Genomic DNA, 72089 nt, shown 5'->3' with positions numbered 1-72089 from the left:
CCATTTGACCTAGTTCTACCCTCTGAGGCAGCAGAGGACAAGCCTGCACCCCCATCTCTGAGACAGCCCTTGAAATATTTGAAGAGTGTGTCATGTCAGTGCATGGCAGGGGGTTGGACTGGATGGCCCGTGCGGTCTCTTCCAACTCTATGATTCTATGTCACCCCTCAGTCTTCTTTTCACCAAGCTGAACATGCCCAGCTTCCTCAACCTTCACTGTTTTGCTCTCCATACCTCGTATCATTGTTGTTGCTCTTCTCTGAATCTACTCCAGGTTTTCTATATCTCTCTTAAAATGAGGTATCCAGAACTGAATACAGTATTCCAGATGAGGCCTGACCAGCACATAACACAGTGGGACTATTACTATCCTTGACTTGGAAACTATGTTGTTGTTGTTGCTGCTGCTGTGGCTGCTTTCATTTCTGACTTATGGCAGCCCTGAGGCAAACTTGTCAGGGGGTTTTCCTGATAGAATTTGTCCAGAGGGGGTTTACCTTTGCCTTCCTCTGAGGCTGAGTATGACTTGCCCAAGGTAACCCAGTGAGTTTCCATGGCTGAGTTGGGATTTGAACCCTGATCTCCAATGTCCTAGTTCAAACACTCAAACCACAGGACCACACTGGCTCTCACTATGCTTCTATTAATACAAGTTCAGGTAACATCTGCCTTCTTGCAAAGCATAAGCTTTTGCTGGGTGTACTTTATCAGATGCATGGAATGGAGAGCCTGTGTGCATACACCTGTCAACTTATGGTAACCTCATAAATTTCATAGGGTTTTCTTAGGCCAGTTCCTTCCTCTGAAATATAGCCCACAGCAACTGGTATTCATTGATGGTCTCCCATCCAAGTACTGATCCTGTTTAGCTTCCAAAACCAGACATGATCTTGTGCCTTTGGGGCATTTAGGTCTATATGCAGACATTTATACAAATGAATGGGTAGTGTGTATGTGTGAATAGTAACAGAAATGTATATCACATATGTTACCTGGTGAGAGTGCCCTTAAAGCCATTCTCAATCTGCACTCCCAAACTCAGCTATTCTGCCACCACAACCATGGCAACTGCCCCTTTAACTGGCTGACTTCAGCAGCATCTGTTGCTCTATGCGTATGTCTTAATCAGCTTATGGCTGGGATGAAATGTGCAAGGATTTGTGTGTTTGTGCATGTGCTGGTGGGGGAAAGGGATTCCAAGAGAACAGGCATCTAAAAGTGATGTCAGGGAAAGCAAAGAGGCAGAATGGGCAATCCCCCAAGGAAGGAGGGAAGAATGTAAAGATAGTTATTTTATTGTTTTGCTTTATTTTGAGTTCTTTGGGGAAATATTTCTGGCACTCTCTGTCACATTACCATCAGAACCATATGCATTAATACAATTGCACACATAAGAGTTGTACAGAAAAATCCAGAGATGGGAAGAGATCAGCTTGGCCTGTGGCCTACCTGGGCTATCTGTTCCAAAGAACAGCGGGAACATTGGCATTGGTATATTTCAAAAAGCAGTTCCATTTGAAGCAAAGCAAAGCAAAGATTATGGAAGGTCAGCATATGAGACAGAATGGTAGCCATCACCAGAGGCAATGAATTGGGATACACAGAATGAGAATGAAGGGGAAGCTGGCTTCTACTGTTCACATCACTCCCAGTCAACAAAGGTCATGCTTGGGGGTGCTGGGCAGGGTGGGATGGGATCTGTATTACACCACATCCTGAGGGTGCCAAGTTGAGAAAGGCTGGACAAATAGGTCCTGAAAGAAGACTTTATGATGAAGACACTCCATCAAGCGGGGGGGGAGGGGAGGAGGAGCCTTCCACTGTAGGCTGAATGCTTTCGGACTCCCATCAACCCTCACCAATGACTTTTCCAGCACTCAGACCACTATACTACACTGAGTAGGAGTGATGGGGGTTGCAGTCCTACAACATCTGCACATTCCCAATCCTGCTGTACATAGTCACTTGCTAGTCCAGTTTTTCAGTTCATATGATTGATAAGAGCACAAATTCAGGATATTGGCACGAAAAATACCATTGGCAGATCTGGGGGAAATTACAGCTCCCAGAATGCTCACAGCCAGTATGACAAGCTTGAGTTCTAGGGACTGTAGTGCAGACAATAACTTTTCAAATCCCTGACCATGGACTAATAACCTAAGAGCAGCAGTAGAAGCAGCAGCTAATACAAGCTTGGGTAAGGGTACATGGTGGTGCTAGTGGGGTGATGGAGGGGTGATGGAGGCTGAGGCTCATGTTGCTGATGCTGCTTTTTCTCCAAAACTGGGACTCAACACAGCTTATAAAAAAAGAAAAAGAATACAGTTAAAACATACAGAAGGTCAACATTAAAATGGAAGTAAACTATCAATAACACTGAAAGTATTTAAAAACTGCATTACCCTCTGAAAAGCACTTTCTTTAAAAACATTCCATTCTCAGAAAGTTTCAGGCTTTTGCCAGCTGGCAGAAGCAGGGGCTCATTCTTCCTCCTAAAATCCAGGTGGATCATTAGCGGGGTGCAGGGGGTCTGGATAGCACCAGGTGACATTCTAAGTGGCATGGAGTGATACCACTGCTCTCCAAACATCTGCCCTTGGGCAGAAACAGGCTGTGGTGTTTGCATGTGTCCCTTTAAAATGCTAAAGAGATGGTGTGAGTGGGTCAAGGCTTAGTGGGTAGAGAAAAGAGTGGACCCTGGTTTTTAACAATTTAAAATTTAATTCAAAAATCAACATTTTAATTTTAAAAAATTAAATATTCGTTTAAAATTTTCTTTACAACATCCCATCTTACCAAATTTTCACTTCAACCACGTTAAACTATGTACATGTAAATATACTTAGGTTGTCTGTATGATATTGTAATTTAAAGGTATAAATCTAATTTTACCAGTTGTTTTATGTCATAACTATTACCATTACATTCAGGGATATACAGGAATTACAATTTGTGAGTAACATTGGTATAAAAAATTATTACAGTTTCTGTATAGTGTGGTATAGAAGAAAGTCAATTGGGGGGGGGGGGATGACACCATGAGTTACTGCACTGGGAGACGCCAACCCTAGTGACATCACTGCCAGAATCTAGGGGCAGGTACTGAGAAGGCCCTTTTAGTAGCATAGAAGCAACATTTCCTGCCTATCACTGACACTGGATAGTGCCTTAGCTGCCCCTTTCTGACAGTACAACTCTCCTCTAAATAGGAGGCAGCTCAGAAATGTTCTGGTTTATTGATCTCTACAGGGAGCTCCCTTTCTGAGTTTCCAGCATGGAAACTTAGCAAGCTGTCTGAATGTGAAGGAGGTATTGGTGCATACATATGCATGTGAACAGGCATGGCTGCATTATATTCTTTGACCTTGCCCATTGGTTGTCTGTTTACTCTATCTACTATGACACACACACACATTTGCTAAGTAATGCAAAATTCACAGGAATGAGGCAGTTTTGAGACACCTCACAGAAGCTTATGGAAAACACTATGGGAGGCTTTAGTGACCTTAAGGAGGAGCTTGGTGACAGATATCTTCTCTAGATTTCCCAGTGCCCCAGATCTTATTTATTAGTTATATATATGACCTCCTTTTCTTCCAATGAGTTCAAGGTAATATATTTGGCTTTCCCACTCCTACTGTATCCCCACAACACCCTTTATTCCTGCAACAAACTGAGAGAGTGATTGACCCAAGGTCACCTTTCATGGCTCAGTGGAGATTATAGCCTGTATCTCCCAAATCCCAATCCAGTACTTCAACTGCACTGACTCTTCTGTGTTTTAAGGGCTTTTTGCTTACAGCCCCCAGGTTCCACAATTTCATGGAAAATAGAAGACCCAGATGTCTTCAATCATTCACAGCCAGGTGGGAAGCATCCATGGGTAGGGTGGGAAATGCTACCTCAGATATTTTCTCCTCTTCTCTGGAAGCAAGTGAATGCGCAGCAAGAGACTTTACTAAATGCAGTGGGGGAATCATGTATATATACTTTATGTATTCTAAAGCAGCTTCCTCTGTGGCCATGCAGGCTGGAGATTATGGGATCTGTAGTCTGACATCTCAGACGGGGAATGGGGTTGGGAAAGGCTGTTCTACAGCCCTTGGGGAAGGGGCATCTATGGATGTCAGATGCTGTGAAAGCCCTATATCAACACAACAGCAAGAGCTGCAGTGAATTGCTTCTCTATGTAGCCAGGGAGCTGCAGCCTTAGAGCATATTTCATATTAGGGTTCAAAGTGATGCACTGTAGATACCTCACCAGCTATGACTGAATGGTCCATTATCCTCAGCTGACAGTTGACAGGAGGCATCAATCCTGAAACCACCAAATGGCTTTGGCCCCATTACTCCAATTGCACGCTGTCAAGGCCTAATTGGAAAGAAATGCAGAGGTATCTCTTGCCCCCAGACAGAGCAAGCAATTTGGGCATAGTAGATGCATATCATAGCCTTTAGAGGGGAATCTCGGGCAAGCAAGCCACCCCTGGCATGAAGCACAGAAGCAGGTGGCAAAGGAAGGAATTGCAAACCCACAAACCCAGCCTTTTGGGAGATTCTGGGTAGCTCCCCAGATGTAATTTTTCTAAGTGCTGGCCATGAGACTGCCAGAATCAAAGAGAAGATGAACTCCTCTATGGAGAGTTTGTCTCATTGCTAAAAGAGAGCACTGGCAAACCGGAGGAAGTCAGGCATGCTTGAGTGGTGGTTCATATGTTACATATTCTCCCTGCAACATTTAATATTTCATGGAAGTCATTTATGCTTGCTAGCAAGTGTAACGGATAAGGATAGAAGGACAGACTTCACATGTCTAGCAGATCAGAAAGGACATGAGACATCCGTGCACTTCATGTGGAAAACCCAAATGGTGCCCTCCAAAATACATGCACGCACGCAGAGAGAGAGAGAGAGAGAGAGAGAGAGGCATGGAAAATGTAATAATAAATCAATGTAATAATTTATTAGTCCATCTGTTTCCAGTGTTCTTCAGGTAATGTGAATACTGTTGTTTCTGTAGCCAAAACAACCACACCCAACCACAAGCAGGAAAGATCAGCAGGCTAGGGGAATTCTCAGGTTGACAGAAATGCAAACAAATATTTAAAGGAAATCCTCAAAGAGCAGGAGGAAGTAAAATATTTTTTTATTATTGCAATTTAAAGCACTGCAATTTTAAGCAAACCTAATGTGCACTGCCCAGACTAATAAAATATGCCATTGGTATCCTCTGGGGTTTGATTCCAGGAGCCCCCATGGATACTAAATTCCATGGATACTCAAGTCCTATTATATATAATGGCATAGTAAAATAGTATATATAAAATATCAACACAAAGGTTTGTTTTTTAGATTATACATGTGTGAGAGAGTGTATTCAGTGAAAGCCAGCATGGCGTAGTGGTTTGAGTGTTGGACTATGATTCTGGAGACCAGGGTTCGATCCTTGGCCCTTCTATGAAACTCACTGGGTAATCTTGGACCAGTCACATTTTCTCTGTCTGATATAACTCACAGGGTTGTTGTGAGGGTAAAATGGTGAAGAAGGCTATATATGTTCCCTTGAGCTCATTGGCAAATAGATGGGGTATAAATGTAGCTAATAATCTACTACTACTAGTAGTAGTACAATATACCACAAGGGGAGAAAGGTGAACATCATAGGAGACAGTTCCAGAAAAAAGGAGGTGTAAAATTTCATAAATAATTTGAGATTTAGCTAACAAAAACTACTGATGGAAGAAAATCAGATAGATAAGAGGAATTCTTAGAATGACAAGTGAATCAAAATCCAGTTTTTAAAAAAGGGATCCAGGAGAGCAGTGACAGATGAGGATGGGAGTCGAAGAAAGAAGACACAATACACAGAATAGATAAAATCAGAAGCAGAATAAAGAAAGAAAGATTGTAAACATGAGAAATAAGTGACTAGAAAGAAGACAATTACAGATCTCAGTAAGGAATGAACAATATGCCAAATATAGCAAGCCAGTGCTTTCAGTGTGAGGGGGACAAAGGACTTCAAATGATATTTAAAAGCTGGAAAAAGAAACAAGAAGAGGAGGAGGAATTATTGTTGTCATAGAATCATAGAGTTGGAAGAGACCACAAGGGTCATCCAGTCCAACCCCCTACCATGCAGGAAATCTCAATCAAAGCATCCCTGACAGATGGCCATCTAGCCTCTGTTTAAAGACCTCCAAGGAGGGAGACTCCACTACACTCTGAAGGAGTGTGTTCCACTGTCTAACAACCCTTATTGTCAGGAGGTTCCTCCTAATGTTAAGGTGGAATCTCTTTTTGCTGTAGCTTGCATCCATTGCTCTGGGTCCTGTTCTCTGGAGCAGCAGAAAACAAGCTTTCTCCCTCTTCAATATGACATCCCTTCAAATATTTAAACAGGGCTATCATATCACCTCTTAACCTTCTCTTCTCCAGGCTAAACATCCCCAGCTCCCAAAGTTGTTATTCATAGGGCATCGTTTCCAGACCCTTCACCATTTTAGTCGCTCTCCTTTGGACACGCTTCAGTTTCTCAACATCTTTTTTGAATTGTGGTCATCATCATCATCATCATAATCATCACCACCACAACCAGCACCATTTTGAAATGAAATAAAGGAAGGAGCAGAGTTAAGTGAAACCAAAGCCTCCATAATTGGTGGAGAGGGATGCATACATTGTTTAATGACTATTCCCTTGTAGTTGGCTGGGGGAACTGTCCTCTCCAGATCCTGATGGTGATTTTCAGACACTATTCTTCCTCCTGAACTTCAGCCTCTGTGTGTGTGTGTGTGTGTGTGCGCGCACATGCGCACATGCTTTCAAGTCACCTATTGATTTACACCATGCTTTTCATATACATTATATAGTCAAGAAATACTCAAAAGGTTTTTTTCAGCCATGAACTGTGAGTTTTTATTCAGCTTGGGCAACTTAACCTTCAACCCTCATGGGGGACTTCATCAAAAGCTCGCCTTGCATTTTGGGGGGACCTTCAAAACTAACAAGTTTTATTTCATATAAATTCCCATGGAATATGTTTATGTTTGCACCAAATACCTGTTAGTCTGAAAAGTTCCACAAACATCCTTGTCATGTTTTCTGTAATGTATTAACATGGCTTCCTCTTCTCCAGTTTTTGCATATTTGGGGGATTTTTCTCCACTGCCATACAGCTTACTGTTGATGAGTGCCCCCGGTATTCAGTACACCACAGAGAACTTGAGAACCTCAGAAATGCCTTTACTGGAAGCGATGGGCAGTTTTTTTGGTCTGTGACTATTGAAATAGTAGGGTAGCCCCTAAAAAGGGATGAAGGCTACTTTGCCACACATGTGGACAACATGGAGTGCTTGTTGGGCAACTAGGAACCTGGTTGTCAAGCAGCAGATAGCACATATCTCTCTGAAGATGCCATCCACAGATGCTGGTGAAATGTCAGGAATTAACTCTTCCCGAGCATGGCCACATAGCCCAAAACCCCCACAAAAATCTGCATATGTGGTTCTTTGAAGTGGCTATTATGCCAACAGTAGCCTCTCCCCACTGGTCTCCCTAACCAATTGTAGAAGACAAACCCCCAAAAGCTAAGGCAATGGGGGCTGCTCCTGGGTTGTAGCTGGGGGAGGGGGGGCAAAATGAGGACATTGTCTCCCCAAATGAAAATTCTACCCCTTCAATGAAATTTTCTTTTAGTCTCCAGATTTCTAGCACTGCTGAAAGTGAGACCCTGAAAATTGTTCACTCCTAGAACTCTGATACTTGCTGAGTGTGCATTCCCTTGGTAAATTGGCCTGTTCCTTTCCTGTGGATGCTAAACTGTATTTCTAAATGCTAGACTGACATTTTTATGTGCTACAGTGCTAGGAATTTGGGTACTTGAGGAAAATTTTATAGAGGAGGCAGAATTCTTATTTGGTGGGCCAATGTCATCCCCTCTCTCCTGTAGCTACATCCCTGCACTGTCAGCTAGCTGTCCATTTCTGAGGTGGGGGACAACTACTACTAACAAACTTCAATTAAAACACACATTAATTTAAAAGGACAAATAAAATGGAGACATACTAAAACAATCCACATCTAAAATTCAACATTTAAAATTCACAATTTAAAAACCATCAGGCTAAGCCTGCTGGAAGAGACTGGTCTTTAAAGCTGTTTTATATTCAGTCAGTCAGTCAGTCAACCTTTATTAGGCATACAATATTCAGACAGTGTATTCAGCTGTAAAATCTCTCTTGACAAGTCATTCCACAATCTAGGGGTGGCTGAAGAAAAAGTCTTCTGGTTGACAGTTGCCAGCCTAGTCCTGGCTGACTGGAATAAATGTTCACCTGAGGACCTGAGCATATAGCACAGATTATATGGGAGGAAGCAATCCTGTAGGTAATTTTGACCCAAACAATGTAGATCTTTAAAGGTAATAACCAACACTTGGTACCTTGCCTAGAAACTGACTGGCAGCCCATGGAGTGATTTTAATATGGGTGTAATGTGATCACTCCTGGATGTCCTAGTAATCAATCTGGTTGCCATGTTTTGAACTAATTGGAGTTTCCGAACTTGGCACAGAGGTAGCCCAATGTAAAGCATACTGCAGAAGTGCAATCTTGAGGTTACCAGTGTGTGTACTACCATCTTTAGGCATTCCAGCTCTAGGGAGGGACACAGCTGGCATCTCAGCCAAAGTTAATAGTAAGCACTCCTGGCCATCACATCTATTTGAGCTGTCATTTGGAGTGATGGATCCAGATGAAAAGCTCCCATTGGCCAGATGTGACCTGCAAGTCATAACTGGCCTATTAGCTGCTCTAGTCCAGTATTCAGTGTCCACCAGTAGTCAGTCAGACACTGACTGCTCACAAGAAGGAAATAAGCACAAAATGCATGTGAAAGGGATCTAGGCATTTTAGTAGACCATAAGCTACATATTAGTCCACAGTGTGATAGGGCAGCTAAAACAGCCAATCCAATTCTAGGTTGCATCAATAGGAATATAGAGTTTAGATCAAGGGGAGCAATAGCACCACTCTATTCTACTTTGGTCAGGCTTTACCTGGAATACTATGTCCAGTTCTGGTCAAGAGGAGGCTGACCAGAATGGTGAAAGGCCAGGAAATCATGCCCTATGACAGTGATGGCAAACCTATTGCACACGCGCCAGAGGTGGCACTCAGAGCCCTCTCTGTGGGCACACATGCTGTCACCCTAGCATAGAGTTTACCAGAGTTTCTTACTAGAAAACTAGAGGGACGTGGCATTTTGCAATAAATAAGTGGGGTATGGGTTGCAGTTTGGGCACTCAGTCTGTAAAAGGTTCACCATCACTGCCCTATGAGGAGCGCCTTAGGGATCTGGGTATTTTTAACCTAGAGAAGAGAAGATTAACAGGTGATTTGATAGCCATGTTTAAATATCTGAAGAGATATCATATTGATGGTGGAGCAAACTTGTTTTCTGCCATTCCAGAAACCAGGACAGAGCAATGGATTCAAACTACAGGAAATGAAATTCTACCTAAACACATTAGGAAGAACTTCCTGATAAGAGCTATTGGACACTGGAATACACTGTCTTGGAGTGTGGTGGAGTTTCCTACTTTGGAGGTTTTTAAGCAGATGGCTCTCTGCCGGGGTGCTTTGATTGTCTATTCCTGCACAACAGGGGGTTAGACTGGATGATTCTTGTGGTTTCTTCCAACTCTATGATTCTAAATGATTAAGCAGTAAGAATTACTAAGATGGCTGTTGTTGTTGAGCTCTCCCAGGAATAATAAGGCTGTATACACATACTTGGGCATAAGCTACACTAAACACATGGAGGGGACTTCTAAATATGGACTGCTTGTAATGAACGTCATATTTAAAGACGTTTCAGTGATAATGGATGGGGAAGTGAATTTGGCTTCCCTTTGAAAATATCTTCAGGTAAGCAAAATTAATAACAACCTGCCTACCAGTGTTGCGCTCCCCCCTTCACAGACACACTCCTTAAAAATTGTTAAAGAGGCCCTGGACAAAGTGACCAAGTGTGTACCTGACCAAAAAAAAATGCCCTGGTAAAGGATCAAGGTCCTGACAGGTTGCTTCCTTCCTGTAACAGTGGGACCAATCTCATTATTAAGCATTTGGGATGGGGTGAAATGAGGTGCCTTGCTTTTTATGCACATGGTGTCTTACTGATAACCAGTTGCTAAGCAACAAGCTCACCTCTTACTTGCTAGACATGTAATCAGAGAAAACTGAGTGAACATGCTGTTCTGCTTTGGCTGGGAGTTCCTGAGTGCACTTTGTTGAGGGACTTCTTTGGGCATTGGTACAGAGAAAGGCTGTCTCCATACCCCAAAGCTGACACCCACAGCATCCAGCAGAAAATCAAGGGTTGCTTCTCCTTCTGCAGTTCCTCTTCCCATGAAATAAAAATATAGACAACAGCAAAGAAGCAGAAGAAGAGAGCAGGCTTTATTTGAATATGACACTATTTATTGTTCAATACATCATCAACCTCCTTTGTGCTTTGTTCTTTACTGGGGTTCCACTTATGCAATAGCTTCCTGCAAATGATCAAGAATATCTCCGGACGTTACCAGTTCTGCAGTAAATGAGGAATTCAAGGATAATTTTGGGGGGAAAGGAGAAAGGAATTATGGATTTAGAAAGTTCTGGACTTTCATAATAGTATTGCTAGCTCCACCCTTCTCCCCTCTCTCTGTCTCTAATTTGAACTGTGGTCTTCTGGAGTTCTAATCCAACACTCAGATCATTATACCACAGTGCCTCTCACATAACAACAAATTGCAAACTTCATCTTTCTTACCTGTTTAACCCCCATGTCTGTTTACACATAGCAATAGCAAGTTGATTTCTATAGCACTTATCAGTGAACTAGCACTCCCTAAGTGGTTTACAATGTGTAAGCCAAATAACCCCAACAAGCTGGGTATTCATTTTACCGACCCATGAAAGGATGGAAGGCTGACTGGACCTTGAAGCCCACCTCTAGGATTGAATTTACAGCATTGTGGCTGCAGTACCAGCATTTAACCACTGCGCCACCAGGGCTCCAGGTGTGCCACTTAAATGAACCTCCTTGGTTGTGCTACTTTGTGGTCTGAAGTGACAGATGACCCTTGCAAACTAAAATTCCAGATCCAGGAAGAATTTAAAGAATTATTTCTTAGATTATACTCCATAGGCAGGTTTACTCTTTTATATTTATTGTTTTTATGTACAGCACTGTGCAAATCTACAGCGCTAAATAAATAAATAATATAAAAACTCAATTATCATCCCTCCTGCACAGACCATCACTGATGATCTCAGATGAAAGTTGTGTGTAGCTTCACTGGCTATAAATGGGACTGGGTTAGTCAGGTTTGGTAAGTCATGACCTACAAGCAAGGCTCTGTTGTTCTAGAGCAGACCTCTAACTTGCCAAACTCAGTTATTCTCCATATTCTGGTTTGTGAGTACAAACTCCATTGAGATCAGCCTAAGACATTTTAAGGCAAACAACAAGATCCAACACCCTTCCCCCACCCATCCTCCAATCAACAGGTAGATGCAGACTAGAATGACCGCTTTAAGTTACTCCAACAACAGAAACTGGATAAAGCCCTTTATGAACAACATGGGCAGCAGGCCAATTTGGGGAGTACAAGACAGGCTGTGTGCCATACAAAGTCTTACTCTCAGAGAGTGCAAAGGCCAAGGGCCTCAGGCAGAATGGGCAGGAAGGGTTTCCACTGTCTCCTGGAATTTGCTACCTGAGCAATATTAGGGCTGGTCCTGCTTCCCAAAAGAACAAAATCAAGGTGGAGTTGTTGTCAAGAACCAATCAGGAACAAAACAAAACAGAAAAACCCCGGAAAGCAAGTGTTCACAGAGGAAGCTGACAGAGTCCCACATGCTAGATGATGGTCAAAAACTTTTATTTCTTAAAAAGCCCAAAGCATTTCAGCCTTATCACCAATTGGCCTTCTTTAAGAGTAATTAGAAATAAGGCCTTCCTCCTCATACTCAAAGTCCATGTCTATAGAGAGTGCAGACTGCAACTTCAGAAATTTCTAAGAATTGCCCCTTAAGAAGTCCAATTGGTGATAAAAATGAAAACACTTGAGGGGGTTTTTTTTTTAAAAGAAATATAGGTTTTTGACCATCATATAGCATGTGGGACTGTCTCCTTTAATTCTTCCACACAAGAACCAATAAGGTCATAATCCTGTGTTTAGTGGCTCACAAGGTGCACAAGCATGGTCGTAAGGACAGGGGACCATCCTTGATGACTACAACTAGAACCACATGCCTGGTCCTGTTCAACAAGCCTGCTGCAACCTTCCTTGGGTCTGAGAAACAATCCAGGGCCACTTCTCAAAGACAACAGCCATCAGCTTATCCTGAGCACAGAGCCTGCCAGGGCAGATAAAACCCATATTGATTCTGGAGAGACAGGAGGAAAGGCTTGAACACCAGGCTAGCAACAGGGCACACCTGTCCCCAGGTAATCACTAGCAAGACTCACTGGCATGGCTGTAAACTGACAACAGTTGCTGTGCTGGTGGATTCAGAGCCCCAGGAGATGTTGCTTAGATGAAGCCTGGCAATATTAACTCCTAGAATCCTGGGCAATGGCCATGCTGGCTGGTGTATGCTGGGATTTGTAGTCCAAAAAGTAACATTGTCATGATCTGAGGTGTGATTGAACATTCTGGAATGTGAGTTTGTTGTAGTAAAACATAAAGGCAAAAAGTGGCACCGCTTTCCTCCTCCCCTGCAGCAAATAATCCCTAGCTCCCAGGGCTTCTTGGCTCCAGGCCACACAGAGCCAGAGCATCTGGCAAGAGCCAATTACCCATGGTACACAAGGGGAATTGACGTCAGTACTGGGATATCCAGGGAGGAGCTCTTCCAAGCCAGGTCCCAGGCAAGGAAGCAGGAGAAGGAAACAGTGACAGCTGCTAAGGGCAGAGCTAAGAAGAGCACAACATTTAAAAGGCCAAGCCAGCAGTGCAAGTCTGTTAAGACGCCACTTTCCATTTATATTCCTATCAAGTAAAGCACATTTGGAGATCCATCTTCTCAGAGCAGGTATGGCTTTATCACATAAAGTAATCTATGCCTGAAATTATTTGAAGTGGGAACAACAGGAAGTATTGTGTTGCCCTTAAAATGAATGCCTTTTCCTGTGGCATAGCCTTCTGCGGAGCATAAACCTCACTCCTGTGATCCACAACAACTTAAAATGTCTTCATTTTCCTACACTTGGAGAATGGCTGCTGAAACTAGAACATGATGGAAACGGACAAATGTATACACTGTCTGAAAAATAAATCCTTAAATAAAGCAGAGGAAGAATGGATTCCAATTAGAAACTACTGGAAAATGTGATGGCCAAATTTGCAAAACCTCAACTGAAACAAACAAACAAACAAACAAAACCCAACAACAAGTAATTACAAAAAGGGAACTAGAAGAATACAATAACAAGAGGAAGAAGACACATTAATGATAGAAAATAACAATAGTTTAGGTTCCTTTTCTACCATATTTGAATTTATATAATGTAAAAATATAAAGAAAAAGAAAAAAGAAAATAATAATAGTTATAATAGGAACAAGAAACGGAGATGAAATAAATTATCTAGAAATTCAAGTTGGCAAGATGAGAAGTAACAAATAGATTCAACATACAAGATGGAAATAGATATAAGATAATTCACTAAGGAAATGCAACAATTGGTTAAATATTTTCCATATTGAACAATATAGTTATGCAATGAAAATAATGTTGTGTATGTATTTTTAATTGTAAATATGTGTTGCTGAATAATTTTTTTTAAAAAGTCTTCATTTTTGAGGTGCCACAAGTCACAAACTAACACAACCACCACAACAGAAATTATTCTAAACTAGCCCTTTTCTGTTACTGTGTCACACACCTCTCAATACACACACATACTAAAATATGCATGTTGACTTGACACCCAATGCACTGGTTCTATTTTGGCCAATTAAAGTGTTTCATTCAGTCACAAAGTCTTCCTCTACAGCAACAAGAACAGTAACAATGGATCTTGCATCCTCTCTATGAAGGGAAAGACCCCAGGTTAAATTAGGGTAGCTGGATACTTGGTACCACTCAGGTGCTTCCTATGGCTACAGAAGACTGCTAACAGAAAAGGAGAAGGTGCAGCCCGAAGTATTCACTGGAGCTGTTTAAGCAGAAGCTGGAGAGCCCTTGGCCATGTGGACCCTTACACATTTCACAGTTATAGCACTGTGATTTCACATTAACTGCCGTGGAACATCCCATGGAATCCTGGGATCTGTAGAGGTAGGTGCTTTACAGAGCACCCAAAAAAGGCACTCTGCCAGCGCCCATGCTTGCTGTGTGAGGGAGCTGCAGTGGAAAAACCGCACAGCTCCCCCACACAGCAAAAAGAACCCGCAAAAAGCGGATTCTTCTTGCGGCATAGTTGTGATGCTGCAAGACACCAATGGCGCACTTGCAGCGTCACAACCGTGCCGCGATGTGCGGACGCTAAGCGTCTGTCACATCAAAATGGCGGCGCCCATGTGTATAGGGCGCCACCATTTTGACGTCCCCAGTACGTACTAGGGGTGAGGCCTGATTGGACGCTGCGTCCTCGGCCAACCCCTAGTACATACTGGGGGCGGAGCAAAGGCCCATCTGTAATGGGCCGTAGTTTGAGACAAAAGAGCTCTTTTGACTGGAAATTCTAAAGACCTCTCCCAAACTGCAAATCCCTAGGATGTTGTCATGGTAGTTAGAGTGGGATTGCACTAACTGTGTAATGAAAAAGAGGCTGTAGTCCCAAAAGGTAACTTTTGCCCAGGTGGAGCAGTGGTTAAATGTTGGTACTGCAGCCACAAGGATGTGAGTTTGATCCCAGGGCTCAAGGTTAACTCAGTCTTCCATCCTTTTGTAGGTCAGTAAAATGAGTACCCAGCTTGTTGGGGGCAACTGGCTTACAAATTTTAAACTGCCTAGAGAGTGCTGAGTTCACTATTAAGAGGTACAGAAGTGTAAATGTTATTGCTATCGCTGATAACTTTCCCAAACTCTGGCTCCATCCTGCATTCAGCAAAGGGATGAATTAGATTGGTCATGCTGGCTAGCAGATTCTGAGAGCTATAGTCTGAAAAAGTAACATTCCCAATTTCTAGTTGGTTCCTGCACTGAGTGAGAAAGTGAGCTAGCTCATCCTCAAGGTTCCTTCCAGTTCCAGTTATTTGTAACACAGAGGTGGAACTAAGGAACAAGATTCTGGGAGAATTTGAAAAATAATGTGAATGCTTCTCCCATTCTCCAGCCATACTAAGATCTGTCAGAATAGTGTCTTTTAGCAAGGGATAGGAGAGATGGAGAAACCCTTTAGGCATGAGGAAGAAAAAGGAAATGATGCTGAAGGGAGGATACCCTAGTATTTAAGACCACTATTTTAACTTTGTGGCAGCCTACAGGTGAGTAATGTAACTGAGCACACAAATTTCATTTTGTTTTGTTTTTTAAACCCTGGCAGCAACAAATCCCTCTCTGAACCTCAGAGGCTGGGTCAGTGGGTCACCTTGTGGCAGAATCCTATATTACATCCTGCTCAAGAAGAAAGGAGATTTGATATTTTTAACTAGGTATTTTGTCTCTTCTGATGCGGAAACAAGTTGTTACATCCCTGTTTAAATTAAATGAAACATCCTTCCTGCAATATTTCAGCACAGCAGAAAAAAATTGAGGTACATCTCAAGGTACTCAACTGATGAATAATGTATTGATTAAAAAGCCTATGCATCTTGATCTGTATATGCTACCAAAGGCCTTCGCCAGGATTAATATAAAATCATATGAGAGATAACACACACATTCATTATAAAATAATTCATAATTTTACAGTGCACAAAATCGTTATTACAGTTATACACTGCCTATGTCCTGTATGTACCAATTTGAAATTTAGCTTCTGAAATTTCTGGAGCTGAAATTCCAAATGAAATTAAATGTGTTGTCTTTTTAATGCTTTTATATAGCCCCTGAAGAAGGCCTTTGAGAGCATATACTGCAGGGGGAAACAGACCAGCCCAATAGAGTGGCGTCCCAGTTTCCCTTTCAGCGCTGGATTGGGGCAACAGTAACTGCATGCTGCAGCCCCGATCCAGTAATTTGCCACTCTAAAAAAACCTGGCAAAATGCCACTCCTTTTAGAGCAGCAAAAAGCTGCCCTTGCCACTATGGTTGCAGCTTTTCACCGATTCTTTGACGCAGCCCATATAAACGCTGCACCAAAGAAATGGTGTGATGCCGCCCACCATGCAGTTATGTATTTGTATTCTGGCGGAATCTTTCCTTAAGATGCATGTAAACATTTTTCTACATCACTTTTCTTTTCAGAATGAAAATGAACCTGTGTATAAGCATACACATTATTTTGTAAGTAAACTTTCTATTACATTACTCTCAATTAAGACTCTGTCTTGATTCCTTATTGGGGAGACATGTTAGTTTGGCAGAACAAAAAAGGGTGGACTAGTTTTCCTGCTCTCACATATATTCTGCTGAAGTTACTCTGCTGATGAGATTAAACCAATCTCTTCTATTTTGGGCTTTTCACAAAACCCAGAAATCCTAACATTTATACCCTACTTTACAACTTGAAAGGCTTCCATACTGGATTAAAGATTGACATGACAGACTTTGCCATCAGGCTTACAATGTAAAAAAGTACAGCAAAAGGGGAAGAAAGATGGAGAGGAAAAATGAAAGAAATAACTTAAGCACAAGTTCTTATTGATCATATGCTGATCAGATATAATGGAACTATAATGCGATACTGTGGCCAGATATTGCTATGTCTTCTTATGATTACCATCTAGAATTGACACTTGAGAGTCAGTGTGGTGTAGTGATTTGAGCACAGAACTATGACTCTGGAGATTGGGTTTGATTCTCCACTGGTCCATGGAAATCCACTGGGGGATCTTGAGCAAGTCACACACTCTCAGCGCCAGAAAATCCAATCATCTTAGGGTCACTAAAAGTTAGAAACAACTTGAAGGCACACAACAACAACAACAACAACAACAACAACAACAACAACAACAGAATGCTCAACCAGAGTCAACAACTGTTTATCTGTCAAAGAGGTAGAAATCATATGGCCCTCTAGATATGTTTGGACAGAAGTCTCAACAGCCTTACTCCAGCACAGTCAGTGGCAAGGAAGGCTGGCAGTCACAGTCCAAGAACATTGGAGGACCACATAATTTAAACCCTGCTCTGTTAGCTGAGTTGACTTGCTGGCCCTGCTCCCTGTTTCTTCCTTTTCTGGTGGCAGGAGCAAAGCTGTAATTTGTCTTTAAAACAGGTTGGGTGGCTAGGCATGCATGCACCTGGTCTACAAGATGTTAAATGCTCTTGGAAGCCTCCCAGAAGTCTGAATCTACAAGGTCATTCACAAGGTGCACATGGATCCCACCATGCATTTTTTTCCACAAGCCAGTATTTCTGTGGCACAGAAATGGTGGCACACACAACCACTGATGGGGGTGGGTGGGCGATGTGGCCCACCCAACCATAGAAGTGGCCCATCCAGGCTCTAGGGTTTCCAGATTTGCTAAAACAACCTCTAAGTTCATCTGGAGACTTTTGTCAACTCATATGACCAATAATTCTTTCACAAGGATTGTACTCTGAGTAATGGGGGTTTACAGAAATTGTCCAAATTCCACCTGCCTCTTGTATCTACAGCCAGGCAGAAAAATATGGCACAGCACCACAGAAAGAATGAGCCCCTTCACAGAACTTCCCACTCTGCATGCTAATTCTTCACATACATACACTCTTTTGCTCTGCTTCTTTGCTCACGTTGTTCTTCTCTTTCATTTCCTCACCCCTCACCCCCCTTTTAAAAACAAAACAAAAACAAACTTCTTCTTTCGACCAGTAATATTAATGATTTGAGCTGTGGAAAGAGAAGGTATGTGGAAGAGAGCAAGAAGAAAACACTAAGATGTCTGTTTGCAGATGTGATAGAGAACCAGCATGGTATAGTGCTTTGAATGTTGAACTGTGTATCTGGAGACCAGGGTTTGATTCCAGTCTTAGCCATGAAAACCACTGGTTGACCTTGGGCAAGTCAAACTATCTCAAGGTCAAGGAAAGGCAATCATTATCATTTATTTCTGGTCATAGGCCAAAATAGGAGAAGGCAATGGCAAATCTCCTTTAAACAATTTTCGCCAAGCAAACCCCATGACAGAGTCATCTTATGAATGCCCAAGTTGGAAATGACTTGAAGGCACACAACACAGAGAGACACAGCTGGTCATGAAGGGGGAGGCATTGTCCTCCCAAATAAGAATCCCCTCCATGAAATTTTCATTCTCTCCCTAAATGCCTATTATTGCAGCAGATGAGAGACTGACAATTACTCAGATGTAGACCTTTGACAATTTCTGTGTCTGCAAGCTCTTGATCATTTTGCCTGTCAATTTTCTTCAGATCCCTAAACTGAATTTCTGAATGCTTGAGTGAAGTTTTCAGTGACTACAATGCTAGAAATTTGGGGACTGAAGGAAAATTTTATGAGGGAGGGTAAAATTCTTAGTGGGGAGGATAATGCTTTCATTTTGCTCCCCTTGTAGCTACACCCTTTGGCTTAGTTTATCTCTGCTTCGTCTCCTGCCTTCTCTGCCTACATCTTCTCCTCTCTAGCTCTGGCTCTCCTCTGCAGATGCCTGACAAACAACCAATCAGTTTGCAAGTCTTCTCCCTCCCTCCCATTTTAGCTGTGCCTAGTGGGAATTGGAGTCCTGTGATACCCGGAGAGCTGTCATCCCCATTCCTGTCCTCATGTGACCCTTGGTATTTGCAAGGCAGGATGCGTTCTGCTTCTCCTTCCGTTAAGAAACCAAAACCTTAAAAATCTTTAAATGTTTTTCTCCACTATATATCACCTCTGGCCTCGGCCCTGGTTGATTGGGAAGGGATACATGAATGCTTTTAATCCATCAACCACTCAATCAATCAATGTATTTACTATAATCAAGAAGAATTTTCCTCTGTAGCATCTGTATTATCACATTTGTATTCAGTGTATCAGGGAGCTCACTGCAATGTCCATATAGCTTTCCACTATTTGATTTTCACACAAAAACTGTCTGAGCTAGGTTAGGCTGAGGAACCATGACTAGCCTTAAGGTCCTTAGTGGACATCTTGGCTGTCCACTTACGACCTATGTCTGTCCAAATCTAACACTGTATCCAGCATTCATCAGGCTAAACATGCTGTTAGTCTTAAGGTTTTGTTTGATTCCTTCGGCTCATTGCACTTGGAAGTAAGGATTCATCCCCACTTCTTAAAGGGATCCAGACAACTAGAACCAGACATCAAAGCAGGTTTGACTCAAGGAAATCTCTCAAACCCCCCCCTTTTTTTTTTTTTTAGTGTTTGGATCTGTCTGTATGCACTGCTACATGGTGAACAGGTCAAAGGCAGCATCTCTTCACAATGTACACAGTGAAATTATGAAGCTCATTGCCACAAGATGTAGTTATGGTCATCTTGGGTAGCTTTAAAAGGGGAATTAAACCCCTCTAGAGGGGGATAATCCTAGCCAAGGCTGCTAGTCCTCACAATGGCTGCAGATTGCTTCCAACAATAGATGCAGTATATCTCTGGACACCAAGCACTAAAGAAGGGATCATGTCCTCCTTCCCCTTTTTGCCATTGACAATTGCAGTGGCAGCTGATGGTTAGCATGTCAGCGGAGAGGGTAGTGAATCTGCTCTGGCTTTTAGTTTGAACATTAGGAAAACTACGCAAGTTTCTGAATCTACTTTGGCAGTCAGGTTCACCATCCCACTGAAAAGCTCCAGCGTAAAACCCAAAGTGGGTTCAACTGACAAGAAAACCACAAGCCACCACTTTATGACCAGTTGGCACTTTGAGAAGAGAAAGTCCCTTTTCCTCCCCTTTACCCCACCCCTCCAGACATGAGTAAGGTGAGCAGGTTCACAGGAGGAGGAGAAAGATGGTGTTTGCCATCCTTGGTGCCTCAGGCATTGGGGATAATCACAGCAGTGCTGCTCATCACAGTGCTAGGAAAGGGGAGAGAGTCTTGATGGTAGCAATGATGAATCCCTGAACTAGGATGCCACCTGCAGGTATGAGTCCCAAGGAACTTTATTCAAATCAGAAAAACATTGTGTGTAGATACCTTGATCCTTCTGAGAAAGAAAAGAGTTGCAGCAAGTCAATATCTTTATTGGATCACCTTAAATGACACAAAACAGGAGGGTTAGAACATTTTTAAAGAGGGGTGAAAGCCAGCTCTTAAGCAAAACAGTGGGCAGGGAAGGGAGAGGAAAAGGACTGTCAAGTCCCAAACCAGGTAACTCTTCTGTACCCTTTTAACAGGTACAAAAGGAAGTGTATAATTCTCAGAAAGTCTATTTCCTAGTTTCTCCTCCTTTTATTTACAGGAAATCTTTCTAAGGAGTGCATAAGAAGAGCCCTGCTGTCTCAGATGAAAGGCGTCTCTAGCCCAGCATTCTGTTACCACAGTGGTCAGCTAGATGCCTCCGGGAAGCCCACCAGAAGGTCAGGAAGGCAAGCACACCTTCCTGATAATGTTCCTCAGCAAATGCTAATCAGTGCCATCCTGCTTCTGGTACTGGAGGTGGTACCAACATATCACAGATTTTTTCTCCATGAATTTTTCCAATTTCCTCTTAAAGCAATTCAAGTTGATAGACATGACTAGATCCCAAGGATGTATATTCCTTAATTTATGACACTGCTGACTTGAAAATCATGTCCATCATGATTAGATGCTGTCACATGACATGGGCTAATTAAAGGTATGGAGTGGACAGTTCACTACAGAAGATCTTTGTCCCCCATTTAGATGTGTTTTTCTATTTGTTTTGCTTTTCCAGCACCTCACATTCATTCACTCTAACTGAATCTTTAATATTGGGTTCATTTCTCTTCTTCAGAGTTAGTGTGATGTTGATCCATTTGTCTCTTGCATCACAGGTCCTTTGGATTTTTACTTCACAATAACACCGCCATGTGTTTATCAGGTCTCAAATAATCCAGTTTGTGATCCGAATCGATGGTTTGATTCAATAGTGGAGTGTTGTTCATACTACATTTGCATTGATCGAATTTTCCTTTTACAAATTAACCCACTTCTCCTTCACATTTACCAATGAATCTATTTAAAATGGACCCTCTTCCATGGCTTCTTTTTTCCCCCGTCAATCATGGCAATTGCATCAATGTTTCTGGCCCCATTTGGTGACATGCTTAGTTGCATCCAAAAATGCCAGCTGGAAAATTTAAAGGGTGTTTAAAAGGGCAGGCAAATGCAAAATACCACAAGATGAGGAAAAGCTCCCCAAAAGTTCCAGAAGTTACAAAAAATAATGGAGGAGTGGCTGTAAAGAGGGGGAGCAGAGTGGTAATGGAGCCTGCAGCAGTGTGGGCAGCCCAAAAATGGTGCTTCACCCAGGAAGAGGGAGTTCAAGAGGTGGGTGAACACAGGTAAGGTTTTTAAGTTTCGGCTTGACCACAGTTAACACACTCCCTTCTGACGATCAGCGATTGCATCACAAGGAACCGATTCCAATCCGCATTCCATTCACACTAGCACTAAATTGATTTATTGCAAAAAAAACACAGGGAATTCTGTGGATCCAGAAGACGTGCTTTAAACGGGTCTGGCGCCAGGGGGGGGGGAGGTCAACAAACCACACCAGGAATTCTGTGCAAGTGTGAACAAGGGCCATTTAAACTACCTCAAAGTGGTTGGTTTTCAAACCGGTTTATTATGTAGCGGGAATTAGGCCACAGTAGTCAGGTATTCGCCAATTTAGCTGAACATCTCATGTCTCTGATTAAAACCTTCTTTGGATCACAAAACTGCATCCCACTACATGTTAGTGTTTGAAGTGAGATGGAAATTTTGATATTACTGCAGGCTGGGGGAAAACATATCTCTGGGTCGCTACTGCCCTCTGCTGGGTTTGATCAAAGCAATTCATCTAGCTCAGCAATAGATGGTAAGGCCAAGGCCTTTGGGTTTTTCAGGAGGGTGTTTAATGGGGTGTGCTGTACTTTTAACTGTATGTTTAAAATACATTTTGAACTGCTTTAAATATTTTAACAGAGGTGTTTATTTAAGGGGCTTTTGAAAACCTTTGTACTCTACATTGCTTGAACTGTATTTTGCTTTAACTTACACTATAAACTGCTTTGAGTCACATAATGGGAGAAATACAGGATGTTGGTTAGTTAGTTAGTTAGTTAGTTAGTTAGTTAACCAGTATTGATTCAGACTAATTGTTGCATGAGAACCAGTTTGGAAAATGTCCTTTTAAAAAGTACATCTCCCATCATCCTAGCCACTTTCCCAAGCACTGCTCAAAAGATGTTTAACATACTATCAACAGATACTGAAAGAAATTGGAAAAAAGCAGTTTAGGGAGGCAGTGCCAAGAGGAGACAGCATCAGTCAGAGAAAGAACACTTCATCTGGAGGGAAGTAACCAGTGGGGTCCCACAAGGCTCTGTCCTGGGCCCAGTGTTGTTCAACATCTTTATCAATGACCTGGATGACAGAATTGGGAGCATACTTATCAAATTTGCAGATGACACCAAATTAGGAGGAATAGCTAATACTCCAGAGGACAGGATCAACATTCAAAATGACCTGAATAGACTAAAAAAACTGGGTCAAAGCTAACAAAATGAAATTCAACATGGAGAAATGTAAGGTACTGCACTTATGGCAGAAAAATAAAATGCACAGATATAGGATGGGGAACACCTGGCTGAATGAAACTACACGTGAAAGGGATCTGGGAGTCCAAGTAGACCACAAGTTGAACATGAGTGAACAGTGCGATGTGGCAGCTAAAAAGGCCAATGCAACTTTAGGCTGCATCAATAAAAGTATAGTGTCTAGATCAAGGGAAGTAATAGTGCCACTCTATTCTGCTTTGGTCAGGCCCCACCTGGAATATTGTGTCCAGTTCTGGGTACCACAATTTAAAAAGGACATTGAGAAACTGGAGCGTGTCCAAAAGGGAGTAACTAAAATGGTGAAAGATCTGGAAACCATGCCCTATGAGGAACGACTCAGGGAGCTGGGGATGTTTAGCCTGGAGAAGAGAAGGTTAAGAGGTGATATGATAGCCCTGTTTAAATATTTGAAAGGATGTCATATTGAGGAGGGAGCAAGCTTGTTTTCTGCTGCTCCAGAGAACAGGACCCGCAACAATGGATGCAAGCTACAGGAAAAGAGATTCCACCTCAACATTAGGAAGAACTTCCTGACAGTAAGGGCTGTCTGACAGTGGAAAACACTCCCTCGGAGTGTAGTGGAGTATCCTTCCTTGGAGGTCTTTAAGCAGAGGCTAGATGGCCATCTGTCAGGAATGCTTTGATTTGGCTTTCCTGCATGGCAGGGGGTTGGACTGGATGGCCCGTGCAGTCTCTTCCAACTCTATGATTCTATGATTCTATGTTCTATGATTCTATAATCTTTCACCACCAGATGCTCTCCAGCCAGACTTTCTTAGCCTGATGTGTTGGACTGTCATTTCCGTCATCCCTGACTAACAGCATTGGCTGATTGGTGTTACTGTCAGACCCACTGTACAACCTACACCCCCTCAACAAGGTGTCATTTTGTATCAGTGTAGAAACCCCTCAAAGATATGCAAGGAAAAAGGTCTGCAAGCATCATCCTGCAGAACTCTGAGGGGTTTCTCTGTCATCTGCTGAAGGCCTCCAGGAAGGAAGGAACTGTGTGAGTAGCTGTGTGTAAACCAGATCCCTTACTCACCAGTTGCTTAATCAGCACAGATAACTGTAGAACTGTGGGTGTTAGTTATACATAAAGCATTGTTGGGAAATAGGAAGCCTTTCAGATATTGTTGAAGTACAACTCCCACCATTCCTTATCCTTGGATGGCCAAGGGTGCTGGGACATGCAATCCAACAAAATCTGGAGGGCAACTTGATACAGAAAGAGAAAAAGAAAGAGAGAAGTCCAGGGAACATTTCCAGGGGCCATTCCACACTGCATACTTGTAAGTATAATTGAACTACCATGGCTGCATCCCATGGAATCTAGGGATTTGTAGTTTGGTGAGATACCAGAGGAGCTCTCTGCTGAGAATTCCAAATGCCGTTCTTAAACTGCCAATCCCAGATTCCATAGGATGTTGCTATAGCACCACGTAGCACTACATAGGAATCATAGCACTATAATTGTGTAGTGTGAAAGGTCCTCATGAGAACAGTGTGTCTGGGGAGGACTATGGAGAGGATTAGTGGATGAATAAAGGAATAATGAAGCAAGTACCTATGGATCTGAGTGTGAGTGGTCAAGGAATCCAATGAGTCCAGCTGCTTTTGAATGGAGAGTAGTTGAAGCCCATTATATTAGGTGAAACAGGAATAGAACCAGCTCTTCCATTAGGAACAGAGATGTATCTGTTTCAGGTAGCAAAATTCAGGATGGTGGTAGCTTAAAGTTTTTTAAGGACAGAGCTGCATGTGCCCCACACTTTTTGCCCTGTGGCTGCAAAGGGAGCTTCCTGCCTTTAAGTGAAGAAGCAACAGTGATCAGTCTGGTCAGCTTCTGTCCGCTGTATGGGAGAAGGCACCATTTTCCCCCTTGCCTCAGACAGCAGTGAATGTTGGAAATGGTCCTAAACTGGATTCATAGGTGTATGGATGTGCACCTGGGATGCATGATAAACTACAAAGAGAATTGGGTTGCTGAGGATACAGCTTGGCATTAAAAGGCCAAAAGGACCAACACCAGGACTCTGCAAACTAAAAAGCCTGCCTGAAAAAATTCTGTCAGGCCCAGGAGCTCCAGGGTGGCAAGGAAATGGCAGTGTGGGGTGTGATTAAGAATTATATATAAAAGGATGAAATGAATTTTCAGTTATGAACAAAATGAAAGGCTTCTGTGGCCAACATGTGGAGCTCAGCAATGTTTAGTGCTTACTAAGACCCACATCTCTGCAGAAGGCCCAGTGTCAATTCCTGGTGTCTCTTGACTCTTTTCCTTTTCACTGTTGCTACATGTATTTTCCTCCTTTCCCCTCCTCTCCCCCACAAAAAAACAAAACAAAACAAAACAAAAAACACCTGGTATAGAGAAAGTATGGGACATCATCTTCCATTTGCCTTTTCCTCTCCTTCTGGATAATTGGTTGTGGGAACCAAGGCAAAGAAAATGGACACTAGTGATAATGGAGAGGTGGGGGGAGTCATTTGAAAGGCACTCCAAGTTTTAAACTTTCAAGGAGTGTTGAAACTATTTGTAAACAAGGTTCAGCACCATGGACAGTGCCTATTTACAGGCTGGACAAAAACAGCATTGTGAAATCACCACTTGGGACTGGAAGAGAAGCCCACTGAGGACACTAGGCCAGACCATCCCACCTGCAAAAATAAAATGTAGAACCTGCATTTTGTCATGATTTTTATTATATTATTTCTTTTTGCTAAACAGTGTCCATAAACCTCTGAAAGCATATATCTCCCCTCCCATCCAGATGAAAGAGATTATTTAAATGCATGTCCCATTTCCCTACTGTGGTTCTCAAAGAGTAGGTGTTGCACATTTCCTACTTATAATCCAAATGGTGGTACAGCAAGAAGGCAAGCACTCTGCTTAGAGGTCAGTCAGCATCTTCTGCAGAGCAGACAGGCCACTGAGAAAAGAATGGTGCCTTACATTTACCCCACATGGGAATTTTCCTCAAGATTTCTCTGTGTCTTGGGAGGGGGGCAGGGACATAGCCAGGATTTTGGGAAAGGGGGGTCCAGACTAAGTGCCACCATTATAATGGGGCTTGGGTGTGGCAGCGATGCAGCATGCACCATTCATTTTATCAAACGGAAGGGGGGGTCCGGACCCCAAGAACACCCCCCCTTGGATATGTCAAGGGGGGGGTGTTATGTTTTTAATAAGCAAAGTAAAAACAAACCAGCAAGACATTATAAATGTCACTAAAGGACACTGTTATTTTTCTTCCCCAATTTAATCTTGAATGTATTCAACAGCAGCTCCTTGAACATTACATTCCACCCACACTGAAACTTGAAAGACTAACTCTTTTTGTATGTCAAATGAAAGGATATGTTGGGTTTTTTTAAAAAAAAATATTATCTACCTGAGAATGGAACAAAAGGAGATGAAGACATGAAAGGAGAGGGAGGCATTCCAGCATATGACACATTCAAAGCACTGGGCTTGACTGGGCATATTAAAAAAGAGGATGTGGCTTCTATATCTTTAATCAATTGTTGGAAGAAGGCATTTCAGTGGTTCAGGTTGCTAGGTAAGCTTCACCTGCTGAAACTCCTTTTTCTACTGAATGGTTGAAGATATAGAAGCCCTGTCTTCTTTTTCATGTAATGACTCCAGGAGTGATCTAGAGGCAGTAGACAAAAATAATTTACTAAAACTGATTCTGCACTGCAGAAATAATGCAGTTTAACACCACTTTAACTGTCATGGTTCCATCCTATTGAATCATGGGATTTGTAATTTTGTGAGGTACCAGAGCTCTCTCACAGAGAAGGCAAAATATCCCACAACACTACAAATCCACAGCAATGAGCATGGCAGTTAAGGCAATATCAAACTGCATTATTCCTGCATGGCAGATTCAGCCTAAATTAGAATAGCCTGGCCTGGATAAATGTATTATTATTATTAACCTTTATTTATGAGGCCTCATTCTTTCTTAACTTTCATCTCCATACATCATCAACTAACCTCGCCACAGAATAGGCATCATTTTGCCCCTTAAGTAAGTATGCCAAAATGCCAGCTGCTGGCTCTTTCACACCTGAGGCTTCTATCATGATTGGATCTGCCTCTGAATTCCACATAGAAGAGAAAGCAGCAGAAAGGCATTTGTATTGTGAATAGGCATTCTGGTCAATGCAGAACTCTCCTTTATTCTATACCTGTGTAACAGTAACCTTTCATGTGAAAATGTCCTGTTTATCATGGCGGATGTCTAGTTTCCCTCTTGGGAAGCTGGGAAAGAGGATTGTGTGAGATGCTGCAGCCATGTATTTACATGAATCTGGCCAAAGGCAAACCATCACCAACCAAATTCACACAAAGGCTGCAGATTGTTCAGAACAATGGAACTTGCACTGGAGTTTCAGTAGACAAAAAAATGAGTTTTATTTAAATATTTGATTTCTACCATTTTTTCTGACTCTTTCAGTTCCCACATTACTTTTTTAAAATAAAATTTGAGTGTTTTTAAAATCTAAACACTGGTAATATGAAAACTGAATACTATGTAGGTGCCTAGTATTAAAGATTTGGGGAAGAAAAAGGACACAGCTTCATAGACATGGAGATTTGGTTGCGTTCCAACTGATTCTCATTTTGAATAACTCAGAAGAGATGCTTATGTTTAATTTCTCAGAGGGGGAGCATTGTAATCAGACAGACACAAACTCCTATATGTTTGAGGGTTTGCCTGCCTCAGTATGGCAAGAATTAATTACAGCCCTTTAGGAACACATTTTTATCTTTTAATGGGAGGAATCTATAGATTCCAAAAGGACTCTTCAGGTGCCACAGGATCTAGTGCAGAGGTGGACAACTGTCAGACACTAGGAGCCACATTGACCCCAATGAGACCTCAGAGAACCACATACCACCATCACTGCTGCAGCACCCACAAAAAATCATTTCCCCCCAGAATGTCTCCAAATCATCTCTAGGGTTCATGGCAATGTTTTTGTCATTTCCTCCTTGGATTATTTGACAGAAAGTCACTCATGTGCCTAAAATGAAGTGTGTGTGTGTGTGTGTGTGTGTGTGCCTTCAAGCTTCCTATCCCCTTGGGAGACCCCATGAATTTCATAGTGTTTTCTTGGGCAATGAATACTCAGAGGTGGTTTTGCCAGTTTTTTCTACCTACAGTACCTGGTATTAGTTGACAGTCTCCCTTCTACTAATCAGAGCTGACCTTACTTAGCTTCCAAGATCAGGCAAGATCTAGAGGGGTGAACATGTTGCAATAATGATTCGCATTCCTTCTAGAGAGTCCTGGTGTTGCAGTGGTTAAATGCCTGTACTGCAGCCACTCACTCAAAAACCATAAGGTTGCGAGTTCAATACCAGCAAAGGGCTCAAGCTCGACTCAGGCTTGCATCCTTCCGAGGTTGCTAAAATGAGTACCCAGATTGTTGGGTTAAATTAGCTTACAGTTGTAAAATGTTTAGACACTGCTAGTTCTGTATGAAGCAGTATATAAATGAAGCTGTTTAGAGAGCATGTGGGGACATTTGGAGGGGGTGGTTTGAATTTTTGTTTTTTTCCCCCAGAGCCATGAATTTATTCCTACTTCTATGGTGTGGTATGTATAAAAGTATATGAAATTTGTATGCAGATTTAAAGAACTAGGCTTGAATCCAGTTCTTTAAAGTGCCTAGTATATTTTCCCCATCTCCCACTGAGACCAACCACATTACCACACTACACTCTTATTGTGCTGCTATTCCACTTTGACTGCTCTGGCTGCCTCCGGTTGCATTCTGAGGCTTGTAGTTCAGTGAGGCCTAAGAGTTCTCTGTCTGAGAATTCTAAATGCCTCTCCTTAAACTGTAAATCCCAGAATGCAACAGGAAGCAGCCAGAGCAGTTAAAGTGGAATAGCAGCACTATAAGAGTGTAGTGCGGTAATCTAGTAAGAGTGGGGGGGGGGGGGGAGGTGAGAGAGAGAAAGATTCCCCACCATTACTGCCTTGCCATTTTCTGTCCAGCAAAGTAGTTCAGCCATGGATTTTCTTACCCTAGGTTATTCTACCTATCTCTGAACACATGATTGCTCTTCTTTGTTAATAGTGGTTTTTTAAATTTTAATTAATTTTTTTAAGTTAAACATGTATCTGTAGAATTGTATTTTGATTAGAGATGGGCCAAAATTGCTAGGAGATTTATGCTGACTTTTTAGGTGATAGTTTTGTGTTATTTATTTTTTTAATCACCTAAATTTGGGGAATGTTTTTTAAACATTTTAAAATGAAAATGTTGAGATGTTAGTTTTAATTGCCAGTTGGCATCTTCAAACAACTAGACCGATTGGCTGCATAGCTATGCAATGTGCTCCCATTCCCTACATCATGCCTAATTGGGGAGGAAGGAATTACCCATGTGCCAAAGTAGGAAAACTCTGCAGGCAAGAGGACAATATGACACCAGAGCAACAGCCAACCTGAGAAAATAGATGACACTGAGCAAGATTGGTGGGGTGGGGAGGTATATTATTAATAGACTTGTGTCTTGGGAGAGGGGAATTTACACACCATCAGAAATGCTAGTTTCTGACCTGAAAATAAAAAGTGAACAAAGTTTGGAGTAGCCTCAGTTTTGATGTACTGTAATTAAAAACCAAGTTGCTAAAGGTTTTATAGAGAGTGTCTGAATGCAGCATATGTTATAAAATGATTTGCCCATTATCTTCTGTGATATTCCATCACTATCCTCCAAGCCTCTCATCATCCCCAGCTTCCTAGCCCTAAACTGGACTAAGAAGCACCCCATAGTCCTTATAGAAAGAGTGAGGAAACATCAGTCCCTGGGACTTCAGTCTCAGAGCCAAACACAATTTCAAAGAAGTTATAGGGGGCCTGCATTTAATTCTTGGATGGAACCAAAAGCAAAAACATGGGACCAAAACCAGTGGGGTATTTTAGTTTAAGACTCTTACCTAACCCTCAAGAGAATCATTTCAATTTTTAAATATGGTTTGGGGGAAGAGGAACAATACAAAAGCTCAGAAACCACCAAATTATGGTTTCATGGGAAAGGGGGCATACCATCAGGGGAAGTCTAGAAGACATGATTGGGACTCCAGGAGAGATGGATTCAGCTTAGCATCTGAGTTTCTTCAGCCCTGTCTCATAGTCCATTTCCCTCACTGACCTCTAAAGACATGTGGGTTTCTGTGTGTTGCTGAGCTGCAGCCATGCTGATCTCAGTTCTTGTTCATGAACAGAGTTCCAAAGTATAAGTACAAGAGAGTTCCAAATCCATGTCTTAAGAATATATTAGAGGTGACTGTTTTTGTTTGTTTTTTTAATGGAGAAATTGTCAGCATAGTTGAAATGTTCCCTATGACATTACAAACTCTAAATTCATTGGAGACAGACCTCAACCCAGAAGATCATGGGTGGGAATCATGTGGCCCTCTGGCACTTGGGGCCTTAATTCCCAGCATTCTTCACCATTAGTGATGGTGGCTAGAGGCTGCTGGGACTTGTAGTCCAACAATATCTGGAGAGCTGCATGATTCCTGCCTCTGACCTAGATCATTCTCCTTCTTTGCTGAGATCCAGTTCCATTTCAATAAAGTGTCCCTGCCCACTTGATCAAACTGGACATGTCTGAGTCTAAAGGCCATCCCTTCCCACTTTGGCCTCTCAACCCACATACAGCCACAAGAGGCCTAGTGGTAGTGGCTGTTCATGTTATTGATGTGGGAGGCTGCCATGGTACCAAAAGGGGCTGAAGGCTGCAAGCCATGGCTGGGATACAAGGTTGGGGTAGAACCTGGCCAATAGGAGAAGCTGGTTGGGGTCACACCCGAGGCCATAATGTTGAGTTTGGAAATCCCAGAGAATGGTAGGGGGGCCTGGAATTTGTAGAGGGTATGGTCAGGTGTTGCTGGCTGGCAGACTTGGGCAAGGCCTTGGAAGTCAAACTTATAAGCGTAGCGTTTTCCATGCACCTTGGTCATGATGTTCTTGTCATAATAATAGCGTAGGGCCCGGCTGAGTTTGTCATAGTTCATGTTAGGCTTGCTCTTGCGCTCACCCCAGCGCCGTGCCACTTCGTCAGGATCCAGGAGTTTGAATTCACCATTGGTGCCTTCCCAGGCGATGCAGTTCAGGTTGGCCCGGTCTGAAAGCAGTTCCAGCAGAAATTGCCACAACTGGATCTGCCCGCTGCCTGAAAAGCCAGAGGACAGAAGGTTATAAAGGCCCACATTTAGGAGAGTAGTCCTTGTATTCTACACATGAGTATACTGGATCAGACTGTTCATCCATCTGGCTCAGCAGTATTTAGTCCAAGAGTAGGGCTAGATGTTAAGCTAAGCTCATGTTTGACCACTGCCAAAAACAGCAACAAACAAACAAACAGCTTCATTTATACACTGCTTCATACTCAACTAGCAATGTCTAAGTGGTTTACTACTGTAAGATAATTGCCTACAACAATCTGGGTAGTCATTTTAGTGACCCTGGAAGGATGCAAGCCTGAGTCAAGCTTGAGCCCCTTAGGTGGGACTGAACTCACAACCTTATGGTTTTGAGTGAGTGGCTGCAGTACAGGAATTTAACCACTGCGGCACCGGGGTTCCCACATCACTCCATCTCCCTCTCTCTTGCAATCTCTCTCTGTATTCTCACGTTAAAAGAATAAGTTATTTTAGAATATTTCAGTTCTACGTTTTGGTACTGAAGGGCCCCCAGAGTGGCTTCAAATGCATAACTCTTAGAACATCGAGTAAGAACCTATTGAAAATAGCAACCTTTAAATATGTTGCTACTTTGCAAAGAGCATTCTTATCAACGGCTCAGAGACTTTAGAATAGTCTTCCTGAGGAGAAACATTTAGAAAAGCAGTTAAAACCGAGCTTTTTAGCTGAGCATATCCCACCTGATATAAATACCCCCCTGATATGATATGATTGATATGCCCCTGTCTGTGTATGATCCCTGTCTTGCTTGTTGATGCTATTGTCTGATGTTGGATATTTTATTGTTTTTAGCTGCTTTTAATTGAATTTTTATGTAAGCACTGTGTGCTGTTATTTAGTCTGTAACCCTGCTTTGATCCACCAGGAGAGGCGGGGAAACATAAATAAATTTTATTATTATTATTAGTAGTAGTAGTAGTAGTAATAGAAACAGAAGCAAAATGCAATGAGTCATTAATTTACTGTACAGCAACAAGAGAGGGACCTATAACTCCCTCTCGCTTTCTGTACAAAGTGGCCTTACCTCAACAGCATGACATACTGTACTTCTTTATTCTTTCTCTGCATAATTTTTTAAGAATCAAGAAATCCTGCACATTGTGGCAGTGTGATGCCCCACATCGTCCAGATGTGCTGTACTACAGCTTCTGCCTGCCCCCCCCCCCCACCACCACCATATGCAGACTAGAGATTATGGTGATTGTAGTTGTGGAGGGTGCCAGACTAGATGAGGCTATAGAAGTGGCAGAGAGGGTATTAGACATGCCCTTGCCAGTCATTAATTTATCTGATTTGGGTCTCTCTGGTTGTGGATCTTCATAGAGCCATACAGAAGTCTGCCTCTAGAGTATATCTGGGTAATTTTAGACCATGGAAGGAAAGTTTAGATAGCCATGTTTATTACCAACATTCCCCTGCTACCACCCTGCTCCATTACCATGCTGTGCTTTACAACAGAAATAGAAGAGAATAAATACAGCTATGATACTGATTGGCTATACTGCTGATGTAATCATCTCTTGATACAAAAAAGTTTAGGGTGATTTTAAAAAAAGAAAAGAAAAAAGAAAAGCATTCTTCAGCACAAATAAGGAACTGAGGGTGAGCAACCCACTTCAGCCACCTCTGCACCTGAAAATCCAGAGATAAGGAGGCTGAAGATGGTTCCTTATATATGTATAATTTTCAGATAAATGGCTTGGTAGCTGGTAGTTTGGAGGAAAAAATCTTAAAAGGGAGAGTTTCTTCCTCATGGCAATATCAGGTATCCTGTACTGAATTTGGATTATAGGAGCATTTAAACCTCATGCCGTAATCCATCTTGGTTTGGGTTTTCTGCACAGATAAGGATGTGAAAATAAAGAACCAGCTTCAGCTTCCTCCGAAAATACAGGAAGAGAAAGTGATGCCCAACACTCCTAAAAAGAAAAGCTTGTTCATGCCCAAACAGTAAGGTCTCACTTTCTCTGTTTCCACTCTATACAAATATAACACCATGATTACAATATAACTGCCACATCCTATGGAATCCTGGGATTTGTAGTTTGGCGAAGTACTTAGAATCGACTGTTACAGAGCTCTAGTGCTATAAATCAAGGAAGTGTGCTAGAGAATTCTTAGTTCAGGAAACTACAGATCTGAGTATTACATTGGATGGAGTCATGGTGGTTAAAGTGGTATCAAATTGCTGTAATAGTGTGGTGTGGGTACAATCTCTGTCTCTCTTCTTTCACAGGTTGACCAGATGTCATAATTACAAAGAAGCACAAGGCATGGCAAAATGTAGGCCACTCAAGAAAAATGTAGGATGTGACAACAGAAAAGCTAAAAACACGAATATAAATTAATCTCATATGGTTTATTTTCAGCTATATTACATATATTACATATACTCCATTTTATTATGTACTCATCCACATTTTTCTGGGGAACTTCTTTTCATTAAAATTGTTTTAACAATTGTTTATAATTTAGTTGTATTTTATTGTGGGTGGAAAGGTCAGAAAAGGTTTGGGATACAATGGACAGTGAGACATTTATTGTATGTTTGTTGTATTTTATGGATGTTTTATTGTTAGCCGCTTCCATCTTTTTGGAGAAGTGGGATACTATCATTATTATTATTATTATTATTATTATTATTATTAAAATGCCTTGTTGACTTACTATATACTTGTAGAGCCCGGTGCAAAACAAATGCTTACAATGATCCTTTACTAGCCACAAACCCTTGACCTAATCTACATTTAAATTATTCCCTTTGTCTGTCCATCTGTTGGAATTAAAGGGGGAACCCTTTGCATTGTGTCCTCAAGCAAACCATTGGAAGATGAAATGTAGGCATGTCCTGGAAAAGGAGGCAAGGTGAGCAGACGTCCTCCTCCTTTCCCAGGACATGTCCTCCATTTCCACCTTCTGTCCAAGAGGAATTCCAAAGTGTCCTCCATTTTGAGCATGGCTAAGGAGGCCATTGAGTGACACCACATTTGCTGTTCTCCTTCCAGAAATGTGTCTGCTTTTTGAGCATGGCTAAGAGGCATAAGAGTCGTAGTAGTCAACGCTGGCTCTCGGAAAGGGGAGACAGTACAGAAAAATATGCATGGGAACATTATTTAGATCCGTCCTGTCTCTAAATGAATGGCTTTACTGTATTTTTATTTTATTTTTAAATATTGTTTGCTTGTGACAGGACATCCCGAGGCTTCATAATTCACAATACTGTCTACAGCGCACTTCTTGGCGTATGGAAAGCTGTGCTTGTATCTGAGATTTTCCTTTCTTGGACCTCTGAGTGGTGCTTTAAACCCCCTTCATTCCCCCTCCAACGACTACAAAGGCTGCGATTCCACGGTTTATTAGCCCCTAAACACGTTTGAAAAGTCATTGCACAAAGCAGTGCTTGTGTGTAAGTAAAAAAAGGGTGTGTGAATGGTTTTATACATCTCCAGACCTTTAATTCCTTAACATGTGTTTCCCCGCTGAAGTTGCTCTTTTATGAGACAGGTCCTACTTCACACTGAATGCATTTGCTCTCCTTCTCTAGCATCAGATCTTCTCTTCTCTGTATTTTCCAACTACCTCGGATCGGAATCTGTCACGCTGTTCGGCTGCATCCACACTGGAAAAATAACTCGGTTTGGCACCGCTTTAACTGCCCTGTCTGAATGCTATGGAATTCTGGGAGTTGGAGTTTGTTGTGGGGTCCAGAGTGAAGCCCACTGGAGGGCAGTTAATAATAACAGCAAGCACCGCCCTATGGTGGGGTTTGTAGTTTTACAAGGTCTTTATAACCTTCTCTGCCAAAGAGTTCTAGCGCCTGACCAAACTAGAAATCCCAGGATTTCTGTAGGATGGAGCCAGGGCAGTTACAGTGGTGTCAAGTTGCTTTCTTTCCACAGTTTAGATGCACCCCTTGATCCCTGGCTATACTGAAGACGTTTGGCCTTCCTAACTCGGGCCCCTCTTTACAATGCTGCATAAATCATATCAGATAGAGAGTTGTGTCTTTAAGGAGTGATGCTGCAAAGGCAAACCCCCTCTGAACCAATCTTGCCAAGAAAACCCCAAGATAGGTTTGCCTTAAGGTCGCCTTTAGTAGGAAACGTCTTGAAGGCACACAACAACAATGGCGTAGAGGGCCACCCAGGAAATGTTGGAGCTGTCCAGAACAGCTGCTGCTTACTACGGCTTGAACGACGTTGCCTCGACATAAGCAAAGCAAAACCCCACAAAATCCAAAACAATACCCCACAAAATCTCCAGGGTTTAAATTAAAGTACTCAGGAAATTTAAATTCAATCAAATCGTAGCCTTCCTGCCATTACAGTAGAAATTAAATGAAATTTGCTCCTTCAGCCCTGGAGTACAATACCAAAAAAGCATATTTTTGCTGTAAAAATATAGTTGTATATATACACACACTTTTTTTCTACACGTCTATGCTGTAAATTTCATATTTAACATACATAAGAAGACTTGCTGTTGTGGATGTGGACCTTCAAGTCGTTTCCGATTTATGGCGACCGTATCATGGATTTGTTTTTATTAGTTGTTTGTTTGTTTCGTTTTGTTTTTGGCAAGATTTGTTCAGAGGAGGTTTGCCATTGCCTTCCCTTGAAGCTGAGAGAGTGTGACTTGCCCAAGGTCATCCAGTGGGTTTCCATGGCTGACCAGGACTTGAATCCTGATCTCCAGAGCCATAATTCAATCCTCAAACACCATGCCAGCTCTCAAACAAGAAGACTATGACTGCATCCACACTGGAGAAAAATCAGGTTTGGAACCACTTTAACTCTTTTCTAGAGCGGAAACGCCAACTCCCAGACTTCCATGGCCTTGAGACAGAAAAAGAGTTAAAGCGGTGCCAAATCGGGTTTTTTCTCCAGTGTGTATGCAGCCTACGACTCTGCACTGCTCCTCCAATAAAATTTACTATAGTATTAACTGCATAAATAGGGTTCGGCGAGAGATTGGTTTTTCCTTTCCCTCATTTGCTTGAAAGGGAATCCTACGGAAAACTCAGGGCTGAGTGTTGGATTAATATCTCAATGACTTAGCCAGCAAGTTAATTCCAAACTCTAGGTTTAAAACGCTCTAAAATGATAGCCACACTTCCTCTCCTCCAGTAGGTTAACTACTGAGGCATAAATCCATCAACCCACTTCAGTGTGAAGTGAAACAACCCAGGGATCGTTTTATCATTGCAATCCGCTCCCGATTTGCACTGTTTCACCGTATGACCATTTGAAGTGCAAGATTTGAGTTTACTGAGGGAGTTGTAAACGTTTGTTGTTGTTCATGTAGTATTCACCGCATTAATTAGCCGGAAGGGGCATTCACAGTACACAATTATAGCGCGATTATGCCATATTAACTGCTACTGTTCCAACCCGAGGAATCCTTGGGTTTGTGGGACCCTCTGGCTGACAATCCTAAAGGCTGTGAAGTCAAAGGCTTTCATGGCCGGCATCCATAGTTTTTTGTAGTTTTTCGGGCTTTGTGGCCATGTTCTAGCAGAGTTTCTTCCTGACGTTTCACCAGCATCTGTGGCTCTTCTAGAACATGGCCACATAGCCCGAAAAACCCACAAAAAATCTTAAAGGCTCTTTCCCGAACTGTCAATCCCAGGATCCCAAAGGATGTGACCGCGGCAGTTAAAGTAGAATAACACTGCAGTGTTAAAATTCTGCCGTGCGAAAGTCCCCAGAGTTTTAATCCCGGCTCAGTTGAGGAAACATAATTTTCTCTCTCTGAACCCCAGAGGAAGGCAGTGACAAACCTTCTCTGAACAAATATTGTCAAGAAAATGCCAAGGATAGGGTCGCCATCGTGGCTACTGGTTTGAGTGTTGGACAAGGACTCTGGAGATCGGGGTCACACTCTCTCAGCCTCATGGGAAGGCAATGGCAGACCTCCTCTGAATCAATCTTGCCAAGCAAACCCCATGATAGGTTCGCCTTAGGATTGCCATAAATGGGAAACTACTTGAAGGTACACAACAACAAGGTCTCTATAAATCAGAGTTGATGTGAAGGCGCATAACAAGAAGCAATCCTGTCCTCAATGTGCAAAGGGATCTTGTAGCACCGTCGAGAGAAACTGGTCGCATAATCCAGTCTCCGTTTGCTTGGAAGGGGAACTCTATTCAGCTCAATGGAACTGAGTTCCAACTCAGGTCCAAAACCCACTGCAGAAATGATCCCGTTTGAGGCTCAATGCTAGGGAATTCTGGGAATTGTACTTTGTAAGACATTTAGCCTTCTCTGTCGGAGAGCTCTGATGCCACAGTAAACTACAATTCCCGGGATTCTGCAGCACTGAGCCAGGGCAGTTAAAGCAGTCTCAAACTGGATTATTTCTGCAGTGTGCTTTGGACCGAAAGCAACTTTCCAGCTCCTTTGCATGAGCAGAGATTGGCATCCCATCGTTGGTCAGTGGGTAGATCGGGACTGCTGAACCGAAAAGGGGGATTTAGCCGTCTGGCCCCTTCATATTTAAACAAGGTTGGATGCATTTAGGTCAGGAGAATGTCCCCGTCGTCAATTCAAATAGGTTCAAGAAAGGCGAACCCAAGTGCTTCGACTTAATTCGATATGGGATACCTTTCTTCATGTTTGGGAGAAACTGGGGTGTGAGAGTATCCAATACAGGGATTGAAGAATACATAGGATTGGATCCAGTCCTGCCAAGGCCCTAAATAATGTCAAATTTAAGAGATCATCCCCACATTACATTATGAAACAAAATACATTTTTGAAATTTAAACTGAAAATCCAAATTAGAGGCCGCTCATGATCTTATTACCTGCACTGCAAATTGTTGAGCTTGTGCGTTAATTCATAATACGCGAATGAAATGGCAATGCAAATAGCTTGCGCAGCTCCTTTAAGGCACATTTCGTTCAATTGATCCTAAGAATTAGCTGGTCCTAGTTGGTGGCTTTTGGATGCTGTTGGACTTTGCTACATGACCGCTACTCCTTGGATCTGTTTTCTGCATAAATAGGGTTTGGCGAGAGACTGATTTTCCTGTCCTTCATTCATCCCTTATTTGCTGGAGAGGGAATCCAATTCAGCCACGGGGATCTCAGGGAGACAGTGTGGTATAGGGGTTTGAGAGCTGGATTGGATTATTTGGGAGGGGGGCATTCAAGGTACACAATTATCGCGCTATTATACCGCTTTAACTGCCATTGTTCCAGCCTGAGGAGTCTTTGGGTTTGTGAAACCTTCTGGCCGACAGTCTTAAAAGCCCTTCCCTAAACTGCCAATCCCAGGATCCCAAAGGACGTGGCAGTGGCAAGTGGCGTTGCTGTGGCTTCTTTTCAACAACACTCGCTAGAATAGTCGAAGAGAGATCTCTTGAAGCACCTTTGAGACTCACTGAAAGAAGGACATTGGCAGCATGAGCTTTCCTTTAGACTTCAGTCTACTTCCTCAGGTGCATTTAGCGGAGCTGCAAGATCTCTTTACGTACTGATTCTACAGACTAACATGGTTATATCTTTGGATTCTAGCATAATCGAGGTTAATTTTCCGGTTCATTTTCTACTCCGGCGAAAAATATGAAAGCGATCTCAAGTTAGTTTCTTCCAGGCTCGAAGGGGAGAAGGCGCCTCCGCTTTGTGTCCAGTTTTTCGGTTCCTGGGCTGTTTCTTTCTTTGGCCACAAGGCAGGAACCCAGCCCAGGTAATGTGTTGCCAAGGAAATAGTTGCGGGATGATCGCGGGAGGAGAGAGAAGAAGGGGAAAGAGGGACACAGGCGCCCAGGTGGGGCATGGTTATTGGCCCTTATGGGAAAAGGAAACTTGTTGGCCCAGGCAACGATTGCCGCTAAAATGAGAGCAAGCTTTCAAGGTGCATGGAGGCTGCATCTACACAGAAGAAATAAAGCAGTTTGACACCGCCTTAAGCGCTGTAGCTCTATCGAATCTTAGGATTTGTAGTTTTACAAGGTCTTTCGCCTTCTCTGCCCCCCCCCAAAAGTGCTGCTGTCTCACAAAACGACAGATCCCAGGATTCTCTAGGATGGAGCCATAAAGCGGTGTCAAACTGCATTGTTTCTACACTGCAGATGCATCCCGAGTCATAAAACCACTGACCTCTCATCAGGAGGCGGCTGAAAAATAAATCGAAAAGAAACTCTCATTGGCAGCATCCGTATTGGAGAAATAATCCGGTTTGACACCACTTTAACTGCCAAGGATCTTCTGGGAAGAAGATCAAGGTAGGCGGCTGCTTAGAGGGAGAGAGACCCCCCCCCCCCACAGCCATTTACTCCGAGAGAAATTCCTCCAGGTCGACCCAGGATATCTCCAAATAAAGCTAGGAAAGACCTTTGCAGTCTCCCCGAAGCCCAGGTGTTCCACTACAAGTCCCATCCCTCTCGGGCACCAATTGACGAAAATGGGTCGGTAGGATGGGAGCTGTAGTCCAACACACCTGGATAGAGAACAGCCGGTTGGGGACGATGTGAATGAAGAGAGCATGCGATGAATCCCCAAATGAGAAGATTGTGGGGGTTTTTTTCAAAAGAAACAAAAATGCACACTGTTTCGTTCTCCTTTCCTCCAAAATCCAGAGGCTTTCCCTCTTAGTGGAGGCTTTACGGTCCAAGGTGTTTGTTTTAAACCCGCAGGTCGGCTTGTATATTGGATGAGAACACCAATTCCTATATAAAACCCAAACTAATCTTCCTTCCCACCATCCCATTTCCCTCCTCTTGGGGTGTTATTTATTACACACCTCCCTCTCATGTTTGCTGCAATTCCAGTGCCACCCCAATGGAAGAAGAGCTGCGGCGGGGAAAGTCAAGGCTGGCATCTTCTCCGGATCAGGAAGGGAGGAATGGCAGTCGCCTCTGGGACTTCAGAGGGACTTCAAGCTCCGGTGGCTGGATGAGCTGGCTTTCTTGCCAAGGTTCCCGCAAATAAAGAACTGGGGAGTAAGGAACCGACTTTATTCGGGGAACGAATCGAGTGGGAAGGGAGCAGCCCTTGGGAGGATGCCCAGCGCCAGGAAGGGCTGCCCTCTAAGTGCCACCGGGAAATACAGTGATTCCTTGGTATCCGCTGGGGTTTGATTCCTCGTGGATACCCAAAATCCCTGGGGGCCCAAATCCCGTTAAATACAATGCCATAGTAAAATGGTGTCCCTGGTACACAATGGCAAAATCAAGGCTTGCATTTGGAATATGTATCTATATTATATATGAAGGTTTGTATATCAAACTCAAGGTTTGCTTTTTGGTATGTATCAGTGTCAAGGTGTGCTTTTGGGAGTAGATAGATAGACAGACGGACAGACAGACAGACAAGGCAAGAACCAGGCGTGGGTTCTTGCTTTTTAGAATTGTGATTTGGATATTATATCAAAATCAAGCTTTGCATTTTGGAATAGATAGACAGACAGAAGGCAAGAACCAGGCGTGGGTTCTTGCTTTTTGAGATATAGATATATGAAGATTTACATATCCAAATCAAGGTTTGCTTTTTGGAATAGATAGATAGACAGACAGAAAGCAAAAACCAAGCGTGGGTTCTTGCTTTTTGAAAAATATAATATTTATATGTATATATCAAAATCAAGGTTTGATTTTTGGAATATATAAACAGAAGGCAAGAACCAGGCATGAGTTCTTGCTTTTCGGAATATATATATATATATATATATATTCCAAAAAGGAAAGCTTGATTTTCATATCCGATTTTGATATGCAAACCTTGATATGTACATTCCAAAAGGCCTTAATTTTGATATATACCAAAAAGCAATCCTTGATTTTGATGTAAGATTTTGATCTACAAAGCTTGATATATAGAGATAGAGTAATATATAAATTCCCCAAAAAGCAAACCTTAATTTTGATATATACCGAAAAGCAAAGTTTGATTTTGATATAAGGTATTGATATACAAACCTTGATCAATAATATCTATCTGCCTAGCCATACACATCTCCAAAAAAGCAAACCTTAATGTTGATCTGTACCAAAAAGCAAACCTTGATTTCGATATATGATTTCGATATGTAAACCTTGAGAGAGATATATATATATATATATATATATATATAATTTGTTTTATTTATATACCGCTATTCCAAAGATCATAGCGGTGAACAGCAAGTAAGCTAATTAGCAAGTAAGCTAATTATATACGTCTATACATGTAAATATTTCCCTGCGTGGTCCGGCAGCGGGCAGCCCGTGAGGCCAAGGGGCTCTTACCTTTCTGGACGCCTGGCCCCAGGGAGCCCCACGACGCCTGGTTCTTGCCTTCCTTGAACAGAGTTTCGCCCACTGGGTCTGCAAGGCAAGAGAGAAACCCGAAGCCATCAGGGCCGAAGCCCGACCCGCTCCCATGCCCTCGTCCGGGGAACTTGGGCACTGAGGAGGAGAAGAAGAAGAAGAAGAAGAGGCAGGAGGGGGAGGAAACATCCCCATCCCTGGCCCAGGCTGGCCGTGCCTTTCCCAGTGCCCCCATCGCCCGCCTCTGCCTCATCTCCCCCCCAACACACACACTCACCCTCCACCCTTTTCCCCTCGCTATGAAGCCAGGAAACGCGTCCAGGAAAAAGGAAATCCGACTTCCGACGGGAGCCGTCGGGGCAGCATTAAAGAGGGAAGGCGAGCCCGGGCGGCTGGGGGCCTCTGCCTTGGAGGAGCAAGAAGAAGGAGATGGCCAGGGGCAAGGGCAGGGGCAGGGGCAGGGGCAAGGGCAAGGGCAAAGGCAAGGGCAGGAGCAAGGGGAGGGAGGGGAGGGGAGGGGAGGAGGGCAGCCCCAGGGCCCTACCTGGCAGGTACATGTCGAGCAGGAGGGTCCGGGCGGCGCCGCGTCTCATGGCAGCTCTGGGCGCAGCGGGCGCCCTCGGGGGCTATTATGGCCTTGGGCTGCAGGGGCCGAGGCTGCTCGGGATGCTCCTGGACGGCGCTTGCCCAGCCCCCCAGCCTCAGCCCCTTCCCCTCCTCCTCCTCTGTTCCTTCTCCTGCTCCAGGGAGGGAGGGAGGGAGGAGGCACCCAGCAACCTGCCAGGGGCAATTTCCGCTGCGCTTTAATTAAAGGCGCGGCGCGGGCGCTTATCGCCCCATCGGACTTTAATAAAGTCTCTCCCCCCGAAGTGTCCAGGCTCGGCGTTTCTATGGCGAGAGGCGGCCGCGCATTTTCCGCCTCCTTAACTCTTTGCAAACAGGGAGCGGCTGCCGGGCTCCTGCCCTCCTCCTCCTCCTCCTCCTCCTCCTCCGGGCGCATCCTTCTGCTCCGTCGCCTCTGAGCCAACAAGGCAACGAGAGACTCACAGCCCTAATGGGGCTTTAACCTGAAAGCGATGGGTTGCTGGGCACCGTGGGGGGAAGCGCATCAAGGGGCTCCCTTGGAACCGGGGCCATGAGGGCTAGCCTTTTGGCTGCTCCAAGGGACGCCCAGACGCCTGTTTGTTGGTCTTGCCAGCCTTCGCGAGTCGTTTCTGACCCGACCCTATCCTTGGCAAGTTGCTTCAGAGGGGGGTTGCCATTGCCCCTCTCTGAAGCTGAGAGAGTGGGTTTCCATGGCTGAGCCAGGATTCGAAGCCTGGTCTCCTGAATCCTAGTCCGATGCTCAAACCACTCCGCGGGGAGCCTGTGGGGAGCGATAAGGAAGCAGCATTCTGTTGGCATACTATTTTCTATTGATTTCTCATACTGTCTTCTCTTGCTGGTGTACCCTTTTCTCCCAGTATGCCTTATCAGCTGGCTAGGGGATTATGGGGGGTGTAGTCCAAAGTTGTGTGGCACTGTGCTTTGAGCATTGGACTACGACTCAGGACTCACATCTCCGCTTACTATGGAAACCCACTGGGTAACCTTGGGCATGTCGCTCTCTCTCTCAGCCTCAGAGGAAGGCAATGGCAACCCCTTCCCCGCCCCCCCCCAATCAAATTCTGCCAAGAAAACCCCGTTATAGGGTTTCCTTAGGGTCATCATTAGTAGGAAATGACTTGGAGACAACAAGAAGAAGAAGCCCAAATAGTTTCAGAAGAAAATCACCCTGCACTTCATAGAATCATAAAGATGGAAGAGATCCCAAGGGCCATCCAGTACAGTCCAACCCCATTCTGCCATGCAGGAACTCATAATCAAAGCACTTCCCAAAAGATGGCCATCCAGCCTCTGTTTAAAGACCGCCAAAAAGAAGACTCCACCTGAGGAAGCCTGTTCCACTGTGTTATAGATTATACCACAGCCTTTGCTTGTGTAGATCATGAAAAACTATGGATCACTCTTGAAGAAATGGATCTGCCACAATATGGGATTGCCCTGATGCACAACCTGTACTCAGGACAAGAGGCTCCTATTTGGACAGAATGCAGAGAAACAGAATGGTTTCCAATTGCAAGAGAGTCAGGCAAGGCTGCATTTTATCACCATATTTATTCAACTTGTATGCTGAACCTATCATAGGAAAAACTGGATTAGACTCTCAGGAAGGAGGTGTGGAAACTGGAGAAAGGAACATGAACAATAAGACAGGCAGATGATAACATACTACTAGCAGATAACAGCAAAGACTTGGAAGGATAACGGAAGAAAGTCAACAAAGAAAGTGCAAAGACAGGCTTACAGTTCAACATTAAGCAAAAACAAACATAATGACCACAGATATTTACATAAATCTAAAGTTGACTAAGACACTGAAACAGTTCAAGATTTTCATATCTCAGCTCCGTCCATTAACCAGAATGGAGACTGTAATAAAAACAAACCAAAAGGCTAGGAAGGGCACTTAGGAAGGAATTAGAAAAGATTCTGAAGTATAAAGATATATCATTGAATACTTAAGTCAGGATTGTCCATGCCATTGTGTTTCCAGTTTCTATATAAGGGTGTAAAAGCCAGAGAGTGAAGAAAGCTGATAGGAAGAAAATCAACGTATTTGAAATGTGATGCTGAGGAAGACTTCCACGGATACCACAAACTGAAAAAAGACCAATAAAAGAGTGAATCAAGTGTGCACACTAGAAGCCAGGTTGACTAGACTGAGACTGTCATATTTTGACCATATCATGAGAGGGCAATAATGCTTGGTAAGGTGGAAGGCAGCAGGAAAAGAGAAGCAGCCATGGATGTGGCTATGCAAGGCTTGAGCAGGGTTGTTGATGACAGGGTGGCTTGAGGGTCTCATTCCTAGCATCATCATAAGTCAGTCAACCTGAAGGCAATTATCAACAATAACAAAGTCCAAAAAGTAACTTCCCAAAGCTACCATAATCAGAGGAAGAACTACCTGACAGTAAGAGCTGTTCAACAGTGGAACACTCTGCCTCAGAGATTTTGGTGGAGTCTTCTTCTTTGGGGTTTTTTAAAGAGAGACCAGATGGCCATCTATCAGGGATGCTTTGATTGTGAGTCCCTGCATGGCAGGGGTTGGACTGGGTGGCTCTTGTCTCGGGGTATCTTTCAATTCTATGATTCTATGATTCTAGAGGTGTTGGGGTACTCTGTATCTAGACAGCCTTGAATCAAACTGTCTATTGTGGATGCTGGTGTGTGTGTGTGTGTGTGTGTGTGTGTGTGTGTGTGTGTGTATGCCTTAAAGTTGCCTGGCAACTTGTGTTTTCAGTCATGCCAACCTTTTTCCTCTACTCTCCCTTCAAAATAATTGTATTTAAAGGAGTAGATACCCATTATCTCATCAAAAATTCAATTGGGGGGATGACAAAAGCTGACGAACAAAATTATTTGATCGTGTCAAAAGTGGATGAACAAAATTAACACCTTCCCTTCTCATTAAGAAATTACTATAAGTAGGGAGAACAGAGAGCCAGCATGATGTAGTGGTCTGAAGGGTCATTCCCATTTACAGTATAGTCCCAATCCCAATCCGGCTCCACTCCATGTTGATAATCGAATTCAATGAGTGTTGAACTCTGACTCTAGAGACCAAAGTTCAATTCCCGATGGTGACTTTGTTTTTTCTTTTTAAATTTATTAATACATCCTAAACACAACATGACAACAAACAACAATAATTAAAAATGTCAGAGACAATGAGCCCCTCAAATGTGGTTATTTCACACACACACACACACACACACACACACACACACACACACACACAGAGAGAGAGAGAGAGAGAGAGAGAAATTAAACAATAACCCAAATAATGCCTGAAAATTATAGACAGAAGATGCATTCAGGGATCCTGAAAGACATTTTTCCATAAGAATTTAGCTAAGATTGGGGGATGTCTAGAGACCAAATCCTGCTGTATTCAATAACTGGATGCCAAATCTTATGAAAAGTCAATCCAGAAAGTAAGCCTCTTGCTCTGTTCTTATTATCTGCAATTTTCTCCATTAACCACAGGTGTAGTCCACCATCCTGCAATATTCAACGTTCCAGTTTTCCAATTCTTGGCTATATCAAGCCTGGCTACAGCCAGAAGGAAACTGATAAGTTATTTGTGCGGCAGAGTGACCTTGGTCAAGTCACATTCTCTCAGCCTCGGAGGAAGGCAATGCAGACCTCCTCTGAACAATCTTGCCAAGGAAACCCCATGATATGCTAAATCAGAAACAACTTGAAGACACACAACAATGATAACAAGAATACTAGAGGAGTGGACCAGTTAAGTGGAAGTACCTGTGCAGGTACATAGCTTAGTGGTGCCATAATGACTAACAGATTTATTGTGGCAGCAGCTATCCAGATGCACAAGAGAAAACAAATATTCAGATCAATCAAGTTCAAAGACCACACAGCATCCTAGAAGTGTGGTCTGTGATGTGACTTGTTTGTCTTGCATACATCCCATGTGGATTTACAGAGAACTAGCACTGACCTACCCGATTACTTGCATTTCATGGTCTTCTGGTCGCACCATTTCCATTCTCCCTCCCAGGTCCCTGTGCATGAGTATCCAGAATCTGCCAACGGTGAACAGCTTTTTAAAAAAGCATCTAATAAAGTGGACTCCAGTTGACTCGATGTAATATCAATAGGTGAACCTTTAGCTTACAACACTCCTTATAAGAGAGACTGGTATGACCATCCCAACCTTGTTTTTCTGGGGTGTTGAAGCCAAGTTGGTTGTCCAGCGGCAGCCAATGTGGTATCCAGGAGCTGAACCCAGAACTACCTCAAAAATCAAAAGAGTTTAAGCTGCAGTGCTGAACACAGTTGGGCAATAGTAAAATCAAGGATTCATGAAAACTACTATGACTCCAGTTTTAAACATATACAAAGTACTCTGGAGATCAGGGTCCAATTTCACACTCAAGTACACCCGTTGGGTGTACTTAGGCAAGTTACACTCTCTCAGCCTCAGAGGATGGCAATGACAAACCCCTCCCCCTGATTAAACTTGCCAAGAAAACCTGATGATAGGTTCACTACACAACAACAAAGCAAAGGGTTTTCTATTATTATTATTGCACTGCTTCTTGGCTGCATCATGGGTGTTTGCACATGAACACAGGGTGGGTGGGTGGGGGGAGAGAAGGGTCAACTACATCCTCCTTTGGCTTTGGACCTACTCACTGCTGCTGACATTATTCAATCCTGATCTTTTCCCCACATGGGCATGCAGCTCTCAATTCCCAAAATCAATGTGCCCTCCTTTAAGGGTAGGCCTTCCAACAACTGTCATTGCCCCTAGCAATGATCATGATCTACTGAATAAATATGTAGCAGAAGAACAGTAAACGTCATAATGCAAGCTGGGTGGGGGGGCACCTACTTTTCTGGAGACTTCTTTAAAATGGAGATCTCTGAAAAGCAGGAACTATCTATCTGAGCATGGTAATTTGTGTGCTAGGGTTTGTTACAGCACCAGCCTTATTATGAGGCAGAGTGAAGCAAGTATCCAAGCCAGTAGACAGTAAAAGTGGTTAAATAGCATGGCTCGTGTTCTCTCCAGGGTGGCCTTCCCCAATCCAGTGTCCTACAGATCTGTTGGCCAGAGTACATCTCCCATTATTCACAGCCAGTCACCTGGGGAGTTCTATCCAAATTAATTTCAAAGAGCTGTTATCCTCTTGTTAAAATAGCGAAGCACAGGCCATTTTTAAAAACAGATCTTTATTTGGCAAAATTCTTGTGGGAATAATTATCATCTTCCTCTGCTTGCCCAATTTTACCTGCTTCTCTTGTTGTTCGCTGCCGTCACTCATCTACATTGGTGCATAACAAAGGGACATCTAGTGGAGGCTTGAAGGACAACACTCAGAAGGCAAGAAGACGCCACAGAGCCTGAGTTCTCTTGTAAAAAGATGGAAAGAAGCAGGTGGTGCGGGAATCAAGGAGGAGAGACCTTACCATTCCTGCACGGTCCTTTTCATTATTTTTTGTGGCTCTCAGGTGAAAAAATTGATTTTGTTGCTGTACACTGGGGAGGACAACTGATGGCCTCCAGATGTTGCTGGACTGAAACTCCTTTCAGCTTACTCAGCATAGCCAATGGTGAGGGATGATAGATGCTGCAATGCAGCCACACTTTCAAGGATACCAGTTCTCAACACCTGTTGCACATGGAGTAAATCCTCACTGCATCCTACATAATGAAAGATGGATGCTTGACTTAATATGGTGTTTCATTCAATATAATGCAATTGGTGCTAGGCCAGTCTAAATGTCATAATGCAATCTAGTGCTTTCCAACTTTGAATTACTAGATGCTGGACTACAGCTCCCAGATGCCCTAGGCAGCATGGGCAATGGTGAGATATTTGGTGAGCTGTGGTTCAACAACATCTGGATACCCACATATTGAGAACTACTGCTCTTACCAACCTTGCTATTTGGCAATCTTCTCCAATGTCACAGTGGGGCCTGTGCATATAACAGAAGGAGACACCACACTGCTGTTTGTTATTGGCTTAGAGTTGCTTGATGTTGCAGAACATCTAAAGAGACTGCTGTTATGCTGGGAAGACTCCATACTCTGAATGCCAAGACTTTTAACCATTTTTGTTACGTTAAATCATGTAAGCATTGCCACTACGTGCTGTTTACATGTCATCTAACTGGTGCAACTGAGCCATACATTTCTCATTTCAGATCATTTTATGGGAAGAGTCAGTTGGGATTTGCTTTCCATGTGATGAGATAGGAATGGATATTGTAGGCTCCCTTACAGTCTTTTCATATGCCAAGGGAAAAGGTGGGCTTACTGGAGTGCAGTAACAAGCACTTTCCCCTAGCTAGGAGTCTTTCATGCAAATCAACACCAGAACAGAAGTAAGAGCAGGGTGGAGATTTCCTGCTTCTCAAACACCTATTGAGATTGTGAGACAGGGATACAGGGATTGCTGACAGGAGACATTAGAACCTGGTTTACAAATTGCTCTCACATTCAGAAGCTGCAGATGTCCATCACTACAACTGATATGATTTTTTGCATGTGTAATCTAATTAGGAAGCAGGAAGCCTTCTGAACACATGCAGAGTGCTATCTCTTCACTACAGCTCTCCTTTATATACAGGTGTGTGTGTGTGTGTACACATACACCAGGATGCTGGACTTCCTGGACATAAAGTGTCTTGCAGGCAAGCTGCACCACCTCTTTTATAAATAAACACAGAGCATTTGTGAACTCTGAAGTGCACAGGGTTAAACACTCAAACAACTGGTGATCAACAACGTAGTATTTTCATTTTTCTTATTGATCATTCTTGCCATCTATGTACAACAAGTAGACAGGGGACCCATCCCTTCCTCACAGTCCTTTGAGGATTAGGGGAGATAGAATGGAGTAGTGATTTTGAATGGGAGATTCCCTGGAGCTTGTTTCTCCTTTCTCTCTCTCTGAAAGATTCAAACATCTTTTAGCGCTTATGGAACCTCATCTCTTCTTGAACAAGCAGGAACAACCAAGTTTGGCTTTCCTGATGTTTGATTAAAACTCTAATAAGCTCTGACCAGCACTGCCAACAATATGGAGTCATGGGAGCTGTGTGGCCCAACAATATCTGCAGGTTCAGAGTTGCCTGGCTCTGTTGTAAAGAGACTGTTTTTTCAGGTCATCCTTAATCAACAGGTTGAAAAGTCATATGAGCCACTTCCTTTCACCCTCCAAAGTGTCACCCTTGATGGGGGGGGGGAGTGATAGTCTACCCTCAGTTGTGCCATCACAGGAAGACTTTGGGGCAGAAATCTGGGACCTCACTCAGGAGAATGAACCATCCCTCCCCATTAAACAGGGATGATTTACCACATCAAAGTAACACACATCATCATCTAAAAAGTGAATGGCCCATCAAGTCCAGAGTCTAATTTCACCACTGTTTGCTCTGTTTCAGTAGCTAAATGCCAGTCTTACAAGAGTTTGAAAGAGATGAGAACTCTCTTAAGTCTCCTAAAGGAAACTAAGAAAAACCCATCCAAGACCTAGCATGTCCTATTGTGGTGTCATTGGGTGGCAGAACCATGCTGGGTCCCCTGTATATCCTACTCCATTTCCTGGCTTCTGTGCATCTTCTCCAGATCTTTTACAAATTGAGGATTCTGTTGATTCTCCTTTCACGTCCCAGACTTGCTTTAGCTGCCTGAGTCCCTATTAATCAGCCGCAGGCAACTGAAAACAAGCCCAGCACAGGGAGGTTATGTGGTGCAGAGGTCAGCAGCACTAGAACTGAGATCCTGATCACCAGTGGTCCACATGGTGCTCTCCGGACACTTCATGAAGCAAAGCCACACCTGAGCAGGTAAAGAAACATGAAGGACGTGGTTTAGACATTCATAAAAGCCTCTTCTCTTGCATAAAGATAAGAATCTGGCCTACAGAATATCCTGAGGTGGAGCTTCACCAACTGCAGATCAGGAGGGCATCCCCGTTGCCCTAGTGAGTCCAGTTCCAAGTCACATATTCTGGAAGGAAAACACTGCTGGGCTAAAATACCAGTGCTGGGAAACGTTACTGTTCAATATGATACTTCCAATAATCTTCTAGCCAGCATGGCTACTGGTAGGTGATTCTGGGAATTACAGGGGAATTGGGAGTTGACATCCAAAAGGTAAATTTTCCAAGCTCTACATCTGGCTGTAGAGCATCTGTGCCAGCCTTCAGCACGGTACTGAGGAGAAAGACAAGAACTACTATAGAGCAGTCTTTTGCATCAAGATGTACAAGTAGGATAGGGAGCATGAGAAAGAGCAATGCTAGGAATACATACTTACCATCAAATCTAGAAGTGCAGGGTTTATTCCCCCCTCACTCTTCCTATCTGTACCAAAGTAGGTCATCTAAACTTTTCACCAAGGACAGCTGAACACTATACCATGCACAGTTTAATCAAACATGCATAACCTGTTTATTTTTTAATAACCAATTTACAATGGGAAATCTCAATCATCATTTCATTTGACTTCTAAGATTTTTCCCAGATATTTTCCACACAATGTACAATCATAAGAGCTTGAAACATGCCTTTACAAAACATTTAAAGGCTGATATTATCAGTCCAAACCTAATGCCACACTTGTGTGACATAATCATGACCTCAGAGTAGGGCTGGGCAAAGTACAGCCCATGGGCCAGACCCTTTGCTGCAGCCCCCAACCCTTCCCCAAACAAGTCCAGGGCCCCCAGAGTCCATGCAGTGCTAATATTGCTTGCTGCAGCTTGCTACACACTTGCTACTAAGGAGCAGGCCAAGGCAAGAAGCACTCTTCTGCTTTCTCTTTCTCTTCCCACATCAACAAGATGTTGATATGGAATTATTATAGGACTGATTTATTGTTGTGTTTTTATGGATTTTATGTTATATAAATGAATTTTAACTGAACTGTAATTTTAAATTTACTGTTGTATTCCTGCCTCAATCCGCAGGGAGAGGCAGGAAATATATAAATAAAAACGATTATTATTATTATTATTATTATTATTATTATTAAGCTGTTGCCACACTGCAGAATTAATGCCATTTGGCACAGGTTTAACTGTCAAGGCTCCATCCTATGGAATCCTGAATATGTAGACTGGGAAGCTTATCGCACACCTTTTTTCCCCCTTATGGGAACTGGAAGGGGATGCTCAGGGATGCCTGTGACCTGGAAAAAACAAATTATCCTCAAAAGAACCCCTTTCCATCCCCTGGAGCCAAGCAGTCCCTCAGTGCTGAGGGCGCCATTTTCCTCAGAAGTCGTCTAGAACATTTAACTCTGAAGATGCCAGCCATAGATGCTGGCGAAACGTCAGGAAGAAACTCTTCTAGAACATGGCCACATAGCCTGAAAAACCCACAAAAAACTATAGATGCCGGCCATGAAAGCCTTCGACTTCACATCACTTCTTCTCATCAATAAGGAGCTACAGACAGGCCCAACTTTTGGGAGATAAAAAAACAGAATCTCCTGCTTAGATGGGATACTTTAGCAGCAAACATGTACTCTGACACATATAACTCCCGACAAGCATAGCAAATTTACTACATTATACTGCAGTTCACAGTATATCTTAGGTTACATTATGTTCTTCTCTTTTCATCCTCAACAAAGTCCCAAGAGGTCCTGTAGAGAGTGACGTGCCCAGTGTGATGTTTCACCGCTGATCAAGATCCATCATAGCTGGAATCAGATTCTCTCCTACCCAGTTTTCTAGTTACTTCACCACCCTAGCTCCCTTCCTTAGCACCAGTGTAAGTGTCAACCTTCAAAACCAGTTGTGTATATGAATAACACCCATTTGAGCCACCAGCATATATACCCATTCATGCACCATTTTGCCTGCTGTTTCATCTGACCTGAGAAATCAACTGGATTACATTAGGACTCAAGAGCAGCTGGAGGAGGCAGGAGACAGACAAGACTGATAGGTTCCAGGTTATAGGGAAAGGGAAGGTTGGAGAATAGTTCTAGACTGTCCTGCTGAGTATGAGAAGGATATTGCAAAGAATATACTCTTGCATTCATGCATTCTGTGGGAGTCAATTCAACCTAAATCATAATAGTTAATCACTCCTTGATTCTGCACTCCAAACCACTAAAACATGAGTTAAAATCCTCAGTTTACCTCTTCATACACAGGGTCCACTCAGAACATTTTGCTCTCTGAGGTAGAGTAGCAGACAACACCACCATCCACTTTATTCGAAGTGCAAACTCATCTTGGCACATTGGCAGAAAACTCCACAGACACCTCTCCCACAGTTCCTGGAATTAAAAATATAATAAGATACTAAATATCTAACAATTTGCTTCCCTTTCATGACATGCCAAATCTGCTTCCTGAGGCAGCTGCTTCACCTTGCCTAATGGTTGGGCCAGTGTCATTGTGTAGAAGCACTGGGGGAAAATCCAGCCTAGTTAAAAGTGTCCCCCTTTCACCTTGCCTGTCCTTTCTCACCAGCATTAAAACAGCAACCGTCTCCCTTAAAAGGACAATAATTAGCTTCACAAGACCTCTCATTCTGCTCTCTCTTGCAACAGGCTCAGAAGACCTCAGAATCTACCTGCAACTCTGTTCCCACTTACCTGCAAGCCTGCTAAGGGCAGAAGCTGACGTGGCCCTGGACAGGGAATGCCTCAGGTATGCTACCTGTTTGCAGGGGGGGAGGGAGGATGGCCAGCGGAGCTCTAGCAGGAGGTTGTATGTGGAGGAATGTTTGTGCAAGGGGAGAGGCCTGCAGCAAGCACTTCCTTACTGCAGGAAAGGCCTAAGCAAAGTGCAAAGAAGCAGCCCGCGGTATTGTGAATGTCAAACAATATTAAGGAATAAGGCTGCTCCTTGTTTTTCTAGTAGGGCTTCTGTGCTTGAATGTTTAAAACAACTTTTATTAAAATGATGGATTACAAACACAGTACATATATGAACTGTAAAAACAACTGAAAACAGACCTGTGGTTGACTTTAACATCTGCAACAAAAGTGCCAGGTGAATCAAATCTGTTCACTGCACCTACAGTGCCTGCACATTAGGTGAACTTCTGCCTGTATGCAGCAATCAGTGGCACAGAGACCTTTTCAGAAAATGTGTCACTACCTATAATTCTTGAGTTTCACAAAAGTCATGGTGGGATGCGGAGAGAGAGATTTTCTTCTTTTGTCATATATGAATGTGACAAAGCAAGCAAGCAAGGTGTAACCTATTCACTTGGGTAAAGAATAAGCTTGAGGACTCAGGTGCAGTGGAAAACCTGTGTCCCAGTATATGTGATTGAACTATATCTCCTGACTATTGATCATGCTGCCTGGAGTTCATGAGAGTCTGGCATCCAGCATCTTCTTCAGGACCCCAAGGTCTCTCCTCACCCCTTGATTAGAAAATAATGCATCTGAAAATGTTGATGGAATATTTCTCTGAGAATGGTTACAACAGTGACTTGATTATGTAAGACATAACCCAGCTAGAAGTAAGTATTGGGAAAACAGATAATATTTTAATCTCTCCTATTAAAATAAAAAAATACTTTAAAGCACTTAAACCATACTGAAATGTATGGTATTTATTTGATTTTCAGTATTCGCTCTTTCTAAGCCTGAGCCTTTGTAAGAGTTGTGAAGTTAAAACAAAGAGGAGGAAATCTTCTGTAATGTATGTGGCCTTTAGTTCATTGCTGGGAATGGGATATAAATGTAACAAATGAACAATAATATTAGATAATGGTGCACAGGATAAACTGTTAGTCCATTTTTTTCTAAGCTTGGCTTCCAACCAGCTATATAGTTCACCAGCAAGGTTGCCAGATCTCAGGACCACTCTCATTTTTATGGGTCATCTTCAGGTGGGAGATACATGTATAAATTCTTCACTTTGGGTGGTCTCAGCTCCAGACAAGAGAAAAGGAGTGTGTGTAAATCTCCAGTTTAGCTCCTAAATCAGCATCTTGCTACAACCTCCAAGGATTAATTGATTTGTTGCCACAAGTTGCAAAGCGTCCCCTGGAGGGCGGGGGGAATTATGTATTTACTTTGTTTCCTCCATCCCTTTCAGTCCTTGTAGCACCAGAGTTCAACCTCAGACGGTTTTGAATCCATCTTCTGGCTAGGAGCAAGTAGGCTAGATTAAACGTTCCTTATCCTGCCTCCCTAAGTAAGAAAAAAATGATATTCTCATTTGGCCTTGATCTGAGAACAGCGCCTTCAACTGAGATTTCTATCTTAATGTGTAATCAGGAAAATATGCTGCGGGTCAGTGGCATCACTAAGGTTGATGTCACCCAGAGTGGTAACTCATGGTGTCTAAGCCCCCCCTTCCCCATTGACCACTTCAATTTCACATCAGATAGAATCCTTAGTAATACTTCTTTTGTGCTAATGTTACTCGTAAATCATAATTCCCATATACCACTGAATGTAATGCTAATAGTTCAGACATAAACAACTAGCAAAATTTAAATTACACCTTCAAATTACAATATCATATGCACAATCTAAATGTATTTACATATATATAGTGAAGATTTGGTTAAAATGTGATGTTGTTAAAGAAAAATTTAAAAGAATAAAAATTTCAAAAATTTCAATTTTTTTTAAAAAAATAAAATTTTGAAATTTGAAACTTTAATTTTAAAAAATTCTTGGGCCACTCCTTTCTCCCCCCACCAAGCTTACCCCCTCCCCACTCCCACCATCTCATAAAGCATTTTAAAGGGAAGCAGATGAATGCCACAGCTGTATCTGCCAAAATGTAGTTGTTTGAGGAGCAGTGGTGTCACCTCCCTTGAGGCTGTCACTTGGTGTGGTCTGAACTCCCCCCTGCCCTCTCAGTGACACCACTGCTGTTGGTGGTGTATTTGAATGACAAGCTGTGAGTAATTGTGGTTGGTATTTAATGCATAGAGCTTAATGACATTGCCAAGGGCTATGTCTAGATCTCAGGTTTTGACTTGGGGAGATTTTGACCTGACAGTCCTAACTCACCAGGCCTTTCCCAGAAGCATACATTCCCTCTTCTCTGAGATTTTCATCTTTCATGCACTCCCACATGATCTGCCATCTTTGAGCAAATGCTAATTTTCACAGTTGACTTCATTTCTAAGACCTACGCCTCAATTATTTTTCCCGTATCTCCCTGCTTGAGCATACATCTGCCATTTTGACTTCCCACACTGCCACTGATGTGAGACCTAGTCATCTTAAATGGCTTCTCCTGCCAGAGCTGGGATAGAATGGCTATTAATCTTATCAGACTGCTCTTGCCCTTCCTATGGAGAATTCTCATGGAGAATGTGGAGCCTATTTAATTATATATTTCTCATGTTGTGCCTCAGTTACCTTTCAGTTCACTATCCTAGCTACTTTGATTATACTCTGGCCATCCCAACTCAAACATTCTGACATTGGCCACTGAGCAGCCATGATCAGAGTGTCTCTTCTGCACTGTATGCCCTTACCAGATAAGACCACCACAGATAACCCACTAAATGAGGGAAAGTTTATGTTGGTATTTTGCCAAGGACTTTGATAGCTAGAGCTGGTATTCATCCCCCTTTTATGGGAATTCTCCACAACATCATTGTTAAATTAGTGCATTCCAGAATTTGCTGTATTCTCATAGGATTACAGATTTGAGGATTTGTAAAGGACCTTGGATTGCCAGAGGGAAAACTGGAAAGGGCTCCTGTACCTTTCATGGTTGAGTAGAAAGGGATTTCAGCAGGTGTTGCTTATTACCTGTATTAAAGGTACAAGAGCCCTATCAAGCTTTCATTCTGGCAACCCTATAGGGATCCCAAATGGTCATCTTCAACCCGCTCCCACTGCAAGAATTTACATTAAAATCATCCCTGACAGATGGCCATCCAGCCTCTATTTAAAAACTTCCATGGAAGGACAATCCACTATCTTGCAGGGTATTACTGAACTGCTCTTGCTATCAGGAAATTCTTCCTAATGTTGGCTTGAAATCGCTTCTGAATCCACTGGTCTGAGTCTTATACTTTCAAGGAGCAGAAAACACTCATTGTAGACTCCTCGTGAATAGGACAGCCAGATGAAAATGATGGGGCTCCTCTCTTTTACTGTGCTGCAGACAAGGAAGTTCCAGCAGATGACAACTGTCATCTGAATTCTCTCTTCTGCACCACTGTTAGGTGTGATAGCCTCCTGTCCTCTTTTGCCCCTGGCCATTCTAGTGGTCACATATGTGCTCAGTGAAACTGTTTTCACATAGCACCATTGCTTCTGGACAACTGTAAGAATCATTCTTTTCATAATACTCTTGAGTACTGGCAGATTGAACAAGTAGGACATGATATTCCATAAAAGTAATTCGGCAAGACTGAAGCATCCCATTAGTCAGGACTTTTCCCCAGTAGGGACAGAGCTTGGAAGTTACTTTTTAAAAAGTAATTACTTTGTACTGTTGTTCCAAGACTTCCCCCGCAATATACTGTATACATGCTAAAAGTAATTTTATTCTTGTTCAGCATAAACAACAAAAAATAATTTTTATCCCCCCCCCCCATTTAAGGCACAGCACAAGAAAGCCTATCAACCATAAGATATTCCTTCTTCCCTTTTAGTAAGACCACATCCTCAAGCTGTAGAAGTAGCTGAGAAATCATAGTTGGACCCCAGAAGGAGGGGTGTTACAATAGTAGTGTGATATCATTATTATCTTCCTTATTAGAAAAAATGGTATTAATTAAAAATAATTAGTTGTTTTAATTTGCTATGTCTGTACTCTAGTGGGAGCTTCTAGTCCCCTAATCTAAATCAGTGTAGATTAGGTCCTTTGTGGGAATTAATCTTTCTCTTTCCCCCTGCTTATCCAGCACAATGGATTCAAGCAGAAAAACAGGATTTATACTGCAAGCCAGATCTATCCATTGCTGAGAAAGCTGTCCCAATGTATTGGGGAGGGGTCAGCTACACAGAGGGAACTGTCTGTTCCTTGGCTCAGTGCCTGACTCTTTCCATTCTGCCCTCCCTCTCCACCATACACATTCACACTCCTGGGTGGGGTTGCTAATTGTAAATGAATGCTACCCTATGCCGGATTTCTGAGCGGATATGAATTGAGTTGCTGAATCTGGAAGGTGGAGCCTGACAGTGTTTCACGGCAGTCAGGAGACTGTTGCAAATAAGGTCAGTTCAGTTCAAAGTTGTTCATTTTGCATGTCTACCAGTTATGCAAGAAAATTTGCCAAGTTTCACAATGAAGCAAACCGGAGAAGTGGAAAGGATCCTTCCATTCATTTCTGCTTCCATTTATTTCCAGTAAAGAGACAAGATCTTCCCATCAGGTTCTAGCGGAGGCCTGTGGCTCCATGACAGTATCCCTGTTTTACATACAGAATGTCACCAGCACCTCTAGGCAGGGCTAAGAAAGATTCCTTTGTGAAACTGGAGAGAGTTGCTGCCAGTCAGTGTTGACATTACTGGATTAGATAGACCAAAGGTCTAATTCAGTAAAAAGCACTTTGTACCAAAGACCTGACTTAAGTTTCTGTTCTTTCGCCTTTTTGCAAAAATGATACAGACTCCTGTAGTACTTTGTGGGCTAAGATATCCATAAAATTCCATCTCAGGTCTCATTATATTCTGAGAAAAAGAAGGTCATAGGCTTGGTCTTTAAAGTTTTTAATCACGCTTATAAAAAGAGGTTGATAATTCTTGAGGGAGGGGAGCTGAAAATGTTTCTCGTTATTCAGGGTTACACAAAGATTATGTTTATACTATATATATTTATATATTTATAATTTGGAAACATAAAGATGCAACTGCAAGTACTAGAGCAAGGGAAGGGTCATATTTCAGAGATCTGTTCACATCCTACAAACAGTGTTTCTTGACCGAAGGGGTTAACTCCAGGCTGCTAGTTCAAGAGCACCCGGCACTGAATCCTTTTGCAAGTATAGCTAGTCAGCATAATCTTGGAATAAGTGAGAATGACAGTGCCCATTACTATCAGCAAAGCATATTTCACACACTGTCATGTTACACCAAGGAAATCATCACCCATAGGTACTTTATGTGTTTTCCAACATCCACTGAATATGCCCCTAAGACTCAAGATTTACACTGAAGTTATGACTTCCTTGTTCAACTCTTTCTGCTTTCTTTTAGCGCTTGGATTAACCTGTTGGCTCCTACTTCCTTGTGACAGACTCTCTTGAACCAAAATCTGATATCACCGTTCTGTATTCTGTGTAGCTGCAGGAATCCTCAGGGAATTCTTCTCTGTTTTCATATGTTACATTTCAGTGACCTTTGTTCTCTCATTTATAACCTGTGCAAGGAAGACAGAAGCAATCCTGCTGGTGTGTTGGGATTACCAGATAGGGTTACCAGTTTTTCAGCTGACTAAAGCAGCTGAGCTATTAACAAGTAGCTTAATGGGCAGATATAGGTACCTGAAAACAGAGCTAACCCAAGACATTTTGCTGGTTAAGTCAAAGAACAAGCTGTCCTATTCCATTTTAAAAATCTTTCTTCAGCCCTTGCAATGGGAAGCATTCTTTACATAACCAAAGGGAGAAAGTTAGCTCAGGGGTGGAGGGGAAACAGGTCAGTCACTTTGCAGAGGTCTGTCCTCCAACACTGGTCTTGTCACTTCCTTGGATCTGCCACCTGAGGGGGCTGCCTCACTTTACCAAATGGTAGGGCCAGTGCTGGCACAATAAAGTACAGTGGGTGTTAAAAACACAGTAGCAAGCCAGGCCACTTTTCTTTTCTGGACAGTTGGCACCACATCTGTGCCAACTTCAGGCAACCCCCCCCCCCACCTCTCCTGATGGCAAGGTTTTAAAAAATGCCTGTGCTCCATTGAGGCTTTCATCTTAGACCTTTAGTGCTTTGTTCAGCATTAAACAAGAACAGTGAACATCAGAGACAGTGAAATTTGCTTGCCTGCCTTAGATTTTACACTACTAGGTAAACCTGCAGCCCAGCTGTTCCCCAGAGTGTTAATGCCCTGCAGCACAATGTTTTCATTGACAGATGGACAATGAGAAATATGGGTTTGGTAAATGCCTTTATTGGCTACCGGGTGCAGGTCTACTGCTTGGTTTGCCCTTGGGCACAGAGGCAGGTGTTGGGGGATGATTTGCAGGAGACCCAGTTTTGCTGCTGCTAAGATTGCGGCTAAGATGTGGCTCAGTGCTGAACACGGCGGATGGATTGGATCTGGTTGGTATGGGCTTGGGTGCTGTAATCACTGTACTTCTTGTATTCACCATTCTGTCTGTCCCGCTCCAGAACATACTGGTAGCCCCGGTATCCTGGATACTGATAGGCCACCCATCTATGGGGATAAAGCAAAACATTGGCAAGATAAGCAATTTCAGCACCGCAACATGGTCTTCCAGTGGGAATGGGATAGAGCAATGCCCTTCCCACTCCCATTACTTTTTAAAAATAAAAATAACACAAGCATTATAAAGCTTATTTGGCTATAGGCACACTAGGGCAAGTGAAAGACATGTGTGCACCATGAAAGGTAAGCACTTTCCCTCTCTTGCCAGTTTTGAATTTCTTAAAGAAGTTCCTCTGCCTCCAGCAAGTAACCTGGAGAAAATCATGCAGGAAGCTCAGTGCTAGAATGCTGAACGGCCTTCCCCCAACCTCTGACTCAAAACATTGGTCTACAACTCCCATCCCACTGGCCAAGCTTACTGAGGATGATGTGAGTTGCAATTCAACACATCTGAGGAGACACTGAGTGGGGTCTCATTTCTGTCAATATCCCAGAGTGATTGATCAGTAGGTATTTCCCTACCCACTCTACTTTGAGCAGAAGGTGCATCAGGGACTTCTAGGAAGAAGTCAATTCACCTTAAAGAGAGATGGCTAAGACTCCCAAAGTTTAGCAGACCTTCCAGAGATCAGTCCAGTTTTGCCCAGCCCTATCCTTCGGACTATACTTCCCAAAATATCTTTATTCATAACCTTCAACATTTCTTCAACTCTACTGCATTTAACCATCTAAACATTTTATGGTTTCTTGCTCTTTCTCTTTTACTGTTCCCTATGCATGAAACTTACAGTACCTGGACACCTCTGGGGTTACACCCTTTCTGTCCTTTCAAATCTCTTCTCAAAACCCACTTTCCCCATATACATAATACTACATTTATCCCCTTGCTTCCCCCCACAATTTGAGCTGCTAACTACTCTTCCCCCTGTCCCCACTATTCCTTTCTAAATAGCAACATGCACAATGTATTGTAAACTCTTTGGGGCAGGCGGGGCCCTGACCTTTTCTCAGTGTCCTTATGTTACCTTAGTAAGCATACTGCCTATGGTTCAGTCAGTTGTGCATATCAATATACTTGGAAAGGTAGGGCTGAGGTATGGGAGGCTTCTTTCACTGAATGTAGCAGGGGGTGGGAGGGCTCCAGCTCATCCGAACCTACAAGGGCATCACTTACGCTCCAGAGTTGACCTTGATGGAGCCCACTTCCTTGTTGCCCCAGCCCATGGCCTGCAAGGATGGGTAGTCATCGCTGAGCTCAAACTTGCGTCCTTGGAAATTCTCTGCCTCATAGAGGGTTGCTTTGCTGTCACTGTGGTTCTGCCATATAGGATTTAAAAAAGGGTGATTTGAGACTGGGGCCATCACAGGCAACATTAATTCACTCCATGTCTTAACCAGGTTTCCTTTCCTCCATCCAGGGGTGCAATGGTACCTTTTTGCAGTGCTGGCATTCCTCGTAAAAGACTTCCAATGCTACAGTCCCCAAAGACAGTCCAAAAATACAGGCAATTACTTTTATCCATATCAACAAAAGAGTTCTGGAAGTTTTCAACTCCACTCTGGGCCTTTGTTGCTGCCCCTTTTGCATTACAACCAGACAGCCTGTAACAATATGGGATTGCTGGGAATACCCATTCCCTCCAATCTAGGTACTATGAGGACAGAGGAAAAGTTCAGAGGGCACTGGGAATTTTAACGTGGCTGGGAGAAAGATATTGCCTATCCTGTTAATTCAGAAGTCTCTTTGTTCTGACCCTGCAAACCTTGACACCTCTCCATCTTGAACCCCAATACAGATTTCTCCTCTCACCTTAAAATATTCTTGTGGGCAATCTCTCATCCAATTCTGCAAAAAACAAAACACCTTGGGCTTCTGAGAGGGGAATAACATGGAGGGTGGTAAGTAGAATTACTATTCTTGGAGACTTGTAGGAGTGGCAATTCTCATTTTTTCCAGTCTAGTGAAGGGAGTCTAGGAGTAGTCCAGGGGCTGCAGAAATATTTCGACACCATCCCATAGGGGAAAAAAGGCAAGTAATTAGAATGCATATTTCCCCCTATTAATTTTTACCATCCTCTTCCTCCCTTCTCACTAGTGCTCTTGTGTGTTAGACTACACACACTGCTTGGGGTAGGAAACTATCTTTGTCTTGACACTCTCTATAACCATGCTGCACATTAAATGAGACTAAATAAATAGCAAGTAGTAGTAATGGTGGTGGTGGTGGTGGTGGTTGAATAGGAGTATTGCTTTCCTTGATCCAAGTGTCCAATTCAGTCTGGCCCAAGTTCCACATCACACACTGGATGGCATGTTGTCTTGCTTTCTTTAGGGGTGTATAGTTGTAGTTGTCTGACAATGTGATCCACAGCAAGCAGAGAAGAAGGCTATATGTTTTGTATATAGGTGTGTGTGTGTGCGTGCGTGCACGCTTTTGAAGTGATTAAGATTTGCAGGTTCCCAATATTCAGTGGATTCAAGGAGTTAAATGGAAATCTGGCACAGCTGCATACCCTCCACCCCACCCGTTCCATTACCCATCCCTGCAGCCTCCACTCTGCCAAGTGATCCTGCTAGGCAGGAACGAGATGGTATCTCACACCCCTTTATTAAAAGTGCGGGCATAATCTGACTTGCTGTTATTAAAGCCCAGAGATGGGGACGTGCAGAGATTTTAAAAACCCCGGTTAGGAACGGAAGCGGCTGCTCTTGAGATGAAGTGATATGCTGTGCTGGCTATAGTATCTTTGCAATGAGTGTTATACATTTTGTCCAGATAGCCTGGTTGATGCTTTCAAAACTCCCTTCCTTCTGCCTCCTTTCCCATTCCCCTTGACTGTCCCTGTGACCCTAACTCTAAAAAAGGCACCTATCCCAAAACTGCTTACTTCTTTGGATGTAGTAGATTTTATTTATATATCCCGATATATGCAGTTTTGTTGTTGTTTCTTTCAGTGTTTTTTAAAAATCTTTTTGCTTATGATACTGCGGTTGTTCCTTTGCCAAAGGCCAAGTGCCAAACTTAGCTCTCTGTCCCTCTTAAGACTGGTTTACCATGAATGCATGATCCTCTCCACCATCCCACAGAGGGCTGCTTTGACAGCCCACTCTGGTTACAGCTATAAGACATTTTATTTATGTATGTATTTATGGGATTTATATCCTGCCTTTCTTAGAGATGGGGTTCATTTTATCTCAAACGGGGCTGGGCACACTTCTGGATTTTGGGATCTACTTGATATGCCCCTAGAAACCCACCATCCTGAGCCAGATCAAAAATAATGTCCAGAAGTGAGGAACAAAGGGCCTTTGAGTACATGCTCAGCTTCCATGTCAAAGGTATTGTCTGCAAACAAAGGCCTTTACACAGAATCTTATTCCAATTTCTTCCAACCCTTCTCTTTTTAGCAGCCTGATTTAGAAGAAGATGGGAAAGGCTTGTTGTTCTTAGAGTTGTCAATTCGTTGGGAGCCAGAAACCTTCACTGATCAACTGGATGTCACCAGTAGATCCCTTTCTGCCCCCTCCTGATCTAAACAGATCCACACGTGAGTTAATTTAGAGCAGTTTACAAGCAGCTTGCCAGAATCGTGTGAGCGAATTAGTATCCTACAATATATCTGCCTAATGGGCCTAATATAATCTTTACCTAACCTTGGACATTGTCCTTCTAACCTTGACATGGTCTCTAGTGTCTTGTCTAAATGAGCAGTGGTAGCATATTTCCCAGTGCACAGCAGCATTCACATAGGAGAGAAATCTAAATACTCCATCTCCCTCCATCTTTTTCTCCTCCTCCATCTCAAACACAATATCTGGTTGTAAGGGAAGGGATTTAAAGGTAACTGTTCTATAGCAATGACTCCTAAAGAAACAAGACATATCAGAAGGCAGCAACCCTAGCTATTTTCTTGGTTATGATTACAATTGACAGTTCTAGGCCCTGAGAAAGGTTGCATGAAAGGGAAGAAACATCTCGGTACTGCACTACTATAACAGAAGAAAACAAACACTTTTGATTTCTTTTTAATAATAAAGATGCAAGAACCCTCTTAGGACCTCTGGACCTGGCAACAACTTTGTTATATTTTGGAACATTTTCTTACCTCCCCACCCCACTTATCCAGTCTGTAATATTTTGCCTGATGAAGAATTCTGGAGAGCTCAAAAACCCATACATAGAATCATAGAATCACAGAGTGGAAGAGACCACAAGGGCCATCCAGTCCAACCCCCTTCTGCCATGCAAGAAATCACAATCAAAGCATCCTCAACAGATGACTATCCAACCTCTGCTTAAAGACCTCCAAGGAAGGAGACTCCACCACTGTCCAAGGGAGTGTGTTCCACTGTCGAACAGCCCTTACTGTCAGGAAGTTCCTCCAAATGTTGAGGGGTATAGTTTTTTGTGGATTTTTTGGGCTATGTCGTCATGTTCTAGAAGAGTTTATTCCTGACGTTTTGCCAGAATATGTGGCTGGCATCTTCAGAGCCATGAGGATGCCAGCCACAGATTCTGGCAAAATGTCAGGAATAAACTCTTTTAGAACATGGCCACATAGCCCAAAAAACCCCACAAAAAACTATGGATGCCGGCCATGAAAGCCTTTGACTTCACATTGAGGTGGAATCTCTTTTCTTGTAGCTTGCATCCATTGCTCTGTGTCCTGTTCTCTGGAGCCGCAGAAAACAAGCTTGCTTCCTCCTCAATATAACATCCCTTCAGGTATTTAAACAGGGCTATCATATCACCTCTTAACCTTCTCTTCTCCAGGCTAAACATCCCCAGCTCCTTAAGTTGTTCTTCATAGGGCATGGTTTCCAGACCCTTCACCATTTTAGTCGCCCTCCTTTGGACACGCTCCAGTTTCTCAACATCCTTTGTAAATTATGGTGCCCAGAACTGGATACAATATTCCAGTAGGAGCCTAACCAAAGCAGAATACAATGGCACTATTACTTCCCTTGATCTAGACACTATACTTTTATTTATGCAGCCTAAAATTGCATTGGCCTTTTTAGCTGCTGCATCGCACTGTTGACTCATGTTCAACTTGTGGTCTACTTGGACTCCAAGATCCCTTTCACACGTAGTTTCATTCAGCCAGGTGGCCCCCATCCTATATCTGTGTGTTTCATTTGTCCGCCCTAAGTGCAGTACCTTACATTTCTCCATGTTGAATTTCATTTTGTTAGCTTTGGCCCAGCTTTCTAGTCTATTCAGGTCATTTTGAATTTTGATCCTGTCGTCTGGGGTATTAGCTACTCCTCCTAGTTTGGTGTCATCTGCAAATTTGATAAGTATGCCCCCAATTCTGTCATCCAAGTCATTGATAAAGATGTTGAATAGCACTGAGCCCAGGACAGAACACTCAGTTGGCCTAATAAAGTCATTACACTAGTACAGATCTTAGTTGCGATAAGCCACTAAATTAAAAGGAGCTGTAAACCTAAATACCCTGAAGGTACCAGATCCCATTTGAGCTTGGAAGCTAAGTTAGTACTTGAATGGGAGACTGCCAATAAATACTGGGTGTTGTAGGCTATATTTCAGGAGAAGGAAGTGGCAAAACCACCTCTGAGGATTCTTTACCTTTAAAAAAGGTTATCATAAGTCAACAGGCAACTTGAAGGTACAGACACACTTATGTTTGATTCTCTCCTTTCTACTGTATACAGTAAATTGCTTACCTTGTACCATTCCATTCTAGGTTTGTCAGGTCACATTCTAGAGCAGCTATTCCCAAGCTAGGGGCTTTCAGATATATTGGACTGCACCCTCTATCATCCCTAGCCAATATGATTGTGTGGATGATGGGAGTTGCAGGTTGGCACATATAGAAGGAACTATATTGGGAAAGGCTGCTGTAGGTACCTTTGTGCTCCCCAGTGATGCAGCAAATGAAGTGGACACAGTTTCTCTACCCTCTTCTTTCCCTTTTGTTACTTCTGGCTCCAGTCCTTTCTATCACAAAATATTAAGCAGAACTGTACACTTGCCCTCCTGCATGCTACCTTGGTTTTGACAGATTAATAAACTCATTGATCTTAGAAACTAATAAAAAGGGAGAATTTAGGAAGAATGTCATCTTTTCATTAGAGTGGGGAAACTATGCAGGGTATAGTTATTCCGACATTTTTAGTGACTTAAGGGCTCTGTATAGCTCAGAAGTTTGCTTACTCCTGTACTAACAGCCATTCATCTGATAAAAGATGTCACCTTGTCCCATTATACATCTGTAGGATGTCATCTTGTCAGGTAGACTCTTAATTTTATTTTAGCTTCATTTATGTCACTCCCTCTGGCAATTTCACTGTAACCATATTTGTCCTTTCCAAGCACACTCACCCACATTTATTAGAGACATCAGATGAAATTAGTAGATTCTGTAAGTGCCTTTTGTGTTTTTTAAAGAGATGGTGCTTGATCATCAAAATAGGGCATCTCCCCACTATTCATCGCCATTGAGGGTTCCCTTGGCTTGGCAACCCCACCACCAGATCCTTTGGGGCCTCCTTTTACTTTGATTTCCCCTGAAGTTTATCCCCCATTTGGGAGAGGGATCCTTTTCAGAATTTTTAGAGAGGCAGAAGAATGAGACTGAACTCACAGCACACTTGATGGTACGGAAGGAGAGCAAGTGCTCAGTCCTGTAGCCGCTGTTCCCACTCCAGGCTTCCCAGCGAGGGTAGTCACCTTTCTCCAGGATGAACTGTTGTCCTTGGTATTCAGGGTACTCGAACCCCACCCAGCTGCAAGTCAAGAAGGAATGGGGAAGAGGGGGAAAGAAGACAAGAGGGGAGTTTGGACAATCAGTTTTGAAAAGCAGCTTGTTCACATTACCCATTATTGTGTTTTCAAAAAGTAACTTGCTGTTGTGATTTGTTGCTGTGGTAAACAAAGAACCTGCTACATTCCACACTGTATTGCTTGCCGTCATTATTTTTAATCGCTTCCACTGTCTTGGATCCCTTCAGAATGAGTGCCTCTACAAAAGAAAAGTAGCTTTAAAAGAAACTACATGTGTTGTTATACGTAATAAAGTGACTTCATTTGCAGAAGTTAACTCTATTTTTTTGAACACTACAGCTTGAATCTTCCTTATCCAAAAGGCTTGGGATCAGAAGTTATTTGGATATGCTCCCCCCCCCCAACCCAATGTTGGAATATATGCATTCACATAATAAAATATTTTGGAGATGGGACCCAAGTTTAAACAAAAAAATTAGTTATGTTTTGTGTACTCCTTATACAAAAAGCCTGAAGGTAATTTTATACATGATATTTTAAATACTAGGTTTTTGCAAGAAACCAAGTTTCTGTACACTGAAGCATCAAAAAGCAAAGGTGTCACTATCTAAGCCACCTATGTGGATAATTTTGGATTTTAGGATTCCAGATAAGGGAGACTCAACCTGTATTCCCTTGTTAACAAAAAATGAGTAACAGATAACTATATTACTTATAGTTCATGATGTATGTTATTTGTAACCCATCACTTCCAAGTGCTGGCTGGGAGTACTTGGTATCGTCAAGTCCTTAAATCAGCAATGTATTTTGCCCAGACCTGTGAAAAGCTGTGGGGCAAAAGATTGGCCAAATTCCACCTGGAGTCCCTAATAAACAAAAGCTAACACTCTTTGTTAGAAGACAAAGTCATCTTCAATTTTCTCATCCATATTAATGGGAATGTTCCAATGCCAAAATGGGTTCAAATTTTTAAAAAGTCTCCTTCAATCTCAAACCCACCAAGTAAAATTTCCCTTCATCAAATTAACTTTTTTCCCACCAATTATCCAAAAATATTTTTTCATGATGCCTCAGCTTTTAAAAATTGCAGCCTTTCTACAGTTTATTTACTTATAGATTCCTAAACAAGCTAAACAATGGCTTAGGATGCTACCACATTGCAGAATGAACGTAGTTTGACACCATTTTTAACTGTCATCCTATGGAATCCTGGAATTTGTAGTTTGTTGTGGCACCAAAATTCTCTGACAGAAAAAGCTAAACAGCTCACAAAATTACAAATCCCAAAATTTCATAGCATTGACTGATGGCAGTTAAAGCCATGTCAAATTGCATTAATTCTGCAGTGTGGCAACAGTCTCAGACTACTATATGCAATGGAGGAGTCTTGGACACAGGAAACAGGATGGCAATAGTTACTGTGGGCTACCAGAAACACTTACGGGCCATTTTCCACTTTAATGGAACGAATCTTGCGGAAGCCACGTTCCATGATGCTGGGACACTCCATCAGGAACTCGCATCTCTTCCCCTGGAAGTTTTCTTCTTCCCACACGGTGATCTTGAATTGACCCAGGGTCTCCATGTGCTGGCTGGTCATGAACACCTTTTCTGCTATAAAAATGTAACATGTTTTTAGTGCGGATTTCCTTGAGCATCTGCTGTAGGATCAAACCTTTCTGTGGCATTTAAATGTTGCAGTAGTGGCCGGACTACATCCCTTCAAGCATTGGCAATGGGCAATCAGGGATTTGCTACCATCTTGTAATGGTATCCAGCGCTGACCAAACTACGGTTTAAAAGAAAGATTCAAAAGGGAAGTGGTCATGGAGAAAAGAGGCAGTTGGTGGATTAAGGTCCATCTAGGAGCCAGACCATGGGCCTGAGTGTATGGGGCCTGAGCAGAGAGGTAGAGGATAGAAAGGCTTGGAGATGTCTCATTCACAGGGTCACCATGAGTCAAGGTCAACTCAGGCAGTTAACAACTGGGTGGCCCTTGAGGTCTCTTCCAATTCTATGATTCTAACAGCAACTATGGAGCAGGCTTTACAGACACATTCCTCCCTGATATTACAATTTCCTTCAACTGCCACATCTCCTGGACAGGTCTGAACAACAGGGCATCACCATGTCTTCAACAGTCTTACTACAGAGGTTAGATTCACGTGAATGTTGTCTAGGAGTGAGCCATCATCAAAAAATGGGTGCCTGGTGGATAGAGAAAGTTGCCTTCCACACCGCTTCCATTATCCCTGACCACTGGCCATGCTGGTTGGGATGATAGCTCTTGCTATTCAAAGCAGCTGGAGGACACTGCATTAGAGGAAACTCAACTAACATGATGCAATGGATAGCATAGTCTCAATTCTTTCATCACACAGGCAGGCACGCAGGCACATGAATACACATGCCCACCACTATAAGGACAGCCTACACTACTAGCATGCAGTTTTAGCAGCATTATTAAAGGGCAACAAATAGTAAAATATATAAAATATCATTATGTATATAGAATTACAAGACAGATGGTATTTTGGATTTTTCTGATTCAGACACCAACATTTTTGAGCAATGACATTTTTCCTAAATTAAGCCATATCCTAGACCGTCTTTTAAATTGTAGTTTGGTCAGCAATTGATACCGTCCTAAAATAATAAAGGAGAGGCTTATTATTATATCTAAGCCTATTTGGATGGCAAAGGTGTAGAAGGAGGGCTAATAACATCTTTCATCTCTCACTCTTACTTGCAGAAAAGGCATTTAGACTCAGAAAACCACCTCAACCTATTTTTTGTACGCACCCTTATGTCAGAAGAGCATCTGTGGAATCTTATTGGGGTCTCAGATCTACAGTGTGTGCATACATGTGTATGCATGCACACACATAAACATCCCTGTGCTTTGATTCTCATGTCTGTCAACATATTTTCTAATTGTCCCTTTACCAAGAGAGGGAGAGCCCTGCTGAAAAATGGGAATGTTATAGAATTATGAAGGCTAGATAGGATCTAAGTGCCATCTCACCTAATGTTCTACCAAAAAGCAGAACCATCCAGTCCCTCATCAACAACCATCAACTAATACAATCCAGATCACAGCATGTCAGAAGCAAAAAGCAGGTGGTGCAGAAAAGAATATTATAGAGCAAACCTCTTCAAATGACTCATGAAAGTGAGTCAAACGAATACAGAGTCACACCTGAGGATGCCCCAGTGCAATCTTTTTGCCAGCCAACCCAGCAACCGTGGCCTTAAAGCCCTCAGAGATCAATCTCTCCCCAATCTGTGACTCTCCAGGAGAAGCCAACTCTTCATTGGAATGGGCACCACAAATCCAGCTAAGCACTCAGAGTATGGAGTGATGGAGCTGTTGAGGGCGAGAAGCCGGGAGCTGGTACTTACTTGGTTGGCAGGGCACAGAGGCAAGAGTGGTGGTGCTGGGCTGGGGGGTCCTGGCAACATTATATAGCCTGGCCTGGCAAAGTGACCAACGGGTGTGCACAAACAGGTAGTGCTGAGTCAGCAGTGGCAAGCTGCGGGAGGAGAAGCATCTCATGCCCAGTCTGTGCTGTCCATTCCTCTTAGCTATCACAGTGAGATGCCTCTCCTCTCCCCAGGCCAACAATAGGAAACAGGGCATGTTTGCTTAGTAGCTGAGGAGCACAAAAGATAAAGGCCCTGACGGGCCATTTTCCTTTCACCCTTAGAACAATGCTCCAGCTCAGCCAGAGGATTAAGAACATTGCCCGTTCCCAGGGCATTGCACGGCAGAGCCTGGCAGCTCTACCATGGGGCAGAGGCAAAGCTGCCCAGGCGCCATCAGGGATGGGAATCTAGAGTCATGCCTCCCACTCCTTTAGTGTCTAATGCTTTCCTGTCCATGGCACCATGCCCATGGAACATGAGTCTAATCAGCTCTTTATATTGGGGTTATTTGAGGACCCCTTGAATTAGCCATTTCTGCCTGACAGATGGGAGTCAGAGGGAGGAGAAAAAAAATCTGTATTGGCATTTGCTTTTCAAATCTAATTCATACAGGCCTCAGAGCTTCTCAGAAGTTTTTTGCATGGTGCCTTTTGTAGCAGCAGCAGCAGCAGCCTTTCCCAATATGGGGCTCTCCCTACCTAATGTGCTGGATTACAACTCTCAGCACCCTGAGTTAAGATACTATTAGTATCCCATATATCTGGATGAGAGCACCAAGTTGGGGGAGGCTGATCTGGAAGTAACCTAGAGGTTTCTTGTACCTCCATATGCCTGTTTCAAAGCTGTAGTTGCAGATAATTGGCTCAGTGAGGAGATAGTAAGAACACTTCTGATGTTACCTGGAAACATGTAGCAATAGCAACCAGTGGGTAAATGCTACAAAGGCATCATGTGTGCACATTGTCTGTCTAATCTACACCCCAACCATGACCATACTTGCCTTGAAGAAGGAAGCTGGGCTGATCCTTTGGATCCCATCATAGCTTCTATGGGAGCCTCTCCTGCTTCCATGTCCCAGCGCACCCAGCTCATTTTTAAAACACACTCTTTCCACTGACACTGACTCTTTCTGATTCTTGAGCATCCCTTCATATCCCACCAGGGGGTGCAGGAGGGCAGGAATTGTGCAAGGTAGTTGCAAAAGAGAATAATGAAGTGGTCATTTGTAACACATTTAAAAATTACAGAAAACATTACTTTTTCTCTCTTTTGTGTTTCTGTATTGATTTTACTCTACTCTTTTGATTCTGTTCCCTCTCTTTTATTTGATTTCTCAGTTTGTCTGTTTCCCCCCTTTCCTCTGTCTGCCCTTCCTTTTGTCTCATTTTTTAAAAAAAGATTTTGAGCTGGAGGGCAAGGACTTGTAATTTTTGCATGTGTTTGTACAGCATTTCATGCACATTAGGCACTTTTATAAATGATTAATCATGAGGTGATTAAAATCTGTTGAAAGAAGCAGTGGTGTCAGTGGGCTCAAGAAGGTGTAAAATGAAACAAAATGTAGCTGTTGTTGATTACATTTTTTTACTTTTAACCAAGTTAATTATTAATTTTATATTTAGAAATTATATATACACACACACACACACTTATTAATTCAAACATTCTGTATTTATAAAGAAAAGTGGGGTGCACATTTTTTTTAAAAAAACACAAATAAATATGTCAGGAAATTTGCATAAAGTTGCCTTTTTGAGGGGGGAGTTAAGTGCCTCTTAAGTGTGAGATAACCTGGTCTGTACAGATACACAGTTTACAAGATTACCACACTCAAGTAAAGAAACTAGAATTGGGTGTGCAATACAAAATGAGATATTAACTTGTGCCACTTGCCTTGATGTTCTTGGGGGAATTCCTGGATATACTAACAAATAGTCCAGGTATTAAAGTGTTTATAGATCTTGGATAAGATTTGTATGTTGGACAACAGCAAAAGCTCCCCAGACCTGGAGAGAAAGAAAAACAAACAAAACAATATAAACTCTCATAGCTTCTTGTAGGGTGTGTGTGTGTGTGTGTGTGTATGTGTGTGTGTGTGTGTATGTTTGCAAGGACCTGCTCCCTAATTGGAGTGTTTAGGATTCCAGTCATGTAATTTGCTGTGGTATATTTTTATTATACAGAAGAACTATATAAAATTGTGAAATTATATATAGGAAGAAGAAACCTAGGAAAATGAACCTCAAATTTTGGAAAGCAAAGTGAAAGCCGCACTCAAAGCAACAGAGAAGAATACATCACCAGGAATAGATGACATACCAATAGAACGGCTAAAAGCCACAGAGGCAGAATCAAGCACAGTTTGAACTAAAACCAGCCAAAAAAGTATGGAAAACAAAGCAATGGCCCACAGATTGGTAGTGATTAATATACATTCTCATGCAAAATAAATAAATAAATAAATAAATAAATAAATAAACAAACACTGGGGCCCTGTGAAGACTGGCACTTTGGGCTAGCCTGGGGGTGGAGTCGGGTTGTAGCGTCTACATGATGCATGCCCCGGCTTTTCTCTTAGGGTGCCATGATGCTGTGTGTCGCACCACATGGCATGCAGTGTCATGTCACTCTTCTGGTGCTGCGTCCACATGATGCAGTGCCAAAGGAGCATTGTATAGCCGTGGCGCTACTTCTATCACACCCTTTCCAGTGACTGTAGTGTGTGGTTGCCATGGCCC

At 42.8% G+C, this 72089-nt stretch overlaps 2 protein-coding genes across 3 annotated transcripts; both read right to left on the bottom strand.

Moving 5' to 3' along the window:
* Positions 1–30527: 30527 nt before the first annotated feature.
* FEV (FEV transcription factor, ETS family member) lies at positions 30528–41902 on the bottom strand. The gene is made up of 3 exons (XM_089523364.1): positions 41854–41902; positions 41289–41366; positions 30528–31030 (listed from the first exon to the last, which is right to left on the bottom strand). Exons 1-3 carry the CDS (start codon positions 41900–41902, stop codon positions 30528–30530), a joined length of 630 nt encoding a protein of 209 aa, XP_089379490.1.
* Positions 41903–59069: 17167 nt separating this feature from the next.
* Positions 59070–71668, bottom strand: CRYBA2 (crystallin beta A2). 2 transcript variants are annotated; one of them, XM_089523361.1, is made up of 6 exons: positions 71653–71668; positions 69294–69316; positions 67368–67486; positions 65786–65927; positions 60348–60490; positions 59070–59221 (listed from the first exon to the last, which is right to left on the bottom strand). In XM_089523361.1, the coding sequence occupies exons 1-6, from the start codon at positions 71666–71668 to the stop codon at positions 59074–59076; spliced, it is 591 nt and encodes a 196-aa protein (XP_089379487.1). In that variant the 3' UTR covers positions 59070–59073. The 2 variants fall into 2 exon arrangements, with proteins under 2 accessions (XP_089379487.1, XP_089379489.1); XM_089523363.1 differs by lacking the exons at positions 69294–69316; positions 71653–71668 and having other exon boundaries at positions 67368–67539.
* Between the last annotated feature and the right edge of the window lie 421 nt (positions 71669–72089).

This window comes from Sceloporus occidentalis, unplaced genomic scaffold (genome assembly GCF_023333645.1).
Source record: "Sceloporus occidentalis isolate IW3139 unplaced genomic scaffold, rSceOcc1.0.p SCAF_4, whole genome shotgun sequence".
Taxonomy (NCBI): Eukaryota; Metazoa; Chordata; class Lepidosauria; order Squamata; family Phrynosomatidae; genus Sceloporus; species Sceloporus occidentalis.
This window is presented reverse-complemented; position numbering and strand designations above follow the sequence as displayed.

Bases quoted from the DNA above. Each gene is read 5' to 3' on its own strand.
- FEV (XM_089523364.1), bottom strand. From the start codon at position 41,902: ATGAGACGCGGCGCCGCCCGGACCCTCCTGCTCGACATGTACCTGCCA. The intron at 41,367-41,853 runs GTAGGGCCCTGG...CTTGCCTTGCAG, and splicing joins GCTCGACATGTACCTGCCAG to ACCCAGTGGGCGAAACTCTG. The intron at 31,031-41,288 runs GTAAGAGCCCCT...CTGGCTTTTCAG, and splicing joins GGGGCCAGGCGTCCAGAAAG to GCAGCGGGCAGATCCAGTTG.
- CRYBA2 (XM_089523361.1), bottom strand. The intron at 67,487-69,293 runs GCTCCATCACTC...GGTCAATTCAAG, and splicing joins CCGGCTTCTCGCCCTCAACA to ATCACCGTGTGGGAAGAAGA. The intron at 60,491-65,785 runs GTGAGTTCAGTC...CCTATATGGCAG, and splicing joins TCCGTACCATCAAGTGTGCT to AACCACAGTGACAGCAAAGC.